Below are 72,089 nucleotides of genomic sequence, written 5' to 3'. Positions count from 1 at the left end.
TATAGTAATAAGGAGGGAGTCATGATCTGACCAGGCTACTGGGGAGATCCTAGCATATGTTACGTTTTCTAGTGTGTGTGAAGTCAAGAATATGAAGTCGATACGTGTGTAGGATTTGTGTGGTGAGGAGTAAAATGTAAATTCTTTGCCTGAGGGATGTAATGCCCTCCATACGTCATATAGGTCATATTGACTAAATCATTTCTGGAATGTTAGCGAAGGAGAGTGTGCTGATCTTTCGGCTGAAGAGATTTTTGGACCTAATCTATCCATTACATAATTAGATTAAGGTCTCCACCGAGAATCAACTCGCCCTGCTTTACCGCTGACACTGAGCTTAAACATTGTTTAAGAAACTTTATTTGTTTAGTATTTGGGGCATAAGCATTTACTAAGGTAACTAATTTGCCAGTTAGCTTGCAGACTAATATGATAAAGCGTGCGCTTGGGTCTCGTTCTATATAAAGAGGGTCGTATGTAAGGGAAGAATTAATGAATATTGCTACCCCTCTAGCTTTGGACATGTATGAGGCCTCGATAACTACCGGGAATCTCTTATAAGTAGGATGGGGGACAGTCTGTGTGAGCCAAAGTGTTTCTTGGATGAATGCAACATCTACTTTGTTGTGGCGGAGCATATTCATCATAAGGCTGCGTTTAGTGGGTGAATTGAGACCCTGGGAATTAAGGGTTAATATGCATATTTGCACCATTATGGGGAGGAAATAGTGAGGGAAGAGAGATAGGGGAGGGAGGGAGGTAGGAAAAAAAAAGAGGGGGAGGGAAAAAAGGGTGAATATACGATATTGGCAGATTAAGAGATATTATCCAATGTGTTATGTATGGCAGGAATAGGGAGGGAGTGTTCAGCGGGCAAGAGCCGCTCATAAGTAAGGTTGGGGTCAATGGGGGGGGTGGGAGTTTCAAATATATTGTTAAAATCAAGTACTTGGGAGTGCACTATAGGCTTAAAGGGACAGTCAACCCAAATTTGCAAATAGGTCATTATTATAAAGTTGCTAACAATATTTAGTTTGCACTGTAGCATATTTTATTATCCTAAACAGTTTATAAGCATTAGCACTTACTTGTTTGTAACTTGCTTTTTAAAATGCCCGCCTGCCCCCTCCCATATTTCGTCATCATGATCCTCAGTTTCTTCAGTGTCCAGCTCTAACTCGTATATTTCTCGCAATTCCACGCTCCCTGTGCTTTTGCACATGCGCATTGCAGAGCTAACACTGTAGGGGGAAGGAACTCAAAATCCTTTCAGAAGTTCCTAGACGTCTGATATTTCAGACGTACCAGTGTGTCATTGTACTTGCAGTCTGTGAGTGTGAAGTGGAAGTCTCCAGCAGTGTGCAGTTTCATTTCATCTGCTTTAGTTGTACCTACCCGGTAAGTAATACTGACAAAAATATGCTTATAGATTGTTAATCTTATAGTGTAACTATGTACCTCTATACTGATGACACCCAGATCTACCTTTCCACCCCTGCACTTTCTCCTTCTGTCAATTCTCACATCAGTGACTGCTTATCTGGCATTTCCTCCTGGATGACCTCTCACCACCTAAAAATAAACATGGCCAAGACCGAACTACTTCTAATCCCCCCCCATCTAACTCTACTACAGATTCTAATTTTTCCATCACTGTTGGCCGCACCACTATCTCCCCATCATGCCAAGTCCACTGCCTCGGAGTAACACTTGACTCAAATCTGTCCTTCATTCCCCACATCCAACTGCTCTCTTCATCCTGCCGCAACCACCTATGCAATATCTCCAAAATTCATCCATTTCTGAGTGACGAAACTACTAAACTGCTTATCCACTCCCTGGTAATTTCCCGGCTTGACTACTGCAATAACTTACTAATTGGCCTCCCTCTCTCCCGCCTCTCTCCCCTTCAATCCATCCTAAATGCATCTGCCAGGCTAATCCACCTCTCTCGATGCTCGGTTTCTGCTGCACCTCTCTGTGAGTTCCTTCACTGGCTCCCCATTCACAGCAGAATTAAATTCAAAATTCTCACCCTGACCTACAAAGCCCTCACCAATGCTGCTCTACCCTACCTGTCCTCACTCATCAGCAAATATACTCCAGTCCGCCCCCTAAGATCCAACAATGACCTGCTCCTTGCGTCCTCTACCATCACCTCCTCTCATGCTAGACTACAGGACTTCTCTATTGCGGCTCCAACCCTCTGGAACGCACTTTCTCAAGCGGTCAGACTCTCCCCTAACCTCTCCTCCTTTAAACATTCACTAAAAACCTTTTTTGTTCAGGGAAGCCTATCATCCGACTCATTAACAAATGAACTTCACTAACCTAACAGTTGCCCTCATCTCCCCACTAATATCATTCCCACCTTTGCACTCCCCACCTCCTGTTTTCCATCCCTCTCAATTCCCCCTGTATCTGTCTGTAAAATTTTGTCTTTTATTGTTTCTTCGTTGTACTTCTATCCTTGTACCCATGGACAGCACTGTGGAATCTGTTGGCGATTTATAAATAAAGAATAATAATAATAATAATAATAATGCACTTCTATATATGTCTATATATGTGTTACTTTGCATTTATGGTTTTAAATGCTTTGGATCTCGTAAGTTTGCATTTAACTTGTGCGTGATTGTTTTATCCCATTGATAGAGCACTATTGTGGCGCCTTCTTCTCTGCTTTATCCACTATTTCCAGATCCCTGCTTGTTTTTGTCGAACAACATTGGAAGAAGATTTTCTGCCGGTTTCTACACTGATTGAATTGGTCATCTGAGACTTTCCTTATTATCGATCTCAAAGGTTTCTTTCGTTTGGAACACACTAATGGGGACTTATTCTGTGGTTTGAAATTTATCTTACCATTGCTATTGCTGTTTTAAGCACTGCTATATCATATCTTTGCTGCATTTGACCTCCATTGTGTTTAATTTAACTGTTTTATTATTTTGATTTTTGTTACACAGCTATAAGCACATAATTTTGCTTGGGCATTAGTGAACAGTCACTTAGATAGCACTTTTTGACTTTTTCACGTATAGTTAAGAATACATGTTCTTAATATTTTATCCTAATATCTATCTCCTTTGAGAGTATCACACGATTTTTTTAGTGATTTTATTATCACTTTTCATGTTTTAGGCGCGTTTAACTTATATACACTTCACATACTTTTCTAAAACATTGTGTTTGGCTTCTCTTTTTTTTAAATTTCTTTTTATTAATACTTTTTCTCTTGACCATACAACAATAGATACAAAGAACCGGGATCATATGATCAAAACAATAATACAATTTGGACAAAACAAATTTCCTTCCAACCATCTGTCCCAGGAGATTTGTAGACATATGTGAAAACTTAAATAATTCCTGTGGACATTTCACATTGGTCTAATGCCCTTACGATTTATACACTTATTAATATTCTTAGTTGAACTAATATGTTCTAAACAAACGTATATCGCAGGCTTAACAGTACATAATCGCAATGAAATATTCATTCAATTCATGTAATTGTACTGCAATACATAAAAACTAATACAAACGTTAATTCAGTAATTAATATCAAATTATTACACTCAAATGGGGGGGGGTATGGGAAGAGAGGAGAAAAAAAAGTAAAGATCATATTTATCCAGCTAATTGGCCCATATTACAGGGAAATTACCATTCAAAATATTTAATTGGAAAAAAATGGATTGCCTAAATGGGTAGATCAAGGGGCCCATTTATCAAGCTTCAAACGGAGCTTGTGGAACCGTGTTTCTGGCGAGTCTTCAGACTCGCCAGAAACACAAGTTATGGAGTGGTGGTCTAAAGACCGCTGCTCCATAACCCTGTCCGCCTGCTCTTATGAGGCGGACAGGAATCGCCACAATTCAACCCGATCGAGTATGATCGGGTTGATTGACAACCCCCTGATGGCGGCCGATTGGCCTCGAGTCTGCAGGGGGCGGCGTTGCACCAGCAGCTCTTGTGAGCTGCTGGTGCAATGCTGAATACGGAGAGCGTATTACTCTCCGCATTCAGCGATGTCTGTCGGACCTGATCCGCACTGTCGGATCAGGTCCGACAGACATTTGATAAATCGGCCTCCAATTGTTTTTGTAACCTTACTGGCATTGCTTGAATAACCCTACTCCATTTGGCTTGATGTCTGGCTTCTCTGTTCCTATTCTATTGAATCACCATATTTTCTATTTTGAGTCACAATTCTTGGCTGTTTACTCAGCTTTGTTTTCAGCATTAAACTTCTTGTGCATTATTAATCCTCATATTAATAGACAACAGATATTTATATTCAATATAAATTTAAAAATGTAGTTATAATCCCATTCTTAAAGTGAAGGTAAAGTTTTTCTTTCTTGAAGACAACCTCCCATTTATCGTTTTCTCATTCATGTAGTCGCTAACTTTTTTTTAATATTGCTGCCATAGTTTTAATAAAAAATACATTACTAATTCCCTACCGTTTGGAACCCAACTCCTCCCCATCCCTACTTCCTCCTTCTTCGTTGTGTGACGTCTTCAGCGGTCCCACCCACTCTCTATATGTCACAAAGGCGCGTTCACAATTTCAGATTGCCGGGCAATATTTTCTACTGCGCATGCGCCAAATCAAACTGGTGCGCTCTTGGCATTAATTCTGAATAAAAATAAATTACGCATGCGCAAATGAAACAAGGGGCGGATGATATCGAGTGACGGCCGCCTAACGGCCAGAGTTTCAATTGGTTGGGGAAAAAACGTGATATACACAGAAAAAAAAAAAAATAGACGGGCTGAATTAGTGGATAGTTTAGGCATAGTTTTATAACGGCGAGAACTTAATATATACGCACATATATAACAATTGATGAATGAAACTCCTACTTATTTTAAAAAAAGAATGTTATACTAGATCGAAAATTAGGGTGAGTTTACCTTCACTTTAAACTATAAAAAATCTGTTCACAAAATAAAAATAATCATTTACAAATTCCACTTATGTTATTAATGATAGATTGAAAGCTAGAGAGAATGTAGTTAAAAGCATAGTAAACCCAATATTTTTCTTTCAAGATTCAGATAGAGCATGCAATTTTGAGCAACAATCTAATTTACTCTTATTATCAATGTTTCTTCATTCTCTGGGTATCTTTATTTGAAAAGCAGGAAATTAAAGCTTAAGAGCATGCCCATTTTTGATTGAGAACCTGGGTTGCACTTGCTTATTGGTTTGCTAAATGTAGCCACCAATCACAAGCGCTAGCCAGAGGGCTGAAACCAAAAATGGCTGGCTCATTAGCTTATATTCCTACTTTTCAAATAAAGATAGTAAGAGAATGAAGAAAAATTGAGGAGTAAATTAGAAAGTTGCTTAAAATTGCATGCTCTATCCGAATCATGAAATAAAACTTTTGGGTTTACTATCCCTTTAAAGAGAAATACTCAACTACTACTAGGAGTGCTAACACAGTCATTTCAAATACTCTTAACAAATAAAAATATGTAAGATCAGTAATTTAAACGACACTCTTATATAGTATATGTATCACCAATAAAAAGGATATATACAACCAAAAGTGTTACATCAATTTCTTGCAGCAAGTATAGACAGTGTCCACAAAGTGCCTGCAGCTGTTCCAATAATTGCTAATACACTGGTTAGCAAACACAAAAGTTCTAGGAAAGTGAACAACTCACTAAAAATTTTTTATACAATACAATTGCTAATAGTGAGAAGTTTGAAAATATGAAATGTGCTTTTAATGTTGTAGCATTTAATGTTTTTAAATATAATGTCATAAATTGGAAAATAAAGTATTTAGGTAATGTTCTTAATTCACACTGCAATATTATATGAGGTCAATGAATTGTGTAATTAGATGGTCAACTTCTTTATATATTGGGACTGCAGATCAACATTTTTGGAAGCCTTACAGGCCACATATAAATGTATGGCTATTAAACACCCTAATAACAATATATTTTTTTTAAATGCCCAGTGGCACAGGAGCCTTCTATCTGTTCTGCCCTCCTCCATAGGTTTTTTTTGTCCACCGTGTTCCCCACCCAGCAGAAATTTTAAGAGAACACATTATAGCTCCACTTTTCCTGGGGCCACACAAAACAATGTTAAATATTCTTAGTCCTGCTTTTTCCTGGGGACCAGAAAAACTAGTGATGAGGGCCCCTTTTGTCTCATAGGCAGACAGGTTGCCACTCCTGTTCTAATTCAAGAGTTTTTATTTTCCTTATGGATTGCAATGGCTTGGAAAGCACTACAAAAATGTCATGAGCATAACATGTTTTTGCATGCAAGTTCTAATGGATTGGAATCTTGTCCAAAATTATAATCTTCCTATTTATCAAAGTGGGAAAAAACAACTGATAATTAACTAACGGCTAGATTTAGAGTTGGGCGGTAGCCGTCAAAACCAGCGTTAGAGGCTCCTAACGCTGGTTTTGGGCTACCGCCGGTATTTAGAGTCAGTCAGGAAAGGGTCTAACGCTCACTTTCCAGCCGCGACTTTTCCATACCGCAGATCCCCTTACGTCAATTGCGTATCCTATCTTTTCAATGGGATCTTTCTAATGCCGGTATTTAGAGTCGTGGCTGAAGTGAGCGTTAGAAATCTAACGACCAAACTCCAGCCGCAGAAAAAAGTCAGTAGTTAAGAGCTTTCTGGGCTAACGCCGGTTCATAAAGCTCTTAACTACTGTGGTCTAAAGTACACTAACACCCATAAACTACCTATGTACCCCTAAACCGAGGCCCCCCACATCCCCGCCACTCGATTACATTTTTTAACCCCTAATCTGCCGCTCCGTATACCGCCGCCATCTACGTTATCCCTATGAACCCCTAATCTGCTGCCCCTAACACCGCCGACCCCTATATTATATTTATTAACCCCTAATCTGCCGCCCCCGCTATCGCTGACCCCTGCATATTATTATTAACCCCTAATCTGCCGACCGCACATCGCCGCCAGCTACGTTATCCCTATGTACCCCTAATCTGCTGGCCCTAACACTGCCGACCCCTATATTATATTTATTAACCCCTAATCTGCCCCCCTCAACGTCCCCTCTACCTGCCTACACTTATTAACCCCTAATCTGCCGACCGGACCGCGCTGCTATTATAATAAAGTTATTAACCCCTAATCCGCCTCACTCCCGCCTCAATAACCCTATAATAAATAGTATTAACCCCTAATCTGCCCTCCCTAACATCGCCGACACCTAACTTCAATTATTAACCCCTAATCTGCCGATCGGAGCTCACTGCTACTCTAATAAATTTATTAACCCCTAAAGCTAATTCTAACCCTAACCCTAACACCCCCCTAAGTTAAATATAATTTTATTCTAACGAAATAAATTAACTCTTATTAAATAAATTATTCCTATTTAAAGCTAAATACTTACCTGTAAAATAAACCCTAATATAGCTACAATATAAATTATAATTATATTGTAGCTATTTTAGGATTAATATTTATTTTACAGGCAACTTTGTATTTATTTTAACCAGGTACAATAGCTATTAAATAGTTAAGAACTATTTAATAGTTACCTAGTTAAAATAATTTCAAAATTACCTGTAAAATAAATCCTAACCTAAGTTACAATTAAACCTAACACTACACTATCAATAAATTAATTAAATAAAATACCTACAATTATCTACAATTAAACCTAACACTACACTATCAATAAATTAATTAAATAAAATACCTACAAATAAATACAATTAAATAAACTAACTAAAGTACAAAAAATAAAAAAGAACTAAGTTACAAAAAATAAAAAAATATTTACAAACATTAGAAAAATATTACAACAATTTTAAACTAATTACACCTACTCTAAGCCCCCTAATAAAATAACAAAGACCCCCCCCAAAAAAATGCCCTACCCTATTCTAAATTTAAAAAGTTCAAAGCTCTTTTACCTTACCAGCCCTGAAAAGGGCCATTTGCGGGGCATGCCCCAAATAATTCAGCTCTTTTGCCTGTAAAAAAAAACATACAATACCCCCCCCAACATTACAACCCACCACCCACATACCCCTAATCTAACCCAAACCCCCCCTTAAATAAACCTAACACTAAGCCCCTGAAGATCTTCCTACCTTATCTTCACCATACCAGGTTCACCGGTCCGTCCTCGGAAGTCTTGATCCAAGCCTCGGAAGTGTTGATCCAAGCCCAAGCGGGGGGCTGAAGAGTGACGTCCATCCTCGGGCTGAAGTCTGTATCCAAGCGGCGGCTGAAGAAATCCATCATCGGGCTGAAGTCGGAAGTCCATCATCGGGATAAAGTCTTCTATCAAGCAGCATCTTCAATCTTCTTTCTTCCGGAGCGGAGCGGAGCCATCTTCTTCCCAGCCGACGCGGATCCATCCTCTTCTAACGACGCCTACTAGCCGAATGACGGTTCCTTTAAATGATGTCATCCAAGATGGCGTCCGTCGAATTCCGATTGGCTGATAGGATTCTATCAGCCAATCGGAATTAAGGTAGGAAAATTCTGATTGGCTGATGGAATCAGCCAATCAGATTCAAGTTCAATCCGATTGGCTGATCCGATCAGCCAATCAGATTGAGCTTGCATTCTATTGGCTGTTCCGATCAGCCAATAGAATGCGAGCTCAATCTGATTGGCTGATTCCATCAGCCAATCAGAATTTTCCTACCTTAATTCCGATTGGCTGATAGAATCCTATCAGCCAATCGGAATTCGACGGACGCCATCTTGGATGACGTCATTTAAAGGAACCGTCATTCGGCTAGTAGGCATCGTTAGAAGAGGATGGATCCGCGTCGGCTGGGAAGAAGATGGCTCCGCTCCGCTCCGGAAGAAAGAAGATTGAAGATGCTGCTTGATAGAAGACTTCATCCCGATGATGGACTTCCGACTTCAGCCCGATGATGGATTTCTTCAGCCGCCGCTTGGATCCAGACTTCAGCCCGAGGATGGACATCACTCTTCAGCCCCCCGCTTGGGCTTGGATCAACACTTCCGAGGCTTGGATCAAGACTTCCGAGGACGGATCGGTGAACCTGGCATGGTGAAGATAAGGTAGGAAGATCTTCAGGGGCTTAGTGTTAGGTTTATTTAATGGGGGTTTGGGTTAGATTAGGGGTATGTGGGTGGTGGGTTGTAATGTTGGGGGGGTATTGTATGTGTTTTTTTTACAGGCAAAAGAGCTGAATTCTTTGGGGCATGCCCCGCAAAGGGCCCTTTTAAGGGCTGGTAAGGTAAAAGAGCTTTGAACTTTTGTAATTTAGAATAGGGTAGGGCATTTTTTTTATTTTGGGGGGCTTTGTTATTTTATTAGGGGGTGTAATTAGTTTAAAATTGTTGTAATATTTTTCTAATGTTTGTAAATATTTTTTTATTTTTTGTAACTTAGTTCTTTTTTATTTTTTGTACTTTAGTTAGTTTATTTAATTGTATTTATTTGTAGGAATTGTATTTAATTAATTTATTGATAGTGTAGTGTTAGGTTTAATTGTAGATAATTGTAGGTATTTTATTTAATTAATTTATTGATAGTGTAGTGTTAGGTTTATTTGTAACTTAGGTTAGGATTTATTTTACAGGTAGTTTTGTAATTATTTTAACTAGGTAACTATTAAATAGTTATTAACTATTTAATAGCTATTGTACCTGGTTAAAATAATTACAAAGTTGCCTGTAAAATAAATATTAATCCTAAAATAGCTACAATATAATTATAATTTATATTGTAGCTATATTAGGGTTTATTTTGCAGGTAAGTATTTAGCTTTAAATAGGAATAATTTATTTAATAAGAGTTAATTTATTTCGTTAGATTTAAATTATATTTAATTTAGGGGGTGTTAGGGTTAAAGTTAGACTTAGCTTTAGGGGTTAATAAATTTATTAGAGTAGCGGTGAGCTCCTGTCGGCAGATTAGGGGTTAATACTTGAAGTTAGGTGTCGGCAATGTTAGGGAGGGCAGATTAAGGGTTAATACTATTTATTATAGGGTTATTGAGGCGGGAGTGAGGCGGATTAGGGGTTAATACATTTATTATAGTAGCGCTCAGGTCCGGTCGGCAGATTAGGGGTTAATAAGTGTAGTTAGGTGGAGGCGACGTTGGGGGCGGCAGATTAGGGGTTAATAAATATAATATAGGGGTCGGCGATGTTAGGGCAGCAGATTAGGGGTACATAGGGATAATGTAGGTGGCAGGGGTGTACGGAGCGGCAGATTAGGGGTTAAAAATAATATGCAGGGGTCAGCGATAGCGGGGGCGGCAGATTAGGGGTTAATAAGTGTAAGGTTAGGGGTGTTTAGACTCGGGGTACATGTTAGAGTGTTAGGTGCAGACGTAGGAAGTGTTTCCCCATAGGAAACAATGGGGCTGCGTTAGGAGCTGAACGCGGCTTTTTTGCAGGTGTTAGGTTTTTTTCAGCTCAAACAGCCCCATTGTTTTCTATGGGGGAATCGTGCACGAGCACGTTTTTGAAGCTGGCCGCGTCCGTAAGCACCGCTGGTATCGAGAGTTGCAGTGGCGTTAAATTATGCTCTACGCTCCCTTTTTGGAGCCTAACGCACTGAAAACCCAGCCATTCTGTGAACTCTAAATACCAGCGGTATTTAAAAGGTGCGGGGGGAAAAAAGCATGCGTAGCTAACGCACCCCTTTGGCCGCAAAACTCTAAATCTAGGCTTAAGCAAATTATTCTGAGTTAATAAAAAATGACCATGATGGACATTCCATTTACACACCTTTATTAATCATTGCATGCAGTAAATATATTTTTGAACTGACTTCCTAAAACATTCATTGACTTCTTGGTTTTTTAGGCAATATACCATAGGATTTAACATAGGTGTTATAATCATATATATAATAGACATATATTTCTGCAGGTTTGATAGATACGTGAAAGAGGATGCAGAGTACATAATCATTATTGTACCATAATATAATCCTACAACAGTCAAATGGGAAGTGCACGTAGAAAAAGCTTTATGTCTTCTAACAGAATCTATAGTCAATATGGAAGAGATAATACAAATATAAGATACTAAAATCAATATAAACGGTAGAAGGATTACAATAAAGCTAAAAGAAAATACAATTAGTTCACTCAAGTAGACATGGTCACAAGCCAGTTTTATCACTGCTATGACTTCACACATGAAATGATTAATTTGATTAGGATTGCAAAACCTTAGGTGAATTACAGCAGATGGTACAAGTGATAAGGCAAAACTCCATACACATATAATGACAAGAAACAGAATACAAATGTTCCAATTCATAATAAGTTTATAATGCAGCGGACGACAAATAGCCACATAGCGATCATAAGCCATTACCGCAAGCAGCAAACACTCCATAGTTCCAACAAGCAGGTTTGAATATAATTGAAAAGTACATGCATTAAGTGATATAATTCTCTCTGTAGAAAATATGTCTGATAGGAATTTGGGAACAGTAATGGTTGAATAACACAAATCTATAAGTGATAAATTACATAGGAAAAAATACATTGGTGTATGTAAACATGGGCTGATTAGAATAATACAAATGATCAAAACATTTCCAAAGCATGTTATTATATATATAGTACAACATACCAAAAATAATACCATATTTATCATTGGATTACTAGAAAATCCCAGGAGAATGAAATATGTAGCTAATGTTTTATTCTCCGATTCCATCTTGTGTAATCAGTGCAGCTAACATCTGTTACGGATACAAATAGATATGTTAGTGTATATGTTATTATTACAGTATATGTGAAAACTATAATAAAGGTCTTAGAGCATATTTTATTTGACATATTTAAAGGGACAGTAGACTGTAAAATTGTTTTTCCCTTAATGTGTTTTGAATGACTTTTTTTTTTACCAGCTGCAGAGTATAAAATGTATGAGAATTTGCTTTTTAAGGTTTATTTGTGTATATAAAAAAGCTGATTTTGTGTTTTGAAGCCACAACCTAATACAATGGATTAAGCTTGGATTAAGCTTGTAGGTCTAATCAGATCTCATTATTTTATCACCTTGTGTACATATACATGGTTCTTAATCTTATATCTGTCTGTAAACCAATCACCAGTACTTGGAGAGATCAATAGAAAATTCTAATTCTTCTGCTGGCTATTTTTACACAGATTATCTATAGCTTGTACCTAAGACCAGAAACTTTCAGAATAGGTGGGGATACCATAGGCTAAATCAACTATTTAAAATGCTAATATAAGGGTAAAGTAATTACTTGTAAACAATATAATACACTTCAACAGGTAAAGTGAATCACTGGGAACAAATTAAAGGGGAGACATTTTTTTAGTAAACTGCCCCTTTTTAAGGTCTAGTATGGAATAAACAACAGAATATCATCTACTTTGCTTTTTAACTATGATATAGGGGCCTATCTATCAAGATCCGAATGGAGCTTGAGGGCCCGTGTTTCTGGCGAGTCTTCAGACTCGCCAGAAACACCAGTTATGAAGCAGCTGTCTAAAGACCGCTGCTCCATAACCCTGTCGCCTGCTCTGATGAGGCAGGCAGGAATCGCCACAATTCAACCCGATCGAGTACGATTGGGTTGATTGACACCCCCCTGCTGGCGGCAGATTGGCCGCGAGTCTGCAGGGGCCGGCGTTGCACCAGCAGCTCTTGTGAACTGCTGGTGCAATGCTGAATACGGAGAGCGTATTGCTCTCCGCATTCAGCGATGTCTGTCGGACCTGATCTGCACTTTCGGATCAGGTCCGACAGACATTTGATAATTCGGCCTCATTGTATTCAAGTACAGTTAATGTCCTTTTGTATTTATGTAATGCAGTCACTTGCAATAGGGAAGTGTTATAAGGATGAGACAATTTCTGTTTGCAAAGGACCAGTTTAGAGAGCATCTTATGCACTTACAAGATGGTTTATACGACCTCTAATTGTAAAGACAGGAAGCCATTTTCCCTCTTTATAATGCAAATGGTCACTGTGGAAATTGTAATTGCCTGCTAGAGATGTACATTAGTCGGATATTCATTTTTGTTTTAACTAAACAAATATTTGAATAAATGCACCATAGAAGGTTAAAGAAAATGAAAGGTACTAAGAAAATCATGCTTAAGTTAGTGCCGGTCCTGGTAACTGAAAACTTTAAGCCCACTGAGGATCAGGTTTGCGTGCTCAGGTTGGTATTTTAACAACAGATTAACTTTTCACCTGTAGCTTTGAACATTTACACTCGTTTTAATGAAAAATAATTTAAATGTTTAAGCAAAATTCAGTATTTGTTTCATTTAAATGAAACAAATATTGAATAGTGCAGCCAACAAATATTTGGGAAACGATTTTCCCTAAAATACTCAGTACAAAAATTTCAGACAAACCAAAAATGAATTGGCTGCACAAGTCTAGGCAGTTCTAGGCACCAATCAGTTTCTGTACAATGGAAAAAGCTCTTCCAAAAAGGTCACCAATCATCTGAGATTACCTAAACAAATCCATCAATACAACAAAATCCTTCATTTGATTCTGTAAAGGCAAGTTTTACCTGTATCACTCTAAGTGATGTCACCTACGTATGCAAAGGCGAGAGAGAAAAATGATAATATTGTGCTCTATAAAATAAGCTGTGAATTGTAATTAAATTACACATAATAAAGTATAATTACTCATCAAAGCATCACAACAACCTGCATCAAAATATTAATTTACATTGTTGTTTAACCCTTTAATGACCACATCACTTTTCCATTTTCTGTCCGTTTGGGACCAAGGCTATTTTTACATTTCTGCGGTGTTTGTGTTTAGCTGTAATTTTCCTCTTACTCATTTACTGTACCCACACATATTATATACCGTTTTTCTCGCCATTAAATGGACTTTCTTAAAATACCATTATTTTCATCATATCTTATAATTTACTATAAATAATTATAAAATATGAGGAAAACATTGAAAAAAACACACTTTTTCTAACTTTGACCCCCAAAATCTGTTACACATCTACAACCACCAAAAAACACCCATACTAAATAGTTTCTAAATTTTGTCCTGAGTTTAGAAATACCCAATGTTTACATCTTCTTTGCTTTTTTTGTAAGTTATAGGGCCATAAATACAAGTAGCACTTTGCTATTTCCAAACCATTATTTTTCAAAATTAGCGCTAGTTACATTAGAACACTAATATCTTTCAGGAATCTCTGAATATCCATTGACATGTATATATTTTTTTTTAGTAGACATCCCAAAGTATTGATCTAGGCCCATTTTGGTATATTTCATGCCACCATTTCACCGCCAAATGCGATTAAATACAAAAAATTGTTCACTTTTTCACTAATTTTTTCACAAACTTTTGGTTTCTCACTGAAATTATTTACAAACAGCTTGTGCAATTATGGCTTAAATTGTTGTAAATTCTTCTCTGGGATCCCCTTTGTTCAGAAATAGCAGACATGTATGGATTTGGCATTGCTTTTTGGTAATTAGAAGGCTGCTAAATGCCACTGCGCACTACACGTGTATTATGCCCAGCAGTGAAGGGGTTAATTAGGGAGCATGTAGGGAGCTTTTAGGGGTAATTTTAGCTTTAGTGTAGTGTAGTAGACAACCCCAAGTATTGATCTAGGCCAATTTTGGTATATTTCATGCCACCATTTCACCGCCAAATGCGATCAAATTAAAAAAAACGTTCAATTTTTCACAATTTTAGGTTTCTCACTGAAATCATTTACAAACAGCTTGTGCAATTATGGCACAAATGGTTGTAAATGCTTCTCTGGGATCCCCTTTGTTCAGAAATAGCAGACATATATGGCTTTGGCGTTGCTTTTTGGTAATTAGAAGGCCGCCAAATGCCGCTGCGCATCACATGTGTATTATGGCTAGCAGTGAAGGGGTTAATTATGTAGCTTGTAGGGAGCTTGCAGGGTTAATTTTAGCTTTAGTGTAGAGCTCAGCCTCCCACCTAAAACAGCAGACCCCCTGATCCCTCCCAAACAGCTCTCTTCCCTCCCCCACCCCACAATTGTCCCCGCCATCTTAAGTACTGGCAGAAACTCTGCCAGTACTAAAATAAAAGCTATATTTGGGCGCTTTTTTTAGCATATTTACATATGCTGCTGTGTAGGATCCCCCCTTAGCCCCCAACCTTCACTCGGCACATCGATGGCTGCCCACCTGCCTCCCAGACTTGCTCCCACCCACCAACGATACCGGCCACCGATGTCCGGTGCAGAGAGGGCCACAGAGTGGCTCTCTCTGCATCGGATGGCCAAGGGGGGTTATTGCAGGATGCCTCGATATCGAGGCATCACTGCAATAACCGGAAAGCAGCTGGAAGCGAGCAGGATCGCTTCCAGCTGCTTTCCAGACCAAGGACGTATGCCACACGTCCTCGGTCATTAACTGTATTTTTTTTGAGGACGTGTGGCGTACGTCCTTGGTCGTTAAGGGGTTAATTATTATTTAAATTTGCAGTAACAATTTTTTTACACAGCACATAGTTTTCAAAAACAATTTTTAAATCATAACAAAAAGGTCATAATTAAAAGGGTTAAGTCTTGCAGTCTCAGAAAGTGGGCTGAACAGGAGCACTTCCTAGATGTGTATGTTACACCTGCAGTTCTTGCTGTTTTTGTGTCACCTAAAGTAAACTGGCTATTTTGTTACAGAACACAACTCTGCATATTAGACTGAAAAACAAAATTATGTAACAAATGCAAAGTAAATTGTGCAGAAAGCAGCGCAACATAATTTGTGTTTGCTTAAAGGGACATTAAACACTTTGAGATGGTAATATAAAATGATAAATTGTATATAATAAAACAACTCTGCAATATACTTTTATTATTTATTTTGTCCTCTTTGCCTGTAATTCCATTCTGAAATTGTGAGCTTTTCAGTTCCTGTTTGAAATGGAAGTGCAGAACACTGTTAAATCCAGCACAACCATTGGCTGCACACTCTAGTGACCTATTTATAACTGTCTCTAATTGGACACAGCAGAGAAGGTAACACAAGTTACAACATGGCAGCTCCCAGTGTTTTATAGACACTAAAACTTTACACTTATTTTGTCACTTTTTAAACAACTAATGAAACTTTAAAAAATACATCTACATGTTAGTCATGGACTAATCTTTTCTTTGAATGCATCATTCTATCTAGCATGTATTTAGTGTTTAATGTCCCTTTAAGCACAAATCTTATTATCAGTGCTGGGTACTTTCATTGTACAGATTTGCTCTCCCCTGTGAGATTCTGCAATCTAGAGAAGTTTATATCTATGGAAGTCATTTCACAACTCCATTTTCAATCCCTTTTTTTTAGAGAGAATTTTATCTGGGCTTCCCATGTGACCGTTGGATAATATTTCTCTCCATGCTGACACAGGTTAGATTCCTTACCACCAAGGCTGGATTAAAGGGATTTGAAACCCACAAAAAATAGTTTTGTGATTAAAAAAGAGCATTCAAATTTAAAAAAGTTTCCACTTTACTTGTATTATCAAATGTGCTCCATTCCCATGTTATTCTTTGTTGTATAGATACCTAGATAGGTGTATGGAACACTACAAGGCAATACATAGTGCTGCCATCTATTGCTCTTGCAAATGGATAACATTCTTGCAAAACTGCTTTCATATAGTGTTTCAGACACATGCACACTCCTGAGCTTATGTCCCTGCATTTCAACAAAAGTCACCAAGAGAATAAAGAAAAAATGATAATAGAAGTAAATTAGAAAGTTGTATAAAATTGCATGCTCTATCTGAATCATGAAAGAAACATTTTGGTCTGACCTCTGGTTAATTATTTCAGCTCTAATTGGTACCACAAGCTTGCGGTAGCAATAACCAGCCACTTTATGGTTGTACGATAAATTAGTGCTCCACTTGTAATCTAGCCCATTATTTGTGTCGCCATCTTGAAGTTCATGCAAAAAAGAAGTAGGTGAACATCTCACCATACAAATTACTTTTACAAAATTATGCACAAGTCTGATTTCCCATTGGGGTGGATTAACCTATTTTGAAGATGAGTTAGACTGATGGAGGCTCATTAGGCTGCATGTCAATGTTTAAATTTCATCAAGGCTCACTTAGAGGGACATAAATCCCAAAATGTTTCTTTCATGATTCAAACAGAGCATACAATTTTAAACAATTTTACTTCAATTATCTAATTTGCTTCATTCTCTTTGTATGCTTTGTTAAAAAGCATACCTAGGTAGGCTCGGGAGCTGTGAGCTAGCTGCTGACTGGTGGCTGCACATCTATGTCTCTTGTCATTGGCTTACCAATGTGTTCAGCTGGCTACCAGTAGTGCTTCTTTAATAAAGGATACCAAATGAATTAAGCAAAATTGATTGTAGAGGTTAATTGGAAAGGCGTTCTAATGGTATGCTCTATCTCAATCATGAAATAAATATTTTGGGTTTCATGTCCTTTTCTAGACAGTCACCATTGGATATTTCTTCCATTAACATTTGCAGAAGTCAATCACAATCATTTAGAAAACTTATCAAATAGTTTATCTACAAAAATTCCCATAGACTTTATTGGTGAATTTTGTAGAAATTATTATGATGAACGCCATAGCTGTGTTAAATAGCCCAGTACATCTCGCACACCAAAGGAGATAATTGAAGCACTTAATATGGTCTATTTTGAAATTCATAGTATTACAAAGGTCCAACCAGGAACTTTAATTTTTAAAAGCCAAATTTCAACGATGTGAAGGAATCTTTAAATATACATTCATAGACATACAATACAGAATGAGTAAAATAAATACATGCAAACCAAACTAGCTCAATAAAGATATGTCAGGGAAAAATAAGACAAAAAAAGCTAGATGTCAAATTATTTAAACAGCATAGTGATGACATATCCTTACAGATATATAAAGAATGCATAAAAAGCAGGCAAAAAAACTAAACAAAACAACAATCAGAAATAAAAAAGGAAATATCCATTGTAGATTAGTTTTTTATCAATATTAGTCAGATATTTGTAACACTGTTATTAAATCAGCTGCATAAAAAAACAAACTTACAAAAGGATAGATGATAGCAAACTCTTCCAAACGATAAAGAATATATTTCACTATTTAGAGCTCACTCTTCACTGTGGAGACTGTCCTTGAGGCTTCACATCAGCGTGTTGGTAGAGTACACTTATGTGCTAGCAAAAAAAGAGAAAACAGAGAAGAGCTCCAACCAGATCTCAGTATAGTATTTAAAAGCCTTTCCTTTAATCAATTACAAATGAAAAAAAATGCTCTCTCACATTTAAAAACCTCAATGTATTATGAGGTATGTGGTGCGCTCCAATAATAGTGTTCCATTTTGCAATTGGATATCTCTTTATCTCTGACATGGATGTGCCCACTGGTTCAAACTGTCTTCCATACTGTTGAAGGATAGATACAGATCTGGAGCCAACTGGGATATCCAAGTTAGAGAGAGATATCCAATTACAAAGTGGGACACTATTATTGTAAGAGTACTTACCCTTAACGGGTTAGATGGACGCCAAGACTCCAGCTTTTCTTCAGCTGCAGCTGCAGCTCTCTAGGCGTGCGACCGCGAGCTGCCTAGATTTAAAGGGTCCATGTACCAATTATAGGAACTCCCAACTGAAAGACTCAGGTGTGGGAGTTCCTATAAAAACTAAGCCAGCCCATCACTCTGGGCTGAGTTATTGCTCACCTACCTTTGTTACTGAGACCAAAGCATACATACCTTATACCTGTGTATGCTCATCTTGGAACTGAGACCAAAGCATATTTACCTGATACCTGTGTATGCTCACCTTACTCCTAAGGTCAAGCATAATTACCATATACCTGTGTATGCTCCTGAGACCAAGTATATTAACCTTATACTTGTGCATGCTCACCTTGCTCCTGAGAACAAGCATACTTATATGATACCTGTGTATGCTCACCTTGCTCCTAAGACCAAGCATACTTACCTGATACCTGTGTATGCTGTGTATGCACCTTTGTGTGTGTTAGTGTATACATATGTATTTATGTATTTATATGTGTATATATGTATTTACTGACTTATATACTTTATATACACATATAAACACATAAATAAATATGTAGACATACACACATATATATATGTGTGTGTGTTAGTGTGTACATATGTATTTATATGTGTATATATGTATTTACTGACTTATATACTATATACTTTATATACACATATAAACACATAAATCAATAAATATGTATACATACACACACACACACACACATATATATATATATATATATATATATATGTGTGTGTGTGTTAGTGTGTACATATGTATTTATGTATTTATATGTGTATATATGTATTTACTGACTTATATACACATATAAACACATAAATAAATATGTATACATATACACATACACACATACATATAGATCTTTAGAGATGTATATGTGTGGTTCTCAGTGTTAAAGCCCTTTGCCTGCATTTTTTTATATGTGTATATAAGTCAGTAAATACATATATACACTTATAAATACATATGTACACACTAAAACACACACACATGCTTTTTTTTCTAACACCTGAGTATACTGTAATTATCATAAAACGTGATTGCGCTCAAGCGATCATGCTTAGATTCAACGTATAATGTGTGCAGACACCCATGATTAAGCCCTTAGAGCTTGTGCGTAACTCATAATCTGGCCCTATAATAATGCAAAAAAGTTTTACTGACTATTTTAAGCATATTTTTTATTATTGTAAAGCTGCTTCAGATAAACAAAATAGTGCTAAAAGCTAAATTTACTTTTCACTAAGTTAAAACATATTTAAGAATTAGTTCTCCAAAGCACCATCAGCAGTGTGGATATTAAGGATCGACATGACCACCAAAGCACTCCAGTTGCCTACATAATTCATGCCCCAGCCTTCTCCATCGTGCCTCATGCATATAGTGGATGAGATCTGGTTATTGGAACTACCCCCCTATTGTGTAAACAGAAGTACTACACAGCTAATATTTATGTCGTTCTAATGCCCATATAAAATAGTGTAAGAATCTAGAGTAAAATCAGAAATCTTTTTTCAAAAATTGTCTAAAAACATAGGAAACCCTTGTTAAATAGAGTGACCAAAGGATCCCTAACAGTTACCAGTGAACAATTGCTTGATCAGCATGGAACAGGCCACATAATTGTGAACCTTTAATTATAATATTTTAATAGGGTTCCTTATATTTTTACGCACTGTTTGATTAAAAATGTCTGTTTTTACTCTAGATACTTATGTTATTTTATATAGGAGGCTGCATGTATATAAATGATAATGGAAATCTTAGAAGGGACAGTCTACTTGAGAATTGTTATTCTTTAAAAAGATAGATATTCCCTTTATTACCCATTCCCCAGTTTTGCATAAAGAACACTGCTATATTAATATACTTTTTACCTCTATGATTACCTGTATCTATGTCACTACAGACTAACCTCTTATCTCATTGCTTTTTTACAATCTTGTATTATAGCCAATCAGTGCTGGTACTTGCATAGCCATTAATATTCTCCATGGGAGGGAGCACAATGTTAGCTATATAGCACACATGAAATATCCGTGTTTATCCGTTGTGCAAGATTTTTAAAGCACTGAGATAAGGGAAGGCCTGCTGGTGCTTAGAAACAGGCAAACATAGAAGTTATAAATATATTAATTTAACAATGTTGATTATGCAAAGCTAGGGAGTCGGTAGTAAAGACACTATCTATCTTTTTAAACCATAAAAATAAATCAGTTAGACTGTCCCTTTAATGCACCAAACGTATCAAGAAAAAAAAAAGTGTAATCAGAATTTAAAAAATAAAGATTCCTCATGAATAACACAGCTAATTTTCATTGAATATATTTGATCATTCATCAAGGTTTGATGTTTTCCTTCAACAATTTTGGTCCAATGATCTAAACTCCCTAGCATGTAGACAAATCATGCAACATCTGTTTTGTTTTTTCTTAAACCTTATATTGTAATGAAGGTGTATATCCTTTACACCCAGAACCTGCATAGCTAGATAACATCTATCAAAGCTAAATTTGCCTTTTCGAAAATTATTTGAGGGATTTCACAGGAACAAGAACTTGTCTCCTTATTTTCTACTTTTACTAAACACATCTCAAAACGATTATCAAGTAATTGTAAAGAAGCATACAACTAAAAAACCATCTCAAAACTAGGTTAAAAAATCAGTTACATAGACATTAATGTGTATTTGAATGAGCAGGTGAATGAAGTCCAATTTATTTTTTAACTGTCAATTTAGGGCTGCTTTAAATGACACCAAGAAAATAATCTGCAATGTAAAAATAATGCCCTAAAATGGAAAGATTAGAATGAACTCCTATATATTTGTGTTAGCATAATACAGCAAAATAATTAATTTATAATGTGCACATTTAGATTTTAGACTGTATTATTTTGGAGGAAATAGGCGATGCATTACACTTGCACTGCCTAACTCTGTCCAAAACCCAATTATTATTATTATTATTATTATTATTATTAATAACAATAATAGTAATAACGTATAAATAAAATAAATATACTAATGCTTCAGATACAAAACATCATATTAACAAATTTGTACTACTAATTAAGAGGAATACCTGGATATCAAATCATTGATTCTATAATGCATATGGAAAGTGGTATTTTAAGTGCATTCAGATACATAATGGCATATTTATCAAGCTCCGGATGGAGCTTGATGCGCCGTGTTTCTGGCGAGCCTGCAGGCTCGCCAAAAACAACAGTTATGAAGCAGCGATCACAAAGAACGCTGCTCCATAACCTGTCCGCCTGCTCTGAGCAGGCGGACAGACATCGCTGGAAATCAACCCGATCGAGTACGATCGGGTTGATTGACACCCCCCTGCTGGCGGCCCATTGGCCGCGAGTCTGCAGGGGCCGGCGTTGCTCTTGTGAGCTGCTGGTGCAATGCTGAATACGGCTAGCACATTACTCGCCGTATTCAGTGAGGTCTGTCGGACCTGATCCGTACTGTTGGATCAGGTCCGACAGACCTTGATAAATAGAGGCCATTATATTAAAATGATATCTTATTACCCAAATATCTTCTCTGCTGTAGAAATGAAAACACTTAATTGCTTTGCTGTACATTTTATATGTTGCTCAGTGCTTAGAGGTTGTGAACTATTTTTTCTCAGGAGACCAGACACAGCTTCTATATTTCCTTAGAGTGTCCATTATTTTTAATGGTAATTGTGGGCTAGATTACAATTGGCACATCAGATGTAGCACTTATATTACAAGGTGAAAGTAAACATAATCGCTTAAGTGCAATTGAATTTAACGCACGTCTGGATATCGCAACCTCAGAGCTCTGGTTAACTGTTTCACGAATCAAACAAGGGTCACAAAATATATCAAAAATACATTTACATTCATAATAACACTATTCAATAAAAATTATTTTAAAAAATATTGCACAAAAAAGTTATAAGGTTTTCAAAGATATGAGGTTTCAGGTGTAAGAAAAAACAAACACCTAGATTACGAATTTTGCGCTAAACAGGGTGCAAAATGAACGCAACAAAAGTTGCATTATTTCACCCTTTCTAGCACTGCCATTACGAGTTACTGAAAAGTCTCCTTGTGCGTGCAATTCCATACCGCACAAAAGCCAAGGGCTGCTTTGATGTTCTTGTGCACGCTTTCCCCCATAGACATCAATGGGGAGAGAGTGTTAGAAAAAAAACTAACACCTGAAGTGCGGAATGAAAAATCTCCGTAACCCAACCCTATTGATGTCTTTGGGGAAAAAAAGGTACATTTAAGCCTAACACTCTAACATAAACCTCAAGTCTAAACATCCCTAATCCGCCACCCCAGACATCGCCGACACTTAAATAAAGACATTAACCCATATTCTGCCGCTCCCGATATCGGCGACACTAAATAAAGTTATTAACTCCTAATCTACCGCCCCTGACATCGCCAACACTAATAAAAGTTAATAACCCCTAATCTGCCACTCTCAACATCACCGTCACTAATAAAAGTTATTAACCCCTATTCTGCCACTCCCCGACATCGCTGGCACTATAATAAAGTTATTAACCCCTATTCCGCTGCTCCCCGACATCGCTGACACTATAATAAAGTTATTAACCCTAAAACCTCTGGCCTCCCACATTTCTACCAATTATTAAACCTATTAACCTCTAAGCCGCCGTCCCCCCGTATCGCAAAACACTAAATTAAACTATTAACTCCTAAACCTAACACCCCTAACTTTAAATTAAAATTACAATATAACTCTATTTAAATAAATAAAAACTTACCTGTGAACTAAATATAAACCTAACAATAAACTATAAATTAACCTAACATAACTATTCTAATAAAATAAAATAAAAATACCAATTTAAAAATCTAAATTACAAATTTACAAAAACCCTACAAAAAAATTAAAAATCTAAATTACAACAAAAAAAAAAATCCTATGAAAAATTACAAAAATCTAAGTTTACCAAAAATAATTAACACTAAAATCATGAAAAATAAAAAACACTTAGATTACAAAAATAATAAAGGAAATTATCAAAAATAAAAATAACTACACCTAATCTAATAGCCCTATAAAAAATAAAAAAGCCCCCCCAAAATAAAAACACCCCCTAGCCTACAAAGAAATCAGCTCTTTTGCCTATAAACAAATACAAAGTCCCCGCAACAGTAAAACCCACCACCCAGCCAACCCCCCAAAATAAAAAACCTAACTCTAAGAAAAAACTAAGCTACCCATTGCACCTAAAAGGGCATTTGTATGGGCATTGCTCTTAAAAGGACATTTAGCTCTTTTGCATTGCCCTTAAAAGGGTATTTAGCTATTTTTCAAAGCCCAAAGCCCTAGGGGGGTAGTTATCAAGCCGTCAACCTCAAATACGCTGGAATTCCGCAGCGTATTTGTGGCGAGGCTGATTCGCCTTAGTTATCAAAGGCTAGAGACCGGCAAAAGTAGAATTTTGTGACGTAAGCTTCGATCCGCCGGACTCAGTCCGACACAGATCGATTCTTACGTCACTCCAGATGTTCCGCACACAAGTGCAGCACAATCTGACTACTTTTGCTAGTTATCAAAAAACTAGCAGGTACGCTCGGCACGTTTCCGGCCCAGCGTACCTGGTTTTCAATCTGCCGCCCTGGAGGTGGCGGATTCTATAGGAATCAATGGGAGTCTGACCATAGCGAAAGTACATGTTCGCTGCTGCCAGACATCCCATTGATTCCTATGGGAGATGTCTGCACCTAACACCCTAACATGTACCCCTAGTCTAAACACCCCTAAGCTGTCCCCCCTACACCGCCGCAACTAAATAAAGTTATTACCCCCTAAACCGCCGCTCCCAGAGCCCACCGCAAGCTACTCTATACATATTAACCCCTAAACCGCCGCTCTCTGACCCCGCCGCAACTATAATAAATGTATTAACCCCTAAACCGCCGCTCCCGGACACCGCCGCAACCTTCATTATACCTAGTAACCCCTATCCTGCCCCCCCTCTACCGCCGCCCTCTATAATAAAGTTATTAACCCCTATCCTGCCGATCCCGCACCTCGCCGCAACTAAATAAATAGTTTAACCCCTAAACCGCCGCTCCCGGTTCCCGCCGCAACCTATATTAAACTTATTAACCCCTAATCTGCCCCCCCTACACCGTCGCCACCTATAATACATTTATTAACCCCTATCCTGCCCCCCCTACACCGCCGCCACTGTAATAAATTTATTAACCCCTAAACCTAAGTCTAACACTAACCCTAACACCCCCCTAACTTAAATATTAATTAAATAAATCTAAATAATATTTCTATTATTAACTAAATTAATCCTATTTAAAACTAAATACTTACCTTTAAAATAAACCCTAATATAGCTACAATATAAATAATAATTATATTGTAGCTATCTTAGGATTTATTTTTATTTTACAGGTAACTTTCAATTTATTTTAACTAGGTACAAAAGCTATTAAATAGTTATTAACTATTTAATAGCTACCTAGCTAAAATAAAGAGAAATTTACCTGTAAAATAAAAACTAACCTAAGTTACAATTACACCTAACACTACACTATACTTAAATAAATTATTCCTATTTAAAACTAAATACTTACCTGTAAAATAAACACTAAGATAGCTACAATGTAATTAATAATTACATTGTAGCTATTTTAGGATTTATATTTATTTTACAGGTAACTTTGTATTTATTTTAGCTAGTTAGAACTAAAAGAAATACAAAATTACCTGTAAAATAAATCCTAACCTAAATTACAATTAAACCTAACACTACACTATCATTACATTAATTAAATAAATTAACTACAAATAACTACAATTAAATACAATTACATAAACTAACTAAAGTACAAAAAATAAAAAAACAAAGTTACAAAAAATAAAAAAAATAAGTTACAAACATTTAAAAAATATTACAACAATTTTAAGCTAATTACACCTAATCTAAGACCCCTAATAAAATAACAAAGCCCCCCAAAATAAAAAAATTCCCTACCCTATTCTACATTAAAAAAGTTCAAAGCTCTTTTACCTTACCAGCCCTTAAAAGGGCCTTTTGTGGGGCATGCCCCAAAGAAAACTGCTCTTTTGCCTGTAAAAGAAAAATACAACCCCTTCCCAACATTAAAACCCACCACCCACATACCCCTAATCTAACCCAAACCCCCCTTAAAATAACCTAACACTAATCCCCTGAAGATCATCCTACCTTGAGTCGTCTTCACTCAGAAGAGCCACCGATGGAACTGAAGAGGAGATCCGGAGCGGCAGAAGTGATCCTCCAAGGGGCGCTGAAGAAGTCTTCCATCCGATGAAGTGATCCTCCAGGCGGCGCTGAAGAAGTCTTCCATCCGGGCGATGTCATCTTCCAAGCGGCGCTGAAGAAGTCTTCTATCCGGGCGATGTCATCTTCCAAGCGGGGTCTTCAATCTTCTTTCTTCAGGATCCATCTTCATCCCGCCGACGCGGAACATCCTTCTTTCCCGACGGACTACCAACGAATGAAGGCTCCTTTAAGGGACGTCATCCAAGATGGCGTCCCTTCAATTCCGATTGGCTGATAGGATTCTATCAGCCAATCGGAATTAAGGTAGGAAAAATCTGATTGGCTGATTGAATCAGCCAATCAGATTGAGCTTGCATTCTATTGGCTGATCGGAACAGCCAATAGAATGCGAGCTCAATCTGATTGGCTGATTGGATCAGCCAATCGGATTGAACTTCAATCTGATTGGCTGATTCAATCAGCCAATCAGATTTTTCCTACCTTAATTTGGATGACGTCCCTTGGATGACGTCCCTTAAAGGAGCCTTCATTCGTCGGTAGTCCGTCGGGAAAGAAGGATGTTCCGCGTCGGCGGGATGAAGATGGATCCTGAAGAAAGAAGATTGAAGACCCCGCTTGGAAGATGACATCGCCCGGATAGAAGACTTCTTCAGCGCCGCTTGGAAGATGACATCGCCCGGATGGAAGACTTCTTCAGCGCCGCCTGGAGGATCACTTCATCGGATGGAAGACTTCTTCAGCGCCCCTTGGAGGATCACCTCTGCCGCTCCGGATCTCCTCTTCAGTTCCATCGGTGGCTCGGCTGAGTGAAGACGACTCAAGGTAGGATGATCTTCAGGGGATTAGTATTAGGTTATTTTAAGGGGGGTTTGGGTTAGATTAGGGGTATGTGGGTGGTGGGTTTTAATGTTGGGGGGGGTTGTATTTTTCTTTTACAGGCAAAAGAGCAGTTTTCTTTGGGGCATGCCCCACAAAAGGCCCTTTTAAGGGCTGATAAGGCAAAAGAGCTTTGAACTTTTTTAATGTAGAATAGGGTAGGGAATTTTTTTATTTTGGGGGGCTTTGTTATTTTATTAGGGGGCTTAGATTAGGTGTAATTAGCTTAAAATTGTTGTAATATTTTTTAAATGTTTGTAACTTATTTTTTTATTTTTTGTAACTTAGCTTTTTTTATTTTTTGTACTTTAGTTAGTTTATGTAATTGTATTTAATTGTAGTTATTTGTAGTTAATTTATTTAATTAATGTAATGATAGTGTAGTGTTAGGTTTAATTGTAACTTAGATTAGGATTTATTTTACAGGTAATTTTGTATTTCTTTTAGCTAGGTAGTTATTAAATAGTTAATAACTATTTAATAACTATTCTAACTAGCTAAAATAAATACAAAGTTACCTGTAAAATAAATATAAATCCTAAAATAGCTACAATGTAATTATTAATTACATTGTAGCTATCTTAGGGTTTATTTTACAGGTAAGTATTTAGTTTTAAATAGGAATAATTTATTTAATGATAGTGTAGTGTTAGGTGTAATTGTAACTAAGGTTAGTTTTTATTTTACAGGTAAATTTCTCTTTATTTTAGCTAGGTAGCTATTAAATAGTTAATAACTATTTAATAGCTATTGTACCTAGTTAAAATAAATTGAAAGTTACCTCTAAAATAAAAATAAATCCTAAGATAGCTACAATATAATTATTATTTATATTGTAGCTATATTAGGGTTTATTTTAAAGGTATTTAGTTTTAAATAGGATTAATTTAGTTAATAATAGAAATATTATTTAGATTTATTGAATTAATATTTAAGTTAGGGGGGTGTTAGGGTTAGTGTTAGACTTAGGTTTAGGGGTTAATAAATTTATTACAGTGGCGGCGGTGTAGTGGGGGGCAGGATAGGGGTTAATAAATTTATTATAGGTTGCGGCAGGGTCCGGGAGCGGCGGTTTAGGGGTTAAACTATTTATTTAGTTGCGGCGAGGTGCGGGATCAGCAGGATAGGGGTTAATAACTTTATTATAGAGGGCGGCGGTATAGGGGGGGCAGGATAGGGGTTACTAGGTATAATGTAGGTTGCGGCGGTGTCTGGGAGCGGCGGTTTAGGGGTTAATACATTTATAAGAGTTGCGGCGGGGTCTAGGAGCAGCGGTTTAGGGGTTAATACATTTATAAGAGTTGCGGCGGGGTCTAGGAGCGGCGGTTTAGGGGTTAGTAACTTTATTGAGTTGCGGGGGGCTCCAGGGGCGCCGGTATAGGGGGTAGAACAGTGTAGTTAGTGTGGGTGTTTAGTGACAGGCTAGCAATAAAGCTGTAAAAAAGCCGAAGAGCAGCGAGATCGGATGAGTGATAACTCTCACAGTCCGCTGCTCATCGCCCCGTACTTGGTGCGCGGCTTTTTGACAGATTTATTGATAACTTAGGCAAATTTTTTCAGGTCCGCGGCGGCGATGGTAGGCGAGCTTAGGCAGGCGTATTGGGCCGGCGAAGGCAGGAAAGTTGACACGTTGATAACTATCCCCCTAATCTAAAAAAATAACCCACCAAAAAAAAACTAAAAAAAAATAACTCTAACACCAGAAGATCTACTCACAGTTCCTGAAGTCCGGACATCCATCTCCATCCAGACGGCGAGGTCTTCATCCAGGCGGCGAGGTCTTCATCCATCCCAGGTGTGCCTTCTATCTTCATCCTGGTGGCACGGAGCCATCCTGGAAGCCGTAGACATCCTGTGTGGAGCTTCCTCTTCATACGGTCGCCACCGTACACTGAAGTTGAATGCAAGGTAGCCGTTTCAAAATGGCGTACCTTGCATTCGTATTGGCTGATTTGATTCTTCAAATTCCAATCAGCCAATAGGATGAGAGCTTCTGAAATCCTATTGGCTTTTAAAACCAGCCAATAGGATGAGACCTTCTGAAATCCTATTGGCTGTTTAAAACAGCCAATAAGATGATACCTACTGAAATCCTATTGGCTGTTCAAATCATCCAATAGGATTTCAGTAGGTTTCATCCTATTGGCTGTTTATATAGGGGTTAATAGGTTTATTTATTGGCGGAGATGTGGGAGGCTGGATGTTTAGGGGTTAATAACTTTTTTATAGTGGTGACGATGTTAGGGTGCGGGGGAATAGGGGTTAATATATTTAAATAGTTTTGGCGATGTGGGTGGGCGGCAGATTAGGGGTTAATAACTTTATTGAATAGTCGCGATGTGGGTGGCAGATTAGGGGTTAATAGGTTTAATATAGTGTTTGCAATGCAGAAGGGGGGAAGTTTAGGGGTTAAAAGGTAGTTTATGGATGTTAGTGTACTTTGTAACACTTTAGTTATGAGTTTTCTGAAACATTTTTGTTACACAATATCCATAACTGCTCTCAGATGGCGGTATGGATTGTATCAGTATAGGCTGTAACGCAAGCTTTTTAGCCTCAACGCACAACCTGTAATACCGGCGCTATGGAAATCCCACGCAGAAACTTCATTTTATTGAGGGATTGACGTTGCGTTACAGGCTAAAATGCTTGCGGTATAGCTATACCGACACGACTCCCAAGAGTGCGTTACTGCTTTTACGCTTTTTTGAGCGTTAAAATCCACAACGCAAAACTCGTAATCTAGGTGAAAGGCAGGCAAAGGGCTTTAACATAGAGTTAAATACATATACAGGTCTAAATATGTATTTATATATATGTGTACATATGTATTTATGTATCTATATGTGAATATATGTAATTACAGACATGTAAATATATATATATATATATATATATATATATATATATATATATATATACAGTATATATATCAGTGCATTGGAGCCCTTTGTATTTACTGTAAATAGATGGCATTTCAATGTTCTGCACATAGGGGAATATGTTAAGTATTTTTAAAAAGATGTTCCTATATACAGTATCTGTATATATCTATACTTATATTTAGTCATCTATATATTTATATAGTTATAGATATTTATTGTACTAAAATACCATCAGATATATGTAGAAATATGTATTTATGAATACATATTCTGCCAGGTGAAGAACATTGGAATGTGAAATATTTATATTTTCATGTCGGTTTAGTACACTTGAGAATATGGGGTTGCGGTAGTCTAACAGGTTTTTACTTTCAACTTGTAATATGAGCGATACCCGAAGAGCAGAAAAACCTTATTTCTAGCGGAGTTAGAGCGCAAGCAGGAGTAATAAATATTACTCCCCTCGTAATCTGGCCCTGTATGTTTAACATAGTTTAGAGATATTTATTATAGTTAAATTACAATTATAAGATAGACCAACTCAAACAGCAAAGCTTAGTTTAAAATGTTATGATAGTTCTGAAATTCATACATATAAAAAATGGGTGAAAATGTGTTTATTTCCTTATGAAACAAATGTCTACTTACAGCGTTTGACCTGCCCACTATGAAACAATTATATCTGATTACAAATGGGTTAAAATATAATAATAATAATAATAATAATAATAATAATAATAATAATAATAAAAACTAGGTTAAAAAATCAGTTACATAGACATTAATGTGTATTTGAATGAGCAGGTGAATGAAGTCCAATTTATTTGTTAACTGTCAATTTAGGGCTGCTTTAAATGACACCAAGAAAATAATCTGCAATGTAAAAATAATGCCCTAAAATGGAAAGATTAGAATGAACTCCTATATATTTGTGTTAGCATAATACAGCAAAATAATTAATTTATAATGTGCACATTTAGATTTTAGACTGTATTATTTTGGAGGAAATAGCCGATGCATTACACTTGCACTGCCTAACTCTGTCCAAAACCCAATTATTATTATTATTATTATTTATTATTAATATTATTAATATTAATAACAATAATAGTAATAACGTATAAATAAAATAAATATACTAATGCTTCAGATACAAAACATCATATTAACAAATTTGTACTACTAATTAAGAGGAATACCTGGATATCAAATCATTGATTCTATAATGCATATGGAAAGTGGTATTTTAAGTGCATTCAGATACATAGGGGCATATTTATCAAGCTCCTGATGGAGCTTGATGCGCCGTGTTTCTGGCGAGCCTACAGGCTCGCCAAAAACAACAGTTATGAAGCAGCGATCACAAAGACCGCTGCTCCATAACCTGTCCGCCTGCTCTGAGCAGGCGGACAGACATCGCCGGAAATCAACCCGATCGAGTACGATCGGGTTGATTGACACCCCCCTGCTGGCGGCCCATTGGCCGCGAGTCTGCAGGGGGCAGCGTTGCTCTTGTGAGCTGCTGGTGCAATGCTGAATACGGCTAGCACATTACTCGCCGTATTCAGTGAGGTCTGTCGGACCTGATCCGTACTATCGGATCAGGTCCGACAGACCTTGATAAATAGAGGCCATTATATTAAAATGATATCTTATTACCCAAATATCTTCTCTGCTGTAGAAATGAAAACACTTAATTGCTTTGCTGTACATTTTATAAGTTGCTCAGTGCTTAGAGGTTGTGAACTATTTTTTCTCAGGAGACCAGACACAGCTTCTATATTTCCTTAGAGTGTCCATTATTTTTAATGGTAATTGTGGGCTAGATTACAATTGGCACATCAGATGTAGCACTTATATTACAAGGTGAAAGTAAACATAATCGCTTAAGTGCAATGGAATTTAACACACGTCTGGATATCGCAACCTCAGAGCTCTGGTTAACTGTTTCACGAACCAAACAAGGGTCACAAAATATATCAAAAATACATTTACATTCATAATAACACTATTCAATAAAAAATATTTAAAAAAATATTGCACAAAAAAGTTATAAGGTTTTCAAAGATATGAGGTTTCAGGTGTAAGAAAAAACAAACACCTAGATTACGAATTTTGCGCTAAACAGGGTGCAAAATGAACGCAACAAAAGTTGCGTTATTTCACCCTTTCTAGCGCTGCCATTATGAGTTACTGAAAAGTCTCCTTGTGCGTGCAATATGGTTGCGTTAAGTTCCATACCGCACAAAAGCCAAGGGCTGCTTTGATGTTCTTGTGCACGTTTTCCCCCATAGACATCAATGGGGAGAGAGTGTTAGAAAAAAAACTAACACCTGAAGTGCGGAATGAAAAATCTCCGTAACCCAACCCTATTGATGTCTTTGGGGAAAAAAAGGTACATTTAAGCCTAACACCCTAACATAAACCTCAAGTCTAAACATCCCTAATCCGCCACCCCCGACATCGCCGACACCTAAATAAAGACATTAACCCATATTCTGCCGCTCCCAATATCGGTGACACTAAATAAAGTTATTAACTCCTAATCTACCGCCCCCGACATCACCGACACTAATAAAAGTTAATAACCCCTAATCTGCCACTCTCAACATCGCCGTCACTAATAAAAGTTATTAACCCCTATTCTGCCACTCCCCGACATCGCTGGCACTATAATAAAGTTATTAACCCCTATTCCGCTGCTCCCTGACATCGCCAACACTTTAATAAAGTTATTAACCCTTAAACATCCGGCCTCCCACATTTCTACCAATTATTAAACCTATTAACCTCTAAGCCGGCGTCCCCCCGTATCGCAAAACACTAAATTAAACTATTAACTCCTAAACCTAATACCCCTAACTTTAAATTAAAATTACAATATAACTCTATTTAAATAAATAAAAACTTATCTGTGAACTAAATATAAACCTAACAATAAACTATAAAGTAACCTAACATAACTATTCTAATAAAATAAAATAAAAAATACCAATTTAAAAATCTAAATTACAAATTTACAAAAACCTAACACTACAAAAAAAATAAAAAATCTAAATTACAACTAAAAAAAAATCCTATGAAAAATTTAAAAAATCTAAGTTTACCAAAAATAATTAACACTAAAATCACGAAAAATAAAAAACACTAAGATTACAAAAATAATAAAGGAAATTATCAAAAATAAAAATAACTACACCTAATCTAATAGCCCTATAAAAAATAAAAAAGCCCCCCCCAAAATAAAAACACCCCCTAGCCTACAAAAAAATCAGCTCTTTTGCCTGTAAACAAATACAAAGTCACCGCAACAGTAAAACCCACCACCCAACCAACCCCCCAAAATAAAAAAATCTAACTCTAAAAAAAAACTAAGCTACCCATTGCACCTAAAAGGGCATTTGTATGGGCATTGCTCTTAAAAGGACATTTAGCTCTTTTGCATTGCCCTTAAAAGGGTATTTAGCTATTTTTCAAAGCCCAAAGCCCTAATCTAAAAAAATAACCCACCAAAAAAAAAATAAAAAAAACTAACACTAACCCCAGAAGATCTACTCACAGTTCCTGAAGTCCGGACATCCATCTCCATCCAGACGGCGAGGTCTTCATCCAGGCGGCGAGGTCTTCATCCATCCCAGGTGCGCCTTCTATCTTCATCCTGGCGGCACGGAGCAGAGCCATCCTGGAAGCCATAGACATCCTGTGTGGAGCTTCCTCTTCATACGGTCGCCACCGTACACTGAAGTTGAATGCAAGGTAGCCGTTTCAAAATGGTGTACCTTGCATTCGTATTGGCTGATTTGATTCTTCAAATTCCAATCAGCCAATAGGATGAGAGCTTCTGAAATCCTATTGGCTTTTAAAACCAGCCAATAGGATGAGACCTACTGAAATCCTATTGGCTGTTTAAAACAGCCAATAGGATGAGACCTACTGAAATCCTATTGGCTGTTCAAATCATCCAATAGGATTTCAGTAGGTCTCATCCTATTGGCTGTTTATATAGGGGTTAATAGGTTTATTTATTGGCGGAGATGTGGGAGGCCGGATGTTTAGGGGTTAATAAATTTATTATAGTGGTGGCGATGTTAGGGTGCGGGGGAATAGGGGTTAATATATTTAAATAGTGTTGGCGATGTGGGTGGTCGGCAGATTAGGGGTTAATAACTTTATTGAATAGTCGCGATGTGGGTGGCAGATTAGGGGTTAATAGGTTTAATATAGTGTTTGCAATGCAGAAGGGGGGAAGTTTAGGGGTTAAAAGGTAGTTTATGGGTGTTAGTGTACTTTGTAACACTTTAGTTATGAGTTTTCTGAAACATTTTTGTTACACAATATCCATAACTGCTCTCAGATGGCGGTATGGATTGTATCAGTATAGGCTGTAACGCAAGCTTTTTAGCCTCAATGCACAACCTGTAATACCGGCGCTATGGAAATCCCACGCAGAAACTTAATTTTATTGAGTGCCGGATTGACGTTGCGTAACAGGCTAAAATGCTTGCGGTATAGCTATACCGACACGACTCCCAAGAGTGTGTTACTGCTTTTACGCTTTTTTAAGCGTTAAAATCCACAACGCAAAACTCGTAATCTAGGTGAAAGGCAGGCAAAGGGCTTTAACATAGAGTTAAATACATATACAGGTCTAAATATGTATTTATATATATGTGTACATATGTATTTATGTATCTATATGTGAATATATGTAATTACAGACATGTAAATATATATATATATATATATACACAGTATATATATCAGTGCATTGGAGCCCTTTGTATTTACTGTAAATAGATGGCATTTCAATGTTCTGCACAAAGGGGAATATGTTAAGTATTTTTAAATAGATGTTCCTATATACAGTATCTGTATATATCTATACCTATATTTAGTCATCTATATATATAGTTATAGATATCCAGACCCCAAAGCAGCAAAGCAGCACCAAATCATGATGCTCCCTCCACTGTACCTAACCAATGTGATGATTGTTTTATGTTGGTATGGGGTACCTTTTTTATGCCATACAGAGTGCAGCGTGGTCTTACCAAACAACTCAACCTTAGTTTCATCAGTCCACAAAACATTTTCCCAGTCACATGTGTCAATGTGGGCAAACTTCAGGTGCGGAGCAATGCCTTTTTTTGGCAAAGCAGAAGATTTATTCTTGGTGTTCTGCCATGGACAGAAAGTGAGAGTGAAAAGATATTTGCGCTATAATAAAGTTACTAAAAACACAGTGCAAAACAGGAAATCCCTATATTCTAAAAAGATTGTGAAAAAAAAGAGGATTTCTCTTAAAAAAGAGAAAAAAAATGTACTATGCGCTACTGTGAGCAGCTAAATTAGTAACCAAGATGACAAAAAATGTGTGTTAACAAGTTTAAAATCAAGTGCATATGCAAATATAAAGTGAAAGCGTGTATGTGAATGTGAACAAATAATGGAGGTGCAAAATCACATAAAGTGTGTTGTATTAGGGAGTTGGTAATCACATAAAGATGGTGTATTTATAACCACCTGTGGTAGATACACACCTGGGGGTAATAAACACTATGAATAAAAATTGTGTAAAACAATGGGTATGATATAAATGTGGCCCAAATGGAGTAAGATATTGATACAATTTAAGAACAAAACTCTGCTTTAACTTTGTTATTAACCATTTAACGACGCATGTCGTACAGGGTACGTCACACACAAACTGGTCTTTAAAGACCAGAGACGTACCCTGTACGACATTAGGGTTTAAAGCGGCTGGAAGCGATCCTGATCGCTTCCAGCCACTTTCAAGGTATTGTCATGATGACTCGATATTGAGGCATCACTGCAATACCTTTTTTCTCAAGATCAATGCAGAGAGAGCCTGGTAGCGATGGAGACGATCGTTGGTGGGTGGGAGCAGCTGCAGGGAGGTGGATGGGCGGCCCAATGCTGCCCGGCATCCAGTTCCCGAATGTGCAATGTGCACGCCGGGTGCCGGGAGCATGCAGGGCCTGCAGGGAGCGTGTGTGCGCGCATGTGTGCACGCGATTGCGCAACAACGACTGCCACCAATGAATGGGAGAGTGCAGAGTGGGAGAGAGGGCGATGGAGGGGGGGGGAAATTAATTATCAAAAGGATCTGGGAGGGGTAGAGGGAGGGGGGTATTGAGGGGTTTAGCTACACTACAGAAAAATGTAAATGACATAAAAAAAAAATAAAAAAAAAAAAATTGGGAGGCAAATTGGGTTCTGGCAGACAGCTGCCAGTACCCAAGATGGCAGCAAGTGGGCAAGGGTTATAGAGTTGTTTGGGGGGATCATAGAGGTTGGGGGCTAATGGGGGGTCCATCACAGCTAAACAGAATTAAGAAAAAAAAAAGTAAAAAAAAAAAAAAAAAAGCCTTTCTGCCAGTACTTAAGATTGCGGGGACAATTGTGGGGTGGGGGAGGGAAGAGAGATGTTTGGGAGGGATCAGGGGGTGGAATGTGTCAGGTGGGAGGCTGATCTCTACACTGAAGCTAAAATTAACCCTTCAAGCTCCCTACAAGCTACCTAATTAACCCTGTCATTGCTGGGCATAATACAAGTGTGGTGCACAGCGGCATTTAGCAGCCTTCTTTTTACCAAAAAGTAATGCCACAGCCATATATGTCTGCTATTTCTGAACAAAGGGGATCCCAGAGAAGCATTTACAACCACTTGTGCCATAATGGCAGAAGCTGTTTGTAAATAATTTAAGTAAGAAACCCAAAGTTAGTGAAAAAGTGAACAATATTTTTTATTTCATCAAATTTGGCGGTGAAATGGTGGCATGAAATATATCAAAATGGGATGGGCCTAGATCAATACTTTGGGTTGTCTACTAGACTACCCTAAAGCTAAAATTAACCCTACAAGCTACCTAATTAACCCCTTCACTGCTGGGTCTAATACAATTGGGGGTCAAAGATAGAAAAAGTGTGTTTTTTTCCATTTTTTTCTCATATTTTATAAAAAAAATGATGGTAAATTATAAGATATGATGAAAATAATGGTATCTTTTGAAAGTCCATTTAATGGCGAGAAAAACAGTATATAATATGTGTGGCTACAGTAAAAGAGTAAGAGAAAAATTAAGGCTAAACACAAACACTTCAGAAATGTAAAAATAGCCCTGGTCCTTAAGGGAAAGAAACTGAAAATTGGCCTTGTCCTTAAGGGGTTAAATTGTATCCATATCTTACTCCATTTGGGCCACATTTATATCAAACCCATTGTTTTACACAATTTTTATTTTTAGTGTTCATTACCCCCAGGTGTGTATCTACCACAGGTGGTTATAAATACACCATTTTTATGCGATTACCAACTCCCTAATACAACACACTTTATGTGATTTTGCACCTCCATTATTTCTTCACATTGTGACATACACGCTTTCACTTTATATTTGCATGTCCTGCCATGGACATATTGGCCTCTAGTTATCAAGGTCTGTCGGACCTGATCTGACAGTTCGGATCAGGTTCGACAGACCTCGCTGAATACGGCGAGCAATACGCTCGCCGTATTCAGCATTGCACTAGCAGCTCACAATAGCTGCTGGTGCAACGCCGCCCCCTGCAGACTCGCGGCCAATGGGCCGCCAGCAGGAGGTGTCAATCAACCCGATCATACTCGATCCGGTTGATTTCCAGTGATGTCTGTCCGCCTGCTCAGAGCAGGCGGACAGGTTATGAAGCAGCGGTCTTTGTGACCGCTGCTTCATAACTGCTGTTTCTGGCGAGCCTGCAGGAGCTTGATACATATGCCCCCATGCCTGTTCAATGTTTTTCGTATAGTAGACTCATCAACAGAGATGTTAACCAGTTCCAATGATTTCTTCAAGTTTTTTAGCTGTCACTCTAAGGTTCTTTTTTTACCTCATTGAGAATTGTGCTGTGTGCCCTTTGAGTTATCTTGGCTGGTTGGCCAACTTCTAGCGAGACACGCCACAGTACTAAATCATCTCCATTTATATACAATTTGTCTAACAGTGGACAGATAAATATCTAAACTCTTTGATATATCTGTGTAACCTATTCCAGCTTTGTGCAATGCAACAATTCTTGATCACAGGTCTTCTGAGGGCTCTTTTTTGCAAGATATGGTTCACATCAACTGATGTTTGATGTCAAGATGTTTGAGTGTTTTTTAACCTACACCTCTAATCTTGTTTCATTAATTGTACACCAGGTTTGCATAGCTAGATTTTCTCAGTGCACCAGCATTTTACATACTTCATCAGATATATGTAGAAATATGTATTTATGAATAAATAGAACATTGGAATGGGAGATATTCATATTTTCATGTTGGGCTAGGGTTATGAGAATATGTATTCGGGTTAGCGTTTGAATATTTATTTTTTTCCCACTTTTTTCCTCCATTGACTTGAATGGGGGAGTAGGTTATTGCATGTGCAATATTCTAAGTTCAGTGCAAAAAGTTTACTTCTAGCGCAATTAGCACTATGCCGAAAGTGCTAAATAGAGATCCATTCATAATATGGCCTGAATAACTTAGATGTGTTTAGTTAGCAGTTTTGTTTTGTTTATGTTTTGTATTGTTTGTTGGGTGGCGAGAATATTTATAAACTATAGTATTCATAATTTAAAAATCTTTAGATCTACTAACCTATTCCCTGTAAACCCCAGGACAATCTCTGCTATGATGCCTTTTTTTGTTCTTTTTTTTAATCTGGCTCCCCATTGACCTATAAGAGATTCGAAAGTTTAGGGCACTGACATTGTTAATGGGCATAGAGAAGAAACCCACCATAAGTTCCTACTGGAACCAAAACCCCATCCTGGGTACCCATTTTTTATGAAGAGGGATATATACTAACAGTTAATGTAGTTTCTTAATTTTAATGATAATAACCAGTAGCCCCTAGAAATAACCTCTTGCATGACAGGCTATACAAGATACAGCCCATGATAAAAAACCTAGATAAAATAAAATTAAACCCCTGTATAGATGAATTCCTCGTAAAATTCAAGGGAAGTTTGCTTTTCAAGCAAAATATTCCATCCAAAAGGTCAGGCTGTGGAACAAAATTTTAAATATTGTGCAAATGCACTACAGATTATACCTGGGCATTTTGCATTTATGAAGAAAGATAGCCACATCGATCCACCGGGCTGACCAGATTCAATTGGCACAAATGGCAAAATTGTTTAGTATCTCCCCCTACCCTTAGCTGAACTAAAGGTACCAACTATGGTTGGACAACAACTATACCAGTATAAAGTTGTTTTAAAAAAATAGTTTTTTTTTTTTTTTAATCTCTGGCCTGTGGCACAGTACACAAACCGTGTACAGGTTTCCCCCAGAAACTGACATAAGGCAAAAAAATATAGAGGCACAACATCAGCTTTACGCCAAGATGAAGTACTGGCCCTTCAGTACACTTACAAAAAAGAAGTGTACATGCTGTCTACAATGCATAATGAAACTACAGTGCCAGTGTCTGTCAAAGGAACGGATGCAGAGATTCAAAAACCAATGTGTATTGTTAAGTACAGCAAAATATCAGAGAATAGTTGTAGCTGGCCAGTGCATAGAACCATATCTGGTTCAGCGCAATACCAAAATCTGGTACAAAAATGATTTATGTAACACAGATAGCAGTCTATAATGCATATGTGCTGTACAAAAAGCAGACACATGAAAGCCATACACTTTCCTGGAATTTACATTCAATATTTTATCAGATATTTGTTTAACCAGATCCCTATTCTTGCCACATTTCCATCAGAAAATGTCCAGAGACTTTGTGGCAGTCACTTTCCTTCTAGGATCCCCCCACAACATGTAACATTTCAGACCAGAAATAGTACAGAGTCTGCTACAAAAAAAGAGTTAGGAAGGACTCTGGTTACTATTATCCTTCCTGCCCATCTCTACCTGGCTTTTGTATCAGAGACTGCTTCAGAATCTACCATACAGAGTTAACCTTTTGATTCAAATGACTCTTTATATGTTCTTGATTTATTTTATTATTCTGCATCCATAGATCCCCTGATCTTGCTCTGCCCTTTTTACATTAAGTCCAGCTCTTGATAACTTCACTACACAAAACAACTCAAAATACCCTATATTGAACACCCTGCCATGATGGGGGTATTTTTCATCTCTGGGCAGCAATACTGTTTCAAAGGCCACATAGGCTTAGAAAATCAATGTGTCAGATTTCCATGTAAATAGGCAGACCCCATATTTGACCCTGCAATTTCCTAAAACCCTATAAAACCTATACTTAGGGGGATAATCCTTTAGATTGTAAGCTTGAGAGGCTCTCTAACTGTATATCACTTTGTATAAAAGTGCATCTAAAACTGATTGTTCTTAAAGGGACACTAAACCCAAAATGTTTCTGTCATGATTCAGGTAGAGAATATAATTTTTAAACAACATTCCAATTTACTTCTATTATCTAATTTGCTTCATTCTTTAAATATCCTTTGTTGAAGATATAGTGATGCACATGGGTGAGCCAATCACACAAAGCATCTATGTGCAGCAACCAATCAGCAGCTACTGATGCTATCTACATATGCTTTTCAGCAAAGGATATCAAGAGAATGAAGCAAATTAGATAATAGAAGTAAATTAGAAAGTTGTTTAAAATCACATGCTCTTTCTGAATCATGAAAGAAAAAATTGTGGGTTTCATGTCCCTTTAAGGGCAGGGCACTCCTCTCCTTTTACTTATTTTTGTTACTGTAAGTGTAGTAACATGCAGTGCATAGTCTGACATAATGTCTATTTGTAAGTTTTTCATTGTATTGTACCCTTATGATTGTAATATACCTTTTGTATAGCACTGCGTAAAATGTTGATGCTTTATAAAAAAATGATAATAATAATAATATTGTTGTATTTGTGGGGAAAGAGCTGAAGATGAATATGGTTCCATTATAGCAGTGAAACGTAAATATTATGATCTAAACAGTGAAAGTGTAGTATTTGTGTGAAAAACTCACCAAAAAATATAAGCCCTAAATTTGGGCAGGTGTTACTAAGTGGCTACAAGAAAGGACAAGACATAGCCATTTTGGAATATACTGGTTTGTTTACTTTTGCAAGCGATATGCCATGATGGGCTAATTTTCATTATTGGGCTTTTATACTGTATTAAAGGCGACAATGTGCCAAATTTCCATGTAAATGGGCAGGCCCCATGTTTGGCCCTGTAACTTCCTGAAACCTCATAAAACCTGTACATGGGGGGGGGGGGGTATCACTTTACTCGTGGGACATCACTGAACACAAACATAGGTGTTTTATTGAATATACCAATTAGAGAGCCTTAACCTGCTGAAAAGACATACAAAAAAGGACATATAAGTAATAGGAATATATGACTATTATGTCAAGAATACAATTGGTCTAACATAAATTGAACCTCATTTTTTCTAGAAACTGAACCTCACAATTTGCAGAGGGTCACTCTTGGACCTAGTTAAGCTTATGGCTCAGAGGAGAGGTAATCTGACTTTTGTATAGATCATTCTTGGACCTAGTTAAGGTTATGGCTCAGAGGAGAGGTAATCTGGCTTTTGTATAGATCACTCTTGGACCTAGTTAAGCTTATGGCTCAGAGGAGAGGTAATCTGACTTTTGTATAGATCACTCTTGGACCTAGTTAAGCTTATGTCTCAGAGGAGAGGTAATCTGGCTTTTGTATAGATCACTCTTGGACCTTAGTACAACTTTTTAAGCAGAACTGGTAACTGATAATATAAATTGAATATGTAGTAGGTTAGAAAATATGAACGCTAGTGAGAACATGTGATTATATCTACAATAGCAGTAGCTAGGTGTTTAAATGTACATAAGAGTTAACAGCCAGATGTGCAATGATTATAATATACAAGGCTTTATGACGAAACAAGAAAGACATTTTTTGTTTTCCTAAATATCCCAATATTGCTTTTTACTACCACCTCCCTAAGATCCACAAGGATCCAATTAAACCCCAAGGCCAACCAAATATTGCAGGTTCAGGGAGTTCAACCGATACACTATCTGCGTATATCAATTCCTTTTTACAAAAGTTTGTAGTATATTTACCATCTTATATTAAGGACTCATCAGACTTGTTACTTAAACTCAATGACATAAAAACAAATATTGATAATAGTTGGTGGGTCACTTGTGATGTTGGAGCTTTATACTCCAACATCAAACATGATATAGGCACAAGTGCGGTGCAAGCTTTTTTAGAACAGGATATATATATATATATATATATATATATATATATATATATATATATATATATATATATATATATGCCAATCATACAGAAAGAGTTTTATTATTGATCTAATCACTTTTATTTTAAAGCACAATTATTTTCTTTATCAGAGTAGGTTTAATCTACAGACAAGAGGAGAAACCCAAACAACTCTTTTGTTATTGGAGGCCGGAAGAGGGGGGAGGCACAGGTGTGATGCACAGGTGTGGTGTGCACAGGTGTGGTGTGCGTGTGCTTTAGCTCAGATGGGAAAGAGCTAGTCTCCCTATTTTACCACGCTGCAAGCATTTTTCCTAGGAGCCATATTGACGGGCTACCAGATTCCTAGCACCACTGGTGCAGCTTGCTGACACCCCTAGTTTTTGCTGGGGTATAGTGCCACCATCCGGCCTTTATACTTGGTGATGGAAGAGGTCTCTTCACCAGGGACTATCTGGGTAAAGTCAAACAAAACATCAGACTGAAATAAAAAAAAATACTCAGCTACCTGGCGATATCCGTAAGTGTACTTATAGAACTTCTATAATACTACTACACTACTTTTTACTTGCTATTCCTGAATGTATGAATGGGGAAAGCATTCTCCTTTTAGAGATACGGTATTGTATTAAGTAAGTAAAACACTTCAAAGCGGAAGAGATACCTGCAACACTTGTAACACTGGCCTCTAGTTATCAACGTGTCTACTTACCTGCCATCGCCGGCCCCAATACGCCCGACTAAGCTCCCATCGCCACCGCGGACTTGAATAATCTCGCCAAAGTTATCAATAAATCTGTCAAAAAGCCACGCACCAAGTACGGGGCGATGAGCAGCGGACTGTGATAGTTATCACTCATCCGATCTCGCTGCTCTTCGGATTTTTTACAGCTTTATTGCTAGCCTGTCACTAAGCACTCACACTAAACTACACTGTTCTACCCCCTATACCGGCGCCCCCGGAGCCCCCTGCAACTAAATAAAGTTATAAACCCCTAAACCGCCGCTCCCGGACACCGCCGCAACTATAATAAATGTATTAACCCCTAAACCGCTTTCCCGGAGCCCACCGCCACCTACATTATACCTAGTAACCCCTATCCTGCCCCCCTTATACCGCCGCCACCTATAATAAATGTATTAACCCCTATCCTGCCGATCCCGGACCCCGCTGCAACTAAATAAATTGTTTAACCCCTAAACCGCCGCTCCCGGACCCCGCCATCACCTATATTAAACTTATTAACCCCTAATCTGCCCCCCCTACACCGTCGCCACATATAATAAATTTATTAACCCCTATCCTGCCCCCCCTATACCGCCGCAACCTATAATAAAATTATTAACCCCTAAACCTGTCTAACCCTAACACCCCCCTAACTTAAATATTAATTAAATACATCTAAATATTATAACTCTTATTAACTAAATTAATCCTATTTAAAACTAAATACTTACCTTTAAAATAAACCCTAATATAGCTACAATATAAATAATAATTATATTGTAGCTATCTTAGCATTTATTTTTATTTTACAGGCAAATTTCAATTAATTTTAACTAGGTACAATAGCTATTAAATAGTTATTAACTATTTAATAATTACCTTGTTAAAATAAAGAGACATTTACCTGTAAAATAAAAACTAACCTAAGTTACAATTACACCTAACACTACACTATACTTAAATAAATTATTCCTATTTAAAACTAAATACTTACCTGTAAAATAAACTCTAAGGCCTAGATTTAGAGTTTGGCGTTAGCCGTGAAAATCAGCGTTAGAGGCTCCTAACGCTGGTTTTAGGCTACCTCTGGTATTTGGAGTCACTAAAAAAAGGGTCTAACGCTCACTTTTCAGCCGCGACTTTTCCATACCGCAGATCCCCTTATGTCAATTGCGTATCCTATCTTTTCAATGGGATCTTTCTAACTCCGGTATTTAGAGTCGTGTCTGAAGTGAGCGTTAGACATCTAACGACAAAACTCCAGCCGCAGGAAAAAAGTCAGTAGTTAAGAGCTTTCTGGGCTAACGCCGGTTCATAAAGCTCTTAACTACTGTACTCTAAAGTACACTAACACCCATAAACTACCTATGTACCCCTAAACCGAGGTCCCCCCACATCGCCGACACTCAATTTATTTTTTTAACCCCTAATCTGCCGACCGCAAAGCGCCGCCAGCTAAATTATCCCTATGTACCCCTAATCTGCTGCCCCTAACACCGCCGACCCTTGTATTATATTTATTAACCCCTAATCTGCCCCCCACAACGTCGCCGCCAGCTACCTACAATAATTAACCCCTAATCTGCCGACCGCAAAGCGCCGCCACCTACATTATAGCTATGTACCCCTAATCTGCTGCCCCTAACACCGCCGACCCCTATATTATATTTATTAACCCCTAATCTGCCGCCCTCAACGTCGCCTCCACCTGCATTACACTTATTAACCCCTAATCTGCCGAGCGGAGCTCACCGCTATTCTAATAAATGTATTAACCCCTAAAGCTAAGTCTAACCCTAACACTAACTCCCCCCTAAATTAAATATAATTTTAATCTAACGAAATTAATTAACTCTTATTAAATAAATTATTCCTATTTAAAGCTAAATACTTACCTGTAAAATAAATCCTAATATAGCTACAATATAAATTATAATTACATTGTAGCTATTTTAGGATTAATATTTATTTTACAGGCAACTTTGTAATTATTTTAACCAGGTACAATAGCTATTAAATAGTTAAGAACTATTTAATAGCTAAAATAGTTAAAATAATTACAAAATGACCTGTAAAATAAATCCTAACCTAAGTTACAATTAAACCTAACACTATACTATCATTAAATTAATTAAATAAAATACCTACAATTACCTACAATTAAACCTAACACTACACTATCAATACATTAATTAAATACAATATCTACAAATAACTACAATGAAATAAACTAACTAAAGTACAAAAAATAAAAAAGAACTAAGTTACAAAAAATAAAAAAATATTTACAAACATAAGAAAAATATTACAACAATTTTAAACTAATTACACCTACTCTAAGCCCCCTAATAAAATAACAAAGACCCCCAAAATAAAAAATGCCCTACCCTATTCTAAATTACTAAAGTTAAAAGCTCTTTTACCTTACCAGCCCTGAACAGGGCCCTTTGCGGGGCATGCCCCAAAAAGTTCAGCTCTTTTTCCTGTAAAAAAAAACATACAATACCCCCCCCCCAACATTACAACCCACCACCCACATACCCCTAATCTAACCCAAACCCCCCTTAAATAAACCTAACACTAAGCCCCTGAAGATCATCCTACCTTGTCTTCACCTCACCAGGTATCACCGATCCGTCCTGGCTCCAAAATCTTCATCCAACCCAAGCGGGGGCTAGACATCCATTATCCGGTGGCTGAAGAGGTCCAGAAGAGGCTCCAAAGTCTTCATCCTATCCGGGAAGAAGAGTAGATCCGGACCGGCAACCATCATCTTCCAAGCGGCATCTTCTATCTTCATCCGATGAGGACCGGCTCCATCCTGAAGACCTCCGATGCGGACCCATCTTCATCCGGCGACGTCCAACTGAAGAATGACGGTTCCTTTAAGGGACGTCATCCAAGATGGCGTCCCTCGAATTCCGATTGGCTGATAGGATTCTATCAGCCAATCGGAATTAAGGTAGGAATATTCTGATTGGCTGATGGAATCAGCCAATCAGAATCAAGTTCAATCCGATTGGCTGATCCAATCAGCCAATCAGATTGAGCTTGCATTCTATTGGCTGATCGGAACAGCCAATAGAATGCGAGCTCAATCTGATTGGCTGATTGGATCAGCCAATCGGATTGAACTTGATTCTGATTGGCTGATTCCATCAGCCAATCAGAATATTCCTACCTTAATTCCGATTGGCTGATAGAATCCTATCAGCCAATCGGAATTCGAGGGACGCCATCTTGGATGACGTCATTTAAAGGAACCGTCATTCGTCGTTCAGTCGTCGGCCAGGATGGATGTTCCGCGTCGGAGGTCTTCAGGATGCTGCCGCTCCGCTCCAGATGGATGTCGATAGAAGATGCCGCCTGGATGAAGACTTCAATCGGATGGAAGACCTCTTCTGCCCCGCTTGGATGAAGACTTCAATCGGATGGAAGACCTCTTCTGCCCCGCTTGGATGAAGACTTCTACCGGATCATGGACATCTTCAGCCCCCCGCTTGGGCTTGGATCAGGACATCGGAGGAGCTCTTCAGGACGGATCGGTGAACCTGGTATGGTGAAGATAAGGTAGGAAGATCTTCAGGGGCTTAGTGTTAGGTTTATTTAAGGGGGGTTTGGGTTAGATTAGGGGTATGTGGGTGGTGGGTTGTAATGTTGGGGGGGGGTATTGTATGTTTTTTTTACAGGCAAAAGAGCTGAACTTCTTGGGGCAAAGGGCCCTGTTCAGGGCTGGTAAGGTAAAAGAGCTTTGAACTTTAGTAATTTAGAATAGGGTAGGGCATTTTTTATTTTGGGGGTCTTTGTTATTTTATTAGGGGGCTTAGAGTAGGTGTAATTAGTTTAAAATTGTAATATTTTTCTTATGTTTGTAAATATTTTTTTATTTTTTGTAACTTAGTTCTTTTTTATTTTTTGTACTTTAGTTTATTTCATTGTAGTTATTTGTAGATATTGTATTTAATTAATGTATTGATAGTGTAGTGTTAGGTTTAATTGTAGGTAATTGTAGGTATTTTATTTAATTAATTTAATGATAGTATAGTGTTAGGTTTAATTGTAACTTAGGTTAGGATTTATTTTACAGGTAATTTTGTAATTATTTTAACTAGGTAGCTATTAAATAGTTCTTATCTATTTAATAGCTATTGTACCTGGTTAAAATAATTCCAAAGTTGCCTGTAAAATAAATATTAATCCTAAAATAGCTATAATATAATTATAATTTATATTGTAGCTATATTAGGATTTATTTTACAGGTAAGTATTTAGCTTTAAATAGGAAAAAAATATTTAATAAGAGTTAATTAATTTCGTTAGATTAAAATTATATTTAAGTTAGGGGGGTGTTAGTGTTAGGGTTAGACTTAGCTTTAGGGGTTAATACATTTATTAGAATAGCGGTGAGCTCCGGTCGGCAGATTAGGGGTTAATAATTGAAGTTAGGTGTCGGCGATGTTAGGGAGGGCAGATTAGGGGTTAATACTATTTATTATAGGGTTAGTGAGGCGGATTAGGGGTTAATAACTTTATTATGATAGCGGTGCGGTCCGCTCGGCAGATTAGGGGTTAATAAGTGTAGGCAGGTGGAGGCGACGTTGTGGGGGGCAGATTAGGGGTTAATAAATATAATATAGGGGTCAGCGGTGTTAGGGACAGCAGATTAGGAGTACATAAGGATAACGTAGGTGGCGGCGCTTTGCGGTCGGCAGATTAGGGGTTAATTATTGTAGGTAGCTGGCGGCGACGTTGTGGGGGGCAGATTAGGGGTTAATAAATATAACATAGGGGTCGGCGGTGTTAGGGGCAGCAGATTAGGGGTACATAGGGATAATGTAAGTAGCGGCGGTTTACGGAGCGGCAGATTAGGGGTTAATAATAATATGCAGGGGTCAGCGATAGCGGGGGCGGCAGAATAGGGGTTAATAAGTGTAAGGTTAGGGGTCTTTAGACTCGGGGTACATGTTAGGGTGTTAGGTGCAGACGTAGGAAGTGTTTACGCATAGCAAACAATGGGGCTGCGTTAGGAGCTGAACGCGGCTTTTTTGCAGGTGTTAGGTTTTTTTTCAGCTCAAACAGCCCCATTGTTTCCTATGGGGGAATCGTGCACGAGCACGTTTTTGAGGCTGGCCGCTTGCGTAAGCAACTCTGGTATCGAGAGTTGAAGCTGCGTTAAAAATGCTCTACGCTCCTTTTTTGGAGCCTAACGCAGCCTTTATGTGGACTCTCAATACCAGAGTTATTTTTATGGTGCGGCCAGAAAAAGCCGGCGTTAGATTTTCGGGTCGTTACCAACAAAACTCCAAATCTAGCCGTAAGATAGCTACAATGTAATTAATAATTACATTGTAGCTATTTTAGGATTTAAATTTATTTTACAGGTAACTTTGTATTTATTTTAGCTAGTTAGAATAGTTATTAAATAGTTATTAACTATTTAATTACTACCTAGCTAAAAGAAATACAAAATTACCTGTAAAATAAATCCTAACCTAAATTACAATTAAACCTAACACTACACTATCATTAAATTAATTAAATAAATTACCTACAAATAACTACAATTAAATACAATTAAATAAACTAACTAAAGTACAAAAAAATAAAAAAAAATAAGTTACAAAAAATAAAAAAAAATAAGTTACAAACATTTAAAAAATATTACAACAATTTTAAGCTACTTACACCTAATCTAAGCCCCCTAATAAAATAACAAAGCCCCCCAAAATAAAAAAATGCCCTACCCTATTCTTCATTAAAAAGTTAACAGCTCTATTAACTTACCAGCCCTTAAAAGGGCCTTCTGTGGGGCATGCCCCAAAGAATTCAGCTCTTTTGCCTGTAAAAATAAAATACAACCCCCCCACATTAAAACCCACCACCCACATACGCCTACTCTAACCCAAACCCCCCTTAAATAAACCTAACACTACCCCCCTGAAGATCATCCTACCTTTAGCCATCTTCAGCCAGCCGACCACTGATGGAACAGAAGAAGACATCCGGAGCAGCAGAAGTCATCATCCAAGGGGCGCTGAAGAAGTCTTCCATCCGATTGAAGTCATCATCCAGGCGGCGTCTTCAATCTTCATCCATCCGGAGCGGAGCGGAGCCATATTCAGACGAGCCGACGCGGAGCCATCTTCTTCCACCGACGACTGAACGACGAATGACGGTTCCTTTAAGTGACGTCATCCAAGATGGCGTCCCTCGAATTCCGATTGGCTGATAGGATTCTATCAGCCAATCGGAATTAAGGTAGGAAAATCTGATTGGCTGATTGAATCAGCCAATCAGATTGAAGTTCAATCCGATTGGCTGATCCAATCAGCCAATCAGATTAATCTTGCATTCTATTGGCTGATCGGAACAGCCAATAGAATGTGAGCTCAATCTGATTGGCTGATTGGATCAGCCAATCGGATTGAACTTCAATCTGATTGGCTAATTCAATCATCCAATCAGATTGACGGCCTCATCTATTCACAATAACCGTCCTTTGTTGCACCTGGATGTCCGGAGTGAGGGAAGAGGATTCTGCTGATTGGCTACCCTGTTAACAGCAGTTGAGAGAGACACAAAGGCTGAATTCAGTGCCAGTCGTTTTGATGATCGGAGCTGTGCAGTTAAAGCCAGCTAAGGAGAGCTAGCCTGAACAAATCCCTTGTGCTACTGCTGGATGTCGGCGGCTTGATACTACATGCATTACTAGACTGCCTGGTTACTTTGCTGGCTGATAACCGGCTGATGCTGGTCTTAAGAGATTGTTTGTGCTTAAAGGCTCTTTCTCTTAAGGCATATGATCAAGAAGGAAAACTATGGGCATTATAATCGCTATAGAACAACCCTGCAGTAAAATGCGAAAATAAATAAAAGCAAAGGAACAATATCTCACCAAACAAGTCCCCAATGTGAGTCGAATCATAAAGTTGCAGGAACATAAAAAAAGAACACTGTCACCTCAACAACTGTGGTAAGACTGTTCCTATTTTTATCTAGCTGTGAACTGCCTGCATTGTTGTGACGGCTAAGGCACATTTATCTGAGGTTCCAACCTCTACAAAGTTTATCTTTAAAATCCTCTGTGAAAAGGGACGGTAACTGACAATCGGTATAACTGGAACATTTAATGCAAGTAAAAGTAGTCCATTATGGACAAAGTGATTTGCTATGCCATGTAACAAGTTGCATATTAGATTAGATGAGTTGTTTGTTACAGAGGGTATATTTTTTTTTTTATTTTTTTTTTACCGACCTGAAGGATATAAGTGGCCCATTATATTTGGTGATTTAGTCATTTAGATTTTGCTAATCTGATGCATATCAAAGAGTGATACATATACTATTGATCTATGGGCAGTTTGATTTTCTTGGGTCTGGGATGGGCTTTACCTCCACTATAGAGGAGAAACTATATTCAGTATACTAGTGGTACAAGAGGCCAATATACCCACTATTGTCTTTTCAAAAAAAAAAAAAACTGCAGGATTTTTTTTTCTTTTACTGATTATCAGTATAATAGGGTTCTTCTTTTTTTCTGTATTTTTCACAACACTTCTTTCACATACCAATATTTTTTTTTGTCTAGTTTATAGTTTTATTTAACTGCGCTACAGACAACAATAGGTTGTCTGCTCTCACCATTTCTTCAACCTTTTTCTTTTTTTCTCTCAATACACTACTCACTGTGCTAAACACAAAACTCTATACTTTAGACAATCACTACAGACAACAATAGGCTGTCTGCCTCTACCACTTTCAAACCTCTTTCTTAGTACACTACTTAAAGGCCCAACCACAACATTCTATACTTAAGACACCCCTATACCATAGCACTCTATACTCAAGATTATTACCTCACTTGTTTACCTTTCCCCATTGTATCCTATCCAACTCACTCACCTACACCCTATGGACAAATTTATTCTTTTTTTTTTTTTTTAATAAATTTTTTATTGAGGTTATAATAAATATTACATAACATATTCATCCAATGACAATGAGGTCTTACCTCTAAAAGATACATCTCTGTAATATAAACGTAGTCATAAAGCAAAGGAATAGCGAATTTAGGGTTAAATACTGTATGCCTTTGGAGAGAAACGTGCACAATAGTCATGGAAGATACATTCATGTCTCGTATTCATAACCCTCCTATGGAAGAATAGATAATAACAACAAACAAGGGGTATATGAGACTATTAGATTTAACCGGATAGCATAGGGATGTCAATAATAGAATATGTGTTCACGCATGAAATTATGGAACCTCAGTTTTATATTTTATATCTAATAGATGGGGCCCATACCTTACCACATAGAGAATTTATCGGTTTACCTATTCTAAAAGAGTTAAGGCAGGTGTGGGGCAGTATTTATTTGAGCGCATACAGACCAGAGTGGTCTAGAAAAGAGAAGAAAAAAAAAGAGTTCAGCGGGCAAGAGCCGCTTGTATTAGAAAAGGAGGGGGATAGAAGGGAATGGAATGGGAGGGGGGGGAGCGGAGCTATCTAGAATGTCGATTTAGTAATGTGAACGGGACTGTTGGAAGGCTTATCATCTAGTTACTGATTTACCGGTAAAGTTATGCATAGGGAAGACAAATATGGAAAGATATGGTGTAGTGGCTATGTGCGAGATCATTCCTTTTCCGAAAAATAAAATTAGCATAGTTAGGGCTATTCAGCAAGTAATGGGGAAACTATACCATTTTCAGCCTGAGGATATCAATGAGCATTAGTGACTAACCTGTCCATTTAACTAGCAGCCCGTACAAAGCTTTACATAAAAGCAGCATCAAAGCATTAAGCATAGAGCAACTATAAGGTTTCATAAGCAGGCCTTAGTACAAGAAGCAATGTATGGGACTTCTATAAGCTAATGAGCGGTCTTATACCAAATATCCAGTTATAGGTAATCAGGAGGCCAATTGACCACTAAGAAGGCTGTCAGCTAAATATTAGATGTGTTAGGAGATTTATAGAACCAGATGTAAGTGAGATAAATACTAGCCTGGTTAGTAAGTTCCATCAATCACTACTACATTATGTGGACTGCTTATAATATTTTGGTGAGAGCTAGGGCTATACCAGTCAGAGGAGATAGACATAGACCTATGCGCATGCCCCTAGATATATATACAGATATATACACAAATGTAATATACAACTGAGCCCGTCACAGACAAGTATAGAGATATAACTTGGGAGTACATACATATATAAATCTGTTTAGTAGAGGTTTCATAAAGGAGTGAGATATGTCTAGGGCACTGGGACAATATATGTGAATGAACGATAGCTTGTGCACACTATAGCATTCAAAGAGGGTAAACCGTTTTTAAAGGTGTATGAGTAGGCAGGCATGAAATACATCCTGTATAAGTGCGCTAAACATTATACCTGTCATTCAGTTTAACATACTAAATGATAACTGTTATGAGACTGGACATTTCTGTTGTGCAAATCTAGGTCTCCTGCTCGTTATAGAATGGTTATGAGCTGTGTACATTGTCAAACATCTACTAGAACAAACCCCAAGATGAACGTATGCATAGCTAGGGGCCTCCAGATATAAAGTCCTGCTCATGAATAGGCTAATATACAAAAGGGAATGAGCAAATACAGAACTTAAGCACGAAAAGTAAACAGTTACAGACTTGGAAAACAAGCTAGTTATTATAAACCCTTATGTAGGGAGATGTTAGGTGGCTGTAAAAGCTTGCATATGGTATGAACAGGGTGTCATTCAATAGACACAATTAAATATGCACTCATGACTAGGGCTATCTGTTTAAGCAATGTGGCACATATCTGTAGACTGGAAATAAAGGGATTAAGCTAAATGTGGGACTGAGCTCATCAAGGCTATTATGAGAAACTAAGCTCTAAGTGCATAAACATGTATATGTTTTAAGAGAGGGAGGTAATTTTTGTGAAAACAAAGGAGTAACTATACTCTGGCTAGGACCTTGTGTATTATAGTTTAACCACCTAGGTGTAGTATCTTGTATTTATGAGCCTAACTCATGGTATCTAGGAGAGACTGAGCAGAGTGCGTATAGGGAGGAGAAAGGAAAGGGAGTCACTGGAGTGACCAAGACGTTGTGAACCATATACATGACATCATTAATTAATATAATAACTTAACTTAAGAAACACAGCATCAAGAGTATACGTCTAAAGTTATCCATAACAACTTAACAGTAGATGGCACACTAAAAACTAACACAAAGGTTGCCATAGTAACATAAAGCACTGGTTACTGCTAAATGAGAGACTAACATGCCTGAAATATAAGGTTTGAATTGAAAATAATGGGATATATAACATTTGAGGTGTCTAGCCTACTCCAGTGACCAGCATTCTCAGAGGAGCAGCTATCCGAAGAGGTAAGGCTTTCAGCTCCAGGAGCGAGGACACTAATAGGAAAGGGGCAGGAGTACTGCAAGCCGTGCCAAGCAAGTCTAATATGGGAGAGGATCTAAAGAAAGTATATTCTGGCTTCCCCATGCCGTACCTAAGAGTCTCCTCGTCATCCACTTCCCAAAAAAGAAGCAAGTGAAAATCCCCAGAGATGTTGGAGTCAGGTCTGTTGCTCTCCAATTCCTCCCCGACCGGCCGACTCGGGGCAAGAGCAGAGAGAACATCTGCGTGTGAAATAGAAACGTCCGGGTTGCTCTCCGGAGTCAAAGGTAATGTAGTCTGGGGATCCATCGCGGTAGGCTGCTCAAGTGGTGCAGATAAAGTGCTACTGGTCTCATCCGTTATCCATTTGTGGAGACAAAGGTGTTGCTGGTTATGCTCTTCTGCTGGGATGTAAGCAGCTGTGTCCAGAGCCCCCTCCGAAGAATCCAAAAAGCCCTCCCGGTCGAGAGAGAGGTGCCACATGAGTGAGTTAAACTGGGCATCCATGCGCCGCTCCAGGGCAGAGAGTGCACGTTTGATTAGGCAGTCCATCCTTTCCACTAGCCAGAGAATCGAAATTACCCCCAATAGGCAAATGTTAGGAAGGAGTCCAGGATCTGGGTGTGGATGGGTTCTAACTAATAGCGGTGGTTAGAATAGCTAGCCGTTCACTCCCGGAGGGGTCTCAATGTCTGTGACGTCAGCGCTGTAATGGCGGCTTCGCGCTTCTTCAAAAACCGCTCCCCGAGCTCATGAGAGGGTCAGATAATGGCTATCGAGTCTATTCATGTTGCTCAGTAGTATATTCTTACTCTTAACAACATGTAGGGAGATGAGGCGCAGTCCGTATGTTGTCCGGGTCTCAGCAGGCTAAAGTAACTCCACTCTCTCAAACTTGGCATATATATGCGTCTTGATGGTGCTCCAATGTGAGCTATTAGGTTTACGTCCAATTTCTTTATCTAGTATTAGATTTGCAGTCTTTTAATTCACTTTATTATATGATTAGAGCAGGAGCTCTCGATACCTGCGTCTGCTCTGTTTCTCAGTTGGCTCCGCCCCCCGACAAATTTATTCTTAATCAGAAATTAAATCCAACAGATATGCCACCCAAAACAAGGGATAGGAAGATTAGGACTAGCCCTGACAATTTAGTAAATATTACACCACTAGTTACTGTAGCAGAGATACATGGAAATGAGATGCAAGACAAAGATATTGTCAAACAAATATCGGATCTTATGATCCCCCAATTTGATTATCTTAAAACAGAAATATCAAATCTGACTACTGAGATCAAACATTTTACACATAGACTAAATGAAGCTGAACAGCGCATTTCAGACTTAGAAGATGCTAATGAACAATAAGCCGCTAATATAAGAGATCAAACAACCCAGATTAGAAATATGCAGTTTAAATTAAATGAATTTGAAGATCGCAATAGACGTAATAATGTGAGAGTAATTGGTTTACCTGAAACTGCTGAATATCGTGATCTTATTGACTTTATTTCAAGGGCCTTACCAACAGCTCTAGGTATGGAATCTAACTTACTTCCCTTGGCAGTTGAGAGAGCTCATCGCATAGGCCCTACAAAATTTCTTCCTGATGGCTCAATTAAGAGTAGACCGGTGATTGCAAGGTTTTATGTCATGCAAATATATAAAAAGAAAATCCCCTTTACAATACAAGGTAAACCGATATTGATATTTCTAGATTTTTCGGCTGAAACTTCACTACAGCGAAAAGAAATAACACCTCTCTGTACTAAACTTATTGCTAATGGTATTAAGGCCATGGTTATATATCCCGCTAAAATCAAAATATTTACTGAAAATGAACCCATAATTATTAGCAATCCTGGAGAAGTTAGGGCATTACTCTTTAAAAGAAAATGGTAGTAAAATTCTAAATGATTTAGCTTTTTGTTCTGTTTCTATAATATAATATACTCATGTTTGTTCCATGTGAAAAGGTTTTTTATAAACATAAGTCTCTTTGGAAATGTGGAAAGCGAAGAATTACTAGGTGGGCATATAAAACAAAAGTAAATATACATTATGATATTACTATTTATAAATAGTAATAAAACTGTAATGAATGCAATAATGCGAAATGATAATTACCTGGGTTTGTTGGAAATGTTAAGATGGCTGAGTAAAAACAGAAAAGGCTCAGACTATATTTTATCCTTTTTTTTTATTTTTTTTTATTTTTTTATTTCTTCCCCCACCCCTTTCTATGAAACACAAGGGAAAATGGAAAGAAATAAATTATATATAATTTTAAATGAAAGGAGATCTTAAAATAGCCTCATGGAATGTAGGAGGCTTTACCTCCCCCCAGAAAAAGAAGAAAGTGTTAGCACAACTTAAAAGACATAAAATAGATATAGCCTGTATCCAGGAGACACATCTAAAACAATCTGAATTAATTAAACTTAAAACTAGCTGGGTTGGTGAGGTAATAGGTACCTCCTGCGCCAGTAGGAAAAAGGGAGTGGCTTTCTTATTCAGTAAAAACATTAATTTTGAAATTAAGAAATTTGAAGTGGATAAAGAGGAAAGATACTTAATTATACAGTTGATAGTGGAAGGAACCCTACTGAATTTATGTAATGTATATGGACCCAATAAGATAGACAAGAATTTTTGGGAAACTCTACAGGCTAAACTACTCCCTTTCTTTAGCTGCAATTTAATTATTGCAGGAGGTTTTAATTTAACAGACTTCCCGACTCTTGACAGACTTAAATCTTCTTTGAATAAAGATAATAAACAGCAAACTAAATTACTTAAGAATTTCAAAAACTTACTACATTTAAAGGATATTTGGCGATTACAAAATCCGGACTTAAAGAAATTTAAATGCGAATCACATGTACATCAAACGATGTCATGCATAGACTTCTTTCTAATAAGTGAAAAATTAATGACTTTTGAATTATATACAGGCATTCAAGAAATTGTCATTTCAGATCATGCTATTATTACGTTAAATATCAAACTGAAGACCTCACAAGATAGGCACTTTAGCAGATTTTTTTTCCCAAGACACCTCACTGTAAATGTTCAATTTAAAACATGGCTCAAATTAAAATGGAAGGAGTTTATTCGCACTAACTCAACCCCAGAGATTAGCACGGAAATACTATGGGAAAGCTTTAAAGCAGTTATAAGGGGAGAAATTAAAGCCTACTTGGTCCTGCAAAAACGAAAATATATTACTAGGGATGTTGAACTAGCAAATTATCTGCGTAATTCTTATAATTCTTATATAAGTGACCCGTCAAAAAAGTTATGGGGTGAGTACCAGAAAGCTAAAAAAACAAGAGAAATCTTCTTAGCTCAAAAAGTTGCTCAAGAAGAGCTTAAATCAAGATTGTTTTTTATCGTTATGGTGGTAAATCGGGCAAGCATTTAGCTAACTTAACAAAATCTAAGAATAAAAAGAAACCAGTTATACTAGCACTGAAAACACCATTAGGAAGAATTACAAATAATAAGGAAATAAATAGCTATATCTGTAAATTTTTCAGAGAATTATATACAGAAACAGAAATAGATATTAATTTAAAAAATGAATTTTGGGAAAAGATACAGGTCCCTAGACTAGACAAAGAAAAACTTGATCAGTTGAATTCTCCAATAACTATAACTGAGGTAGAAAAGGCTATTAAGAATGCTGCTTTAAATAAAGCAGCTGGTCCAGACCAGATCCCCATTGAGCTATATAAAATTCTATCAGAAGATATAGTCTTTTTGTTGGCTAAACTTTTTAATCAATATTTCATAAATAAAGTGAAGTATTCTCGCTATTTTGCAGCATCTCTAATAACGCTAATTTAAAAAAAGAATAAAAACCCAGAAGATATTGCCTCTTACAGGCCAATTTCACTACTAAATAGTGATTATAAATTATTAATGCATATTATAGCAAGAAGAATTAAAGCATTTATTGGTACACTTATATACAAAGACCAAGTGGGCTTTATGCCCGGAAGGAACTCTACGCGTAATATCCGTAAATTACAGTTAGTGCTCAATCACTCGCAAAAACAAAGTTGTAACAGTAAGAAGAAGGACAGATCTAGTCTGGATTCAGCTATAATCTCTATAGATGCAGAAAAGGCCTTTGACTCCTTAAACTGGGACCATCTGTTTAATACTTTGAGAAAGTTTGGAGTCGAGGGCTCTTTTCTCCATTCTATAGCTCAAATTTACAAAACTTCCACAGCCTCCATTATTACTAACGATTTACCCTCAGACTTTTTTCCCCTCTTTAGGGGATCCAGACAAGGCTGTCCACTATCTCCGTACTTATTTAATTTAGCCCTCGAGCCTTTGGCAATCTTATTAAGGAAAGAATTAGAGGGGGTCAAAATAGGCAAAAAGAGAATAACAACGTTATTGTACGCGGACGACTTACTTGTATTACTAACTGACACTAAGAAGAATATACCAATATTGTTTCAGATTTTACAGGACTTTGGCAGGTTTGCAGGCTATAAAATAAATACGCAGAAATCTGAAATTTATTGGCTAGATAAAAACAAAAACTCCCTACAGATTACCCCATTTAAAGAGGCAAAGACTGCATTCATGTATCTAGGAATAAAATTTTCGAAATATATAGAAGATTGGTATGATTTTAACTATCCGCCAGTCTTTCTTAAAATTAAGCGGGATATGGAAAAGTGGGCGAAATTTAAACTATCCCTAACGTGCAAAATTAACTTAATAAAAATGATATTATTTCCGAAACTTTTATACCTAATGCAGAATCTACCAATTCTTATTAGGAAGAAGGACATAGTGATATATAAGCAAATTGTATCTCAATTTTTATGGGGTGGGAAAAGAAAAGCTATTTCTTTCAAAAAACTATGCTATGCTAGAATAAATGGTGGGCTTGCAATGCCAGATTTGGAACTATACAACTTAGTCTGTATTGGGAAAATTGCCTTGGACTGGCTAAATAGAGCAGACTATTATACGGAATTAGACATAGACGAAGTGCTAAGTAAACCTTACTCCCCCATTGCTTTACTACATACTCCATTAGATAAATTGCCTATAAAAATAAAACAAGTGAAAATGATATACAATGTGATATTGGCATGGAATAAACTAGGTAAAATATTGGGTATTGACTATACATATTCACAATATTTACCACTCGTAGGTAACTCTAGTTTTATACCAGCTTTAAGCTCTAAAATTTTCAATAAGTGGATATTTAAGGGTATTAAAAATGTATATCAATTAATCGACAAAGAAACAAAGCAATTTAAAACTTTTAACACATTAAAACAGGAATTTGGATTAATAAACGCTGAATTCTATGCATACTTACAAGTACGTCATTATATACAACAACTATCATGTAATAGCATGTTAGAAGAAACATGGGGCATTATAGAGCCAGCCCTAAAGTTATTTAGTTTAGGGAAGTATTCAATCTCTTTATTATATAAAATAACTAGATCTTTATTGGGGGAGGTAAACCTACAAAATTTAGCTAATAAATGGCAAATTTCTCTGGAAAGAATCCAGCAAAGTTTTACTACTTTAGATGCAGTAACGATCTCTACCTCCTGGAGAGAAACTCACACTAAATTTATAAATCAAATATATATTACACCAGCAGTTAAGGCTAGATGGTCAACAACGGGAATAGTATGTCCCAAATGCAGGAAGATAAGAGCAGAATTACAGCATTATTTTTGGGATTGTCCCAAAATTAAAAAATTGTGGCAAAAGGTTAATGTGTGGTTTAATAGAATTAATTCAACCAATATTCAATTTTCGGAGGAACTTATCTTCTTCTTTACTAGGAAACGATATCAGTTTAAAAATATACGACAACTAAATTCCATAATAATAGCAAGTCGACTTCTGATACTTAAATATTGGAAGTCCTATAAATCTCCAAGCTTGAGAGAACTTAAACAAAAAATCCAAAATCAAATTATATTAGAACAGATGGACATTTCAGCTAGTTCTGAAACTCTTATAAACAGGTTCTTTAAAAAATGGAAAAGTTTAATTCTAGACCTCCCAAAAGACAGTCAGAGACAATTAATTGCACCATTTAGAGGCTCTATATACATTGAAACAGCCTTGGCAAATAATGAATATCCAAGATAAGGATGAGGGTTTTTTTTTTCTCTCTTTTTCTTATTTCCTGTCTTGTTTTTATTTATGGGTTATAAAATAAGCCAACGTGATGGTTATAGGACAGAGTACATGCCTTATTGTTTTTGCTTAATTTTCTTTTGTTGTTTTTATTGTTGTTTTTATTTTTTTCATTTTTTTTCTCTCTTTGTTGATATGTGCTGTTATAACATGATTGTGAAACATGAATTGTAAATTGATATTTTGATTTGTGACATGTATCTATCCGTTGGTATATAAATAAATATATATATAAAAAAAAAATCTACAGACAAGAGGGACGGCCATGGGCACCAGGTTCGCACCCAGTTTCGCAAATTTATTCATGAGCGTTTTTTAACAACAATATATATATATATATATATTTTTATATATATATATATATATATATATATATATATATATATATATATATATATATATAATTCTCAATTTACACAGAACCTGATGCTCTATGGCTGCTATATCGATGATCTACTGTTTATACTTAAAGAATCTGAGGAACAAGTGTTAGATTTTGTTATTCACCTTAATAATAATAATTTGGGGATTTCTTTTTCACACAATGTAAATAAAGACAATATTGCATTTTTGGACCTCCTTTTAGGTTGGGCAGATGATGGAGAAGTTTCTTTAAAAATGTACTTCAAATCAGTGGACTGTAACAGTTTTCTCCATTATGGAAGTAACCACTACCAATGTTGGAAAAATAATGTCCCATATGGGCAGTTCAGGAGACTCAAAAGAAACTGCTCCACCATGCAAGACTATGACGATCAGGCAAACGTGATTAGTGAGAGATTCCTTGAAAAGGGCTATCTTGTATATATAATCAATAAAGATTTGAAAAGAGTGAGAGAGGAAGACAGAAACTAATATTTTTTAGGTAAAAACATAGCACAAAAAACTTTAAAGATTCCAGTCCACCACTTTTTATCACAAGGTTCAACTCTAATCACCATGAAATTACTAGAATCTTGTGTAAACATTGGCCCATTCTCACCATGATGCAATTCTCAAAAATATTCTTGGCCCTAAACCAAAAGTGGTGTATTGGAGAGCACCCACTCTGAAGACATCCTTAGCGCCTAGTAAAGTGGAAAGGGACCGATATAGGCCAGTCACCAATCCCAAGACTAAAGATGGTCTAAACAAGAAAAGGGGCTCCAAATGTTTTAGAAAACGTTGTGGGATGTCACATGGGGCATCCACATTTAAATCTCATACTACTGGTGAACAATTCCCTATTAAGGGTCACATGACATACAAGTCTACCTTCATTATATATCTCCTATATTAATTTAATTTCTAATTTTCCAAATTCTTATTTTTCTCACATAGTATTAGATTCACCATTGTGGTCCTCATTTGCATTTCACTTCATTTATTATTATTATCATGTTTCGTTACGGAGATTTATTACACTTTATAGACCATCAGGACATTCCTTTAATTATGATGTTGTCACTCTTAATACATTCTTGCCACTAGATAGATCTTTTATCTCTCTTTTCTACTTCTTTTCTTTTAGGAACATCCTATTTCTAGCATTTGCACATCCCCACCATTACACAATCATTAACACACATCCTTAGATGTATTATACATAAGATCTTATCATCCCTTTCATTGTTCTCACATACACTTAGTATAGATATATACACACCACTTGTTCTAGTTATCACTGATATATGACAAAATTATTATTTATTCTTTAAAGTCAACTGATCTAAATATTTCCTTCTTCTTATCCCTTTCTTAGCGTCTATTGGTTATGGGATACATATATGTTCATGTCTTTAGCTGGATTCAGCAAATTGTGTTGAGCGTAGAAAGTCTGAGGTTTTTTGTTGGGAGGCTTGCTGTCCGATCGCATTCATCCTCATGACACGACCAAGAAATAGACTGCTATTGGTCTAGGTTAATGTGACACAGCACTATGGGCGACCAGAGTCGGATCTTGCGGGCGTGCATGGCTGTTTTGGAAACAAATGCTGTGTTATTTAATTGTGTGCCTTGAGTATTTTCCTACATATTTTTGCAACTATAAATGCATACACTTATTGTTGATGGTTAATGTCAAACATTGCAAGCCTTTAAACAACCAACTTTATTTAAATTTACATGATCAGCTTTCTTTTTGTCCTGATCAGAGTATTGTTGTTATATTTAGCCACTTATTTGTTGATATTCTTTTGGTGGAATAATATTTATGTTCTCAAGGATGTCTATTATATTTTATTATTGTATTATATTTAATAATTATAATCTTATAAATTATTTAGACTTGGGTTACCTAATGGGGGTATGAAACATTATTAACATGTTTGTATATTATATTTTGTTTGGCATTTTATCTGTTTTATATATATTGATGCATTTGGCTGTGCCACTTTTTTAAGATTTTGAATTTTTGTTTATATAGTTACCGTAAGAGCATGATTGAACAACGTGTCATCATACAGGTGGCACTAATTTACTATACACCAATCATAGCTCACATGGGGTTTTAAATAGCAAGTGTATTTTAGATTTTATTGAGGAAACAGCCCTGTGTAGGCTGAGAAACACATTGCTTTTGGGTGCAACTCTGGGTGATTAGTAGTTGTTTATATATTTTGAGTTATTTTAAACTTAAATTCAAGATGGCGCCATAAGCACATTTTTTCATGTGCACTTTTTTTCTATTGTAAACAATCTTCTCTGTTATTGCTGAATGCTGCACACTGCTCCCTGTCACTTTCTCAACCATGGCAATTAGATCCAGGAGAAGTTTGAATGATGATAATATTACACTATAGTAAAAGGAATTATAAGAAGATGATCTTACAATATAATTATTTCTCTTGTAAGGTGTATCCAGTCCACGGGTTCATCCATTACTTGTGGGATATTCTCCTTCCCAACAGGAAGTTGCAAGAGGACACCCACAGCAGAGCTGTCTATATAGCTCCTCCCCTAACCCCCAACTCCAGTCATTCTCTTGCAACTCTCGAAAAGATAGGAAGTATCAAGAGATATGTGGTGACTTAGTGTAGTTTTACCTTCAATCAAGAGTTTGTTATTTTTAAACGGTACCGGCGTTGTACTGTTTTACTCTCAGGCAGAAATTAGAAGAAGAATTCTGCCTGGAGCTTGATGATCTTAGCGGTTTGTAACTAAGGTCCATTGCTGTTCTCACACATAACTGAAGAGTATGGGAAAACTTCAGTTGGGGGAACGGTCTGCAGATTACCTGCTTTGAGGTATGTTCAGTATTTTTATTTCTAGAGAGATGAATAAGTTCTACAAAGTGCTGACAGAGCCTTGTGTATTTGAGGTAAGCCTGATGCAGTGATTTAACAATGAATGGGATCATGCTTACAAAACAGGGTAATACTCATGTTAATATTATTTAGTGTCAAAACGTTTACATGTTTTCATAAATAGAACGTTTTTTCTCTGAGGGAGATAAATCTTTATTTGGGGCCTAGTTTTCCACATGGCTAGTCAGATACTCCTAGGAGTATTTTCTTAAGGCCCCTCTGACATCCAGTACATGGTGGGAGGGGCCTATTTTAGCGCTCTAGCTGCGCAGTTTTAATTCAGACTGAGACATCCAGCTTCCCTAGAGGAGTCCTTTGGCATCTGAGGACCACTTTAAAGGGTTTATTCCTTCACCAAATCGTATTTGAGGGCAGGTAGGAGCCTTAGCAGAGCTGTGGCAAGGTGCTCAACTGTTTTTTAACGGTGGTTGACGTTTTTAACTCCGGTTTGGGGGCTAAGGGGTTAACCATCCATTTACAAGTGGGTGCAATGTTGCTTTAGTCCCTTACACACACTGTAAAAATTTCGAAGTAAAAATTTCGAAGTCTTTACTGTATTTTTACACTGTTTTGCAGTTTAAGTGCTAGTTTTTTTCTCTTAAAGGCACAGTAACGTTTTTGTTTAATTGCTATTTCACATTTATTAAAGTGTTTTCCAAGCTTGCTTGTCTCATTACTAGTCTGTTAAACATGTCTGACATAGAGGAAACTCCTTGTTCAATATGTTTGGAAGCCATTGTGGAACCCCCTCTTAGAATGTCTACCAAATGTACTGATATTTCTATAAACTATAAAGACCATATTATGGTGCTTAAAGATTTATCTCCAGAGGATTCTCTGACTGAAAAAAGGGAGATTATGCCATCTAGCTCTCCCCATTTGTCAGAACCTATAACTCCCGCTCAAGTGACGCCAAGTACATCTAGCGCGTCTAATTATTTTACCTTACAGGACATGGCGGCAGTTATGAATGCTACCCTCTCAGAGGTATTGTCCAAACTGCCAGGGTTACAAGGAAAGCGAGACAGCTCTGGGGCCAGAACTAATACAGAGCTTTCTGACGCTTTAATTCCTGTGTCCGATATACCCTCACAATACTCAGGAGCTGAGGCAGGAGATCTTATATCTGTGGGTGACATTTCAGATTCAGGGAAGGCGTTACTTCAGTCTGATACCTAAGACAGTAAGAAAGGGGGTTAGGAAAAATGCTGTAGGAGCTAAGGTGAGCTGCTTGAGAAAACTAACCAAAGGATGTTGTACAAGGAAAATCAAGAGAAAAGAAGAAGCTGCATGTGCATGAGAGATTAGGGCAAGAAAGGGTAAAGGAATAGTATCACAGAGTGGTTTGAGGGTGAAAAGACTGATGTGCATAAGAGCGAAAGATAAGAGGGTGAGATAGAGAATATCATTAATGGAAAGGACTAGTGAGAGAAGGGTAAGGCAACAGATCAAAAGTACATTTTAAGGTAATTGAGACTCATGAAGTGCTAATGTGATGTAGACGTGGTTGACAGAAGGGGCAACACAGAAGGAAGGGATATGGGGTAATGAGGAGATGCTTGTGTGTACAGATAAGACTATGGAGAGGAAAATAGGGTTAAAAAGAAGAAAGAAATTGCTGTGTGCTGTGTGGCTGTTAGTGTGTTATACTTTTAAAAAATATATATTTTTGTTATTTGAAGAATGATGTGATGGGTTATGTTGTTACTGATGCCATTAATTATATTATATGCAATGTCACTAATGATGTCATTAATTATTTAAATACATATCATTTCTCTGATCTGTACGATGATGTCAATGGTTATTTCCCTACTGATACCATTGGTGATGTCACAAATATGTAATTGATGATGTCATAAACAATGTCATGTGTGATGTAATCAATGATGTCATTGATGATGTCATACAAAGAACCAAGGGCTGGGCCATTTAAGTTGGGAATTTCCTTGTTTTTTTAACTTTTGATTAACAACCTAAACTCTAGACATTAACATACTTTTTCCCCCAATTATACTGTATATAAATATTTGATGTTAAAAGAAAGCCCTAATTGAACTCTAAAAACAATATATAATAGGTGTGGGTGCACATAATGTGAAAGAGGTAATTTATGGTTGAACAAACATATAGCTCAAATTCAAAGGTTTTGGTTACTTCAGAAATTGGACAATTGTCTCCACCCTGAAGAGGTTAATTTTCTTCCAATGGTCAATTTTACCTGCTGGACTGCATTACATTTTTACAAACAGCTCCTTTACCTTAATATTAGAAAATAGAATAGCTGATTTTGCCTGTGGTATCCTTACCTATACTGAAAGTTTCTATACTTAAGTATAGGCTATTGACAAGCTATGTAAAACCATCCAGCAGAAGAAATGACTTTACCAGTCGGAGAGATAAAGTTCTAACGTTCTTTTTCAATTGTTACTTCTTAGCATTGTATAGAGACAGAGATAATAAAGGGAAACATTTAAGTGATAAGATAAGGATATCTGATCTATCTGTAGGCTTAACCTATTTTGATGGGTTGTGGTTTCAAAGAATAAATTCAGCTATTTAATAAAAAAATAAAAAAACAGACACATGTTAAATAGTGATGTCGCGAACCTAAAATTTTCGGTTCGCGAACCGCGGACTCGAACTTCCGGTATTGTTCGCGAACCGCGCGAACCGCGCGAACCGCCATTGAATTCAATAGGCAGGCGAACTTTAAAACCTACAAGGACTCTTTCTGGCCACAATAGTGATGGAAAAGTTGTTTCAAGGGTACTAACACCTGGACTGTTGCATGCTGGAGGGGGATCCCTGGCAAAACTCCCATGGAAAATTACATAGTTGATGCAGAGTCTGCTTTTAAGCCATAATGGGTCTAAATCAACTAACATTCCCAAAGTGGCTGTCTCAAAACATCCCAGACAGAAGATAGATTGATAGTGATAGATAGGATAGATAGATATACATAGATTGATAGTTAGATAGAATCGATAGAAGAGAAATAGATAGATTTGTTAGATATATAATTACCCTAATAAATTCTAATAATCAAACATGCGTTCTTGGACCCAACTAGCTTGTGTCAATTAGTACTTTTCTTAGCACTTTAATCCCTGTCCCCCCCCCCCCCCTATCGGGGGAGTTCTATATGGCCTGCCAGATTACCCTGAAAAATTATAATAATAAGACATGTGGTCTGCTACCTATTTTAACGAGGTTGTGTTTTAAGTACTACCATTCTTAGCACTTTAATCTCTGTAACTCCCCCTATTTGGTGAGGTCTATATGGCCTGGATGATTACCCATACAAAATATAATAATAAGACATCTGCTCTTGGTCTGCGACCCATGGTAACTATGTTGTGTTAATTAGTAATGTCCTTCGCATTTTAATAGCTGTTACTCATACTCACCCTATCGGTGGAGGTCTATATGGCCTGCATGATTACCCTTACAAAATATAACAACCAAACATATGCTCTGGGACCCATGGTAAGTAGGTTGTGTTAAGTAGTACTGTTCTTTGCATTTTCATACCTGTTACAACACCAAATGGTGGCAGGTCTATCTGGCCTTCATGATTAGCTGCACCCAAACCCAAAAAAAACCCGAGTGGTCTTAGACTAACACCCATGGCTAACTCTGTTGTTTCAATTAGTACTATTCTTAGCACTTTCATCCTTGTTACGGGCGGTCTACATGGCCATCATGATTAGCCGAACAAAATACTACAATCCAACCTTTGCTCAGTCTTCATAGGCCCTTCATTGTCTGTATTTTGATAGTACAGTTCTTATTATTTTTATAGCTGATACAACACCGAATGTTGTCAGCTCTATATGGCCTGCATGATTAGCTGCACCCAATACAAAAATAAATCCACGCGGTCTTGGATTAACACCCATGGCTAACTCTGTTGTTTCAAGTAGTACTATTCTTAGCACTTTCATCTCATCATCCCTGTTACTTCCGGGACTCTCGGTGGTGGTGGTCTACATGGCCATCATGATTAGCCTAACCAAATACTACAATCTAACCTTGGCTCAGTCTTCCTAAGGCCCTTCATTGGCTGTATTTTGGTAGTACTGTTCTTATTACTACATGGTGGTCTACATGGCCATCATGATTAGCCTAACCAAATACTACAATCCAACCTTGGCTCAGTCTTCCTAAGGCCCTTCATTGGCTGTATTTTGGTAGTACTGTTCTTATTAGTTTAATAGCTGATACGACACCGAATGTTGTCAGCTCTATATGGCCTGCATGAATAGCCGCACCCAAAGCCAAAAAAAAGCCAAGCGGTTTTGCACTAACACCCATGGCTAACTCTGTTGTTTCAAGTTCTACTATTCTTAGCTCTTTCATCTCATCATCCCTGTTACTTCCAGGACTCTCGGTGGTGGTGGTCTACATGGCCATCATGATTAGCCTAACCAAATACTACAATCCAACCTTGGCCCAGTCTTCCTAAGGCCCTTCATTGGCTGTTTTTGGTAGTACTGTTCTTATTAGTTTAATAGCTGATACGAAACCGAATGTTGTCAGCTCTATATGGCCTGCATGAATAGCCGCACCCAAAGCCAAAAAAAAGCCAAGCGGTTTTGCACTAACACCCATGGCTAACTCTGTTGTTTCAAGTTCTACTATTCTTAGCTCTTTCATCTCATCATCCCTGTTACTTCCAGGACTCTCGGTGGTGGTGGTCTACATGGCCATCATGATTAGCCTAACCAAATACTACAATCCAACCTTGGCCCAGTCTTCCTAAGGCCCTTCATTGGCTGTATTTTGGTAGTACTGTTCTTATTAGTTTAATAGCTGATACGACACCGAATGTTGTCAGCTCTATATGGCCTGCATGAATAGCCGCACCCAAAGCCAAAAAAAAGCCAAGCGGTTTTGCACTAACACCCATGGCTAACTCTGTTGTTTCAAGTTCTACTATTCTTAGCTCTTTCATCTCATCATCCCTGTTACTTCCAGGACTCTCGGTGGTGGTGGTCTACATGGCCATCATGATTAGCCTAACCAAATACTACAATCCAACCTTGGCCCAGTCTTCCTAAGGCCCTTCATTGGCTGTTTTTGGTAGTACTGTTCTTATTAGTTTAATAGCTGATACGACACCGAATGTTGTCAGCTCTATATGGCCTGCATGAATAGCCGCACCCAAAGCCAAAAAAAAGCCAAGCGGTTTTGCACTAACACCCATGGCTAACTCTGTTGTTTCAAGTTCTACTATTCTTAGCTCTTTCATTTTATCATCCCTGTTACTTCCAGGACTCTCGGTGGTGGTGATCTACATGGCCATCATGATTAGCCTAACCAAATACTACAATCCAACCTTGGCTCAGTCTTCCTAAGGCCCTTCATTGGCTGTATTTTGGTAGTACTGTTCTTATTAGTTTAATAGCTGATACGACACCGAATGTTGTCAGCTCTATATGGCCTGCATGAATAGCCGCACCCAAAGCCAAAAAAAAGCCAAGCGGTTTTGCACTAACACCCATGGCTAACTCTGTTGTTTCAAGTTCTACTATTCTTAGCTCTTTCATCTCATCATCCCTGTTACTTCCAGGACTCTCGGTGGTGGTGGTCTACATGGCCATCATGATTAGCCTAACCAAATACTACAATCCAACCTTGGCTCAGTCTTCCTAAGGCCCTTCATTGGCTGTATTTTGGTAGTACTGTCATCCTATTGAATAATAGATTACAGGAAAGGCATTGATTTTAGAATCCCAGAGATCATTTATATGACCCGTGAAATAAAAAAAAAAAATTCATTAGATACCCGTTACACAATTATTTATCCTCAGGCCTTTTTAATACGAGGGTCCCGGAGCCTCAACCGAAACAACAGCATGAAAGAGGAGATATGTCATCCTTTTGAATAAAAGATTACAGTAAAGGCATTGATTTTAGAAACCCACAGATCATTATTTGCAACCGTTAAATTAGAAAAAAACATTGATTACACAGCCGTGACACTTATTTATGCTCAGGCCTTTTTAATACGAGGGTCCCGGAGCCTCAACCGAAACAACAGCATGAAAGAGGAGATATGTCATCCTTTTGAATAAAAGATTACAGTAAAGACATTGATTTTAGAAACCCACAGATCATTATTTGCAACCGTGAATTTAGAAAAAAAAAATTGATTACACACCCGTGACACTTATTTATGCTCAGGCCTTTTTAATACGAGGGTCCCGGAGCCTCAACTGAAACAACAGCATGAAAGAGGAGATATGTCATCCTTTTGAATAAAAGATTACAGTAAAGGCATTGATTTTAGAAACCCACAGATCATTATTTGCAACCGTGAAATTAGCAAAAAACATTGATTACACAGCCGTGACACTTATTTATGCTCAGGCCTTTTTAATACGAGGGTCCCGGAGCCTCAACCGAAACAACAGCATGAAAGAGGAGATATGTCATCCTTTTGAATAAAAGATTACAGTAAAGGCATTGATTTTAGAAACCCACAGATCATTATTGGCAACCGTGAAATTAGAAAAAAACATTGATTACACAGCCGTGACACTTATTTATGCTCAATCCTTTTTAATACGAGGGTCCCGGAGCCTCAACCGAAACAACAGCATGAAAGAGGAGATATGTCATCCTTTTGAATAAAAGATTACAGTAAAGGCATTGATTTTAGAAACCCACAGATCATTATTTGCAACCGTGAAAGTAGAAAAAAACATTCATTAGACAGCCGTGACACTTATTTATGCTCAGGCCTTTTTAATACGAGGGTCCCGGAGCCTCAACTGAAACAACAGCATGAAAGAGGAGATATGTCATCCTTTTGAATAAAAGATTACAGTAAAGGCATTGATTTTAGAAACCCACAGATCATTATTTGCAACCGTGAATTTAGAAAAAAAAATTGATTACACACCCGTGACACTTATTTATGCTCAGGCCTTTTTAATATGAGGGTCCCGGAGCCTCAACCGAAACAACAGCATGAAAGAGGAGATATGTCATCCTTTTGAATAAAAGATTACAGTAAAGGCATTGATTTTAGAAACCCACAGATCATTATTTGCAACCGTGAAATTAGAAAAAAACATTGATTACACAGCCGTGACATTTATTTATGCTCAGGCCTTTTTAATACGAGGGTCCCGGAGCCTCAACCGAAACAACAGCATGAAAAAGGAGATATGTCATCCTTTTGAATACAAGATTACAGTAAAGGCATTGATTTTAGAAACCCACAGATCATTATTTGCAACCGTGAAATTAGAAAAAAACATTGATTACACAGCCGTGACACTTATTTATGCTCAGGCCTTTTTAATACGAGGGTCCCGGAGCCTCAACCGAAACAACAGCATGAAAGAGGAGATATGTCATCCTTTTGAATAAAAGATTACAGTAAAGGCATTGATGTTAGAAACCCACAGATCATTATTTGCAACCGTGAAATTAGAAAAAAACATTCATTAGACACCGGTTACACTTATTTATCCTCAGGCCTTGTTAATACGAGGGTCCCGGAGCCGCAACTGAAACAACAGCATGAAAGAGGACATATGTCATCCTTTTGAATTATAGATTACAGGAAAGGCATTGATTTTAGAAACACTGAGATAATTACTTGCAACCGGGAAATAAAAAAAAAAACACTGAACAGACACCCAGTACACTTTATTATCCATAGGCCTTTTCAGCAGAGGCTCCAGGACCCTCAACAAAAACAAGAGCAGGGAGCTGGGCATAGGAGTACAATGGAGTGTGACAATAATAATCTGAAGGTGAAGATTGCATAGTTGTGGCATTTTAATTTTGTTATCGTGGGAACTTAGTACTTGCAATGACCTTGCTCTGGTGAATCCATATCGCAAATGTGTTATTTAAGGCACTGTTTGTCTATTTTTTTGAATATCAGCATTTGGTAAATGAAGCTCAACTTAAGGCTGGTGAGAAACGACCTTTCTTCTGGCTGTTTGCAAATGTTGTGGCTCTGGACAAACATGTGAATAAGGGGCCATCAGCCATATTCTGCATGCAACCCCTTTGATGATTGACGATAAACATGTGTCACCTGCAAGCAGAGCTCGTTACTTCTGTCTAAATCATCTTCCTGGTATGGACAGGCCACTGTTTCCCACAGCAAGTACGAATATTAAAATACAAGATTGTCTTGAGTATGGTAGGAAACCAAAGTTTATTTCATTCTGTACTATCTATCACCACAAAAAATGAACTTCTTGAAGCAACGAAAATGCCAGCAATTTCATGTGCTTATGGATGACAAGGACGTCCTGTCCTGTGGTGCACAGAGATGGAGACGATTTTTGCCCTCCCTGTACACTACCCAGATGTCTCAAACATCACCAGAAACACAATACAGCCACTCTTGTGAAGTTCCTGGAGTGTTCCGGTAGCCATCTCTTTGCGCTCCTAAAGGAATACTTTATCAGTGTTTTTGTATACATCCGACAACAGCTTCGGAGACTGTGGTGACGCACATGTTATTTACTGTTGTTCCAGCTGTGGCAATATCAATTGGCATGAAAAAGTTAAGATTTGTGGGTGGCGGAGCCTATAGCTGTTGCGGTAGGACGTGTGTTTGAGGAGCTCCAGGTCTTACAAGTTACTTTGGAGTTAGTTTTCAACCTTAATTTAATTTTCTTTTTGGGATTCATAGTCACACTTTCTGGGGCTATCCAAGAGGAGCCTGGTAAAAGCAGTAGTAGTCACCCCTTATATCAACGGGTACGGAGACCTGTTTTTTGCATTTCCAATATTGCGCCGGTCCACAAACTAATCCTGAATGAAAAAAAACCCTTAAAATTTGGACTAGTGACGCACATTTTATGCACGCTGTGGCAATTGCAATTTGCAATAAAAATAATCTGCTAACAACAACCACTACCTACGACCACACCTGACTCCTGAAGTCATGCTTCAGTTATTAAGTCAAGTTAAATAAAAAAATAAAAATTTATGCTCAGCAGAGGCTCCAGGACCCTCGACAAAACCAGCAGCAGGAAAGAGGACATATGGCATCCTTTTGAAAAAATGATTATAGGAAAGGCATTGATTTCAGAAACACAGAGATCATTAGTTGCAAACGGTAAATAGAAAAAAACATTGATTATACACCCAGTACACTTATTTTTCATTAGGCCTTTTTAATAAGATTAAGAGGCTCCCGGAGCCTCAACAGAAACAACAGCATTAAAAAGTACATATGGCATCCTTGTGAATAATAGATTACAGGAAAGGCATTGATTTTAGAAACCCGTGGATAATTTTTTGCAACCATGAAATCTAAAAAAACATAGATTAGACACCCAGTACACTTCTTTATCCTTAGGCCTTTTAAGCATAGGCTCCAGGACCCTCAACAAAACCAGCAGCAGGAAAGAGGACATATGGCATACTTTTGTAAATTAGATTACAGGAAAGGCATTGATTTTAGAAACACAGAGATCATTTATATGACCAGTGAAATAGAAAAAAAAAATGATTGGACACCCAGTACACTTCTTTATCCTTAGTCCTTTTTAATACGAGGGTCCCGGAGCCTCAACAGAAACAACAGCATGAAAGAGGAC

This window comes from Bombina bombina, chromosome 4 (genome assembly GCF_027579735.1).
Source record: "Bombina bombina isolate aBomBom1 chromosome 4, aBomBom1.pri, whole genome shotgun sequence".
In the NCBI taxonomy this organism is placed as follows: domain Eukaryota; kingdom Metazoa; phylum Chordata; class Amphibia; order Anura; family Bombinatoridae; genus Bombina; species Bombina bombina.
The sequence above is the reverse complement of the archived record's forward strand: the minus strand, read 5'-3'. Positions refer to the sequence as shown.